At 40.4% G+C, this 72,089-nt stretch overlaps 1 long non-coding RNA gene across 3 annotated transcripts; it reads left to right on the forward strand.

Moving 5' to 3' along the window:
* Positions 1-9,328: 9,328 nt before the first annotated feature.
* LOC117312118 (uncharacterized) lies at positions 9,329-51,872 on the forward strand. 3 transcript variants are annotated; one of them, XR_012331311.1, is made up of 6 exons: positions 9,329-9,534; positions 34,093-34,150; positions 35,146-35,294; positions 38,393-38,473; positions 46,281-46,449; positions 49,981-51,872. It is a non-coding gene; the product is annotated as an uncharacterized lncRNA (long non-coding RNA). The 3 variants fall into 3 exon arrangements; XR_012331310.1 differs by having other exon boundaries at positions 46,281-51,872; XR_004526263.2 differs by lacking the exons at positions 46,281-46,449; positions 49,981-51,872 and adding an exon at positions 40,204-46,272.
* The last annotated feature ends 20,217 nt before the right edge of the window (positions 51,873-72,089 follow it).

The following is a 72,089-nucleotide window of genomic DNA, read 5'->3' on the forward strand; positions in this document are numbered from 1 at the left end:
CACATTGTCAAAACCCTTAGACTGGACAACACCAAGAGTGAACCCTAATGTCAACTATGGACTTTAGGTGATAATAACATGTCCATGTTTGTTTGTCAATTATAACAAACGTACAGCTCAGTGGGAGATATCGATACGGGGGCAGGGGTGTATAGGAAATCTCTGTACGTTCTGTTCAATATTGCTGTGAACCTAAAACTGCTCTACAAAGATACATGAGGGGAAACTCATAAGTCCCTCATCCTTTGTACTGAATGATTTTATCAAATGGTAAGAGAAAGTGACAGCTTTTAAAGGGGGTGTCGATGTCAAAGTATCACCAGCTTTAGACTTTTGCCTACATCGACTCTACTATATTGAACCGGAAGGTGGTCAGGAAATGAGGAGGTGACTGCAACTCCCTGATGCTTTCAGAGAAGTTAGCACAATCATTTATTCATTTTATAATCTGCCCTAATCTGGCCTAATCTAATTAACAGGATGGACAAAACCAAAACCAGATGATAAGAACGATTGGGCTAAGATCATTAACCACAGTTATTTGCGTTTGTTAGAGGACCTACTCTCCCCTTTCATTTGTGGGGTTGGAAAGTTGGCTCTCAGAGCTTCTCTTCCTGGATGTCCTCTGCAAATGTACTTCTCTCCCCGCCTGGATGACATGTGCATTGGAGGAGTTTCTGGAATAGACATTTAATAGCCTCTAATGATTTGTGAAGGAAATTAGACAGTGTTGCCAAAAACATCAGAGAACCAATCGTGCAGCAGTCTGGGTCGAAGGGTAAGGATGTCACAGAGAGAGGGTTAAGGAACTGAGAAACAAAGAAGGAGCTGAAATATCCTACTGGTTAAGGAAATCTAAGTCCGAGTGAAAAACACAGGGGCCATGTCTTCAAGTTCCCTAATAGCTGTGTTAAATGACGTCTCACACTCCTTTGACGAATTACTATTTTACTGTAGAGAAGCCACATCACACTGTCCACATGGGTCAAGCTTCCCTTTATAAAACCTGGCCCCAGGTCCCCAGACACCTAGTGTCCTAACGAAGCGCAGCAGGAACTTTAATTTGTGCCTAGGCATTTACAATCCACATATTCTCTATGGCACGCTGCCAATACACTTAAAAAAAATCACGTAGACGTTACACAATTTCAAGTATTTCTTGAAATAGGTAGGCCACTGACTCGGTATGGAAGCATTCCTTTTTGTATTGCTTATTTGGAAGAGAATTTGCCTGTACCAACAAGACTGCAAATTGGCATGTAATATAAATTTATTGAGGGTTAGAGGTGTGTCTTTTAACAACCGAATATCCCCACCGAACCTAGCACAGAGGTCTGTATATTGTCAGCACTTAAATATTTCTTGAATCAGTGCACAAAGGAATTAACCCAAATTTCAGTGAAGCTGGAAGGGACCCTGAGTGATCTGCATGCTTCCCCTTCTGGAATGAGCTAACGGGACACGCGCACATGAAGGGTTCTTTCTTCCTGGACTTGCTTTTAATATAGGAACAACAGGGTCAGTCCCTAATTCCTGAGGATCCATGGGGAATGGACGCTCACAAGCAAGCTCCCAGGTTACAGAATGCTCCCAAACAGCAAACTCGCTAAGGACAAAAGTGTATCTCTTATCAAGGGCCTTCAGCAGTCAAGCCAGCCATTCAGCACAGTCCTGGGTCAGTAACCATATAGGCGAGGCAGCACAGGAGGTTCAAACAAAATCAGATACAAAGGGAGTAAAATCACTCCTTCTGAGAATTTGTGTTCCCGAATTGACATACAGATCTGATTAGAAACAAAACCATTCTTCCCCCACCCCCCCCATCCCCCGTCCAGTCAGGGACTATAAGGCTAAACCAAAAGACTTCCTCTTTTTCATGATTGGATAAATGGGGAGTTTCTGAAAGGTGAAGGGGGCAAAATGAAAATACGACACAGGTATTGTTAGAGAATTTACAGCATGAGCAAGCAGTTCATTTTTCCTTTTGACTTATGTAGCCTGTGACTGATGACTGGTCAGTGACTAAGCAAGCACAGACAAGTGTAAGGAAATGAGGATTAGTTCTTATCAACTGGGATAATCATATCAGTTGAATAGTGATTAAGTGTGCTGTGTGTCGGCACAACTGTAATTGAAAGTAGTATTTCTACAATACGGACCTTGGGATTGCTTTTAGCACGTTCCCCACCTGGAACAAGACTTCGGCCCTCTTCATCACACACACATTTAGCGGGCAATACCAAGGACCAAGCACTAGGTACTGGAGAAAAAGAAAGAAAGGATGAAGCAACTGCCTTGTGGAAGGAGGATTTTGTGATGCCATCACAACCTAAGGGAAACAAAGAAATTCAATCCTACAATGATCTTTTTTTTTGTCCCTGAAGGGATAACACATGTGTTGGTTGGTCTAATCTCCTTCTCCCACCCCTGACCTCACTCCACCACAGCCTCTTCGAATAGACCCATGATTCAGACGTGATGATGTAGTGGTCTCCAACATGATGGTATATTTTTTGAAGATCCTTAAGTGATATAAGTTCACTCTAAGTCTCTATGTTGGAAACTGCAATTTCATATGCACTTTTCTTGATAAGTTTTTATTATTTAATTAAGTATGGTAGTACCTGATAGCTACACAGTATTTATTATACCTCCTAATTGAGCCTCACTCACATACAAATTTTAATTAAATCTTTAACATACTGTATCATGACTGAATTGAGATGTTATGTATTGAGGTAGAGCATTGATTTGTTTAACAAGCACTGTCAAATAGATTGTCTAATTTACTCTCAATATCACTTAATCGTTGGTTTTTCTTCTTTCTATTCTAGTTATATTTTAAAAGAACTGTTTCCTGTCTTAGAAGTAACATACAGCAGAAAACTTGGAAAACAAAGAAAAACTCCAAGGAAGCAGGTCTATAAGTCATCCTAAATCCTTTCACACAGAGACAGTCCGTGTCATGTTTGGTGAGGCCTTGTGATTTTTTTTTCACATAGATTCATTGTGTGTTGCTTGATAAAAATTGTATACATTATACCCGTAGCTTTGCATATATTTTTCTCACTTAATTTATTGGGGCTGTTTTCTCACATCAACAAAGATTTTGTTCAATGGTAGAATAGCATCAAAGTCCAAGTCGTAAGCTGCTGCATGCTGCCTTGCCATGGTCCAGTGAAGATCCAGCCCCACGAGCCAGGGTTTGTTCCAGATCAAGCAGCCATTTTCTGCATTCTCGGTAAAGGGTCGTCCCCTTAGGAATGTGGAGCTCATGATAAGTGCGTCCTTGACCTTCTGGGCAGGATGGAGAGCTCTTCTATTTTCTCAGGCTTCTGCCTGATAAGGGTGATCAAACAGCAAGATTCAAGATTTTTTACTCAGGAATCTAGTTTATTTGCAGTTGCTTAGACCTCTCATTTGTGTCCTGATTGATCCCTTTACCCAGTTGCCACCTTATTTTAGACACTCACCAACTGAAAACAATACCAATTAACAAAACCCCAAACGCTTCAGTTGGCCCCCTATTTACCATTCTCAATCAGTTTCTTTTCTTTTTTTGTTGTTGTTTCTCTTCCCTTGCCATTGCTACTACAGTGATCAATATCAATATTTCAAATTTGCTGAGGCCTTCATTTCTGTAAAATGCATCTAAAACATGATTATTAGTCTTTAAAAAAATGTAAAGCAAATTTATCTCGAAATCTGCAACGTGTACATGAATGGGTGTGTATATCTGTAACTCTTGTATTTTTATATGTGTAATCTTCAATAAGGCAAACCCAGTTTTTAAACATTTTTTCCCCAACGTATCGGTTAACAGTCCCTGAAGTTATTAGCAAGGTGATTTGGCATCTTGCATTTGAGAGTCTGCTGCATTTGAAAGTCTAGGTTTGTTTGTTTGTTTGTTTGTGGTTTTTTTGCGGTATGCAGGCCTCTCACTGTTGTGGCCTCTCCCATTGCGGAGCACAGGCTCCGAACGCGCAGGCTCAGAGGCCATGGCTCATGTGGGATCTTCCCGGACTGGGGCACGAACCCGTGTCCCCTGCATCGGCAGGCGGACTCTCAACCACTGCGCCACCAGGGAAGCCCGAAAGTCTAGGTTTTAGAAGTCCTAGAAAAGCCTAGATAACTGAAAACAATTTTTTTTCAAACTGTAAAATAATAATAATAACATAATTGCCTTCATACCAGGCCTGTTCTACCTAAGCAATTTTCATATTTTATTTCATTAACTTCTCAAAACCACTCTGCAGTATAATTACTCTTATAAGCCCTATTACTGCAGATGAGGAAAATATAAGTGAGAAATTCTTAAAAGCCTAATTTTGGACAATTTTCACTGCATTTCTCCTATAAGAAACTCAGTGTGAATCTCAACGCTAATTGCTCTCCTTTCAGAGTTAACAATGATACTATTAATAGTAACGTGAGTCATCATACATTGAGTGCACATCTTAAGGAAGTTACTTTATAAACATTATTCCTGATCCTCATGTGGTAGATTGTATTTGTAGCCACAATACATCTCCCTTCCTTCCACTTGCTCCTCCGCACTGTGACCTTGCTACTTCCCCATCAAGAGAAGTTAATTTCTCCATCCCCTTCGATCTACATGGGCCTTGTGACTGCTTTGACCAAGAGAATATGGCAGAAGTGACATTGTGCCAGTTTCGGGACCCAGGCCTTAAGAGCCCGGCTGCCTTCACTTCCTGTCTCTGGAACACTTGTTGCTGGAAGCCTGCCATTATATTAATATAAGAAGTGTGACCATGATGCGGCAAGAAGCCCAGGCTGTATATAAAGGCCCAGGTGTAGGGAGTCAGCAAACTATAGCCCATGGGCCAAATCTAGCCCACTGCCTATGTTGCAGGACCTCTGAGCTAAGATGGCTTTTACATTTTTTAATGGTTGGGGGAAAAAAACAAAAGAATAATATTTTGTGGTATATGAAAATTATACGAAGTTTAAATGTCAATGTCATAAATAAAGTTTATTGAAACACAGCCATTTCTTTACATTATTAGCTATGGCTGCTTTTACACTAATGGCAGAGTTGAATAGTTGTGACAGAGAACATGTGGCCCTCAAAGCCTAAAATATTCACTATCTGGCCCTTTACAGGAAAGGTTTGCCATCCACCACCCCCCAACCTTGAGGATGAGAGGGAAATGCCAGGAAGCACTAAGGCACTAATGCACACGAAGGTATACCTATACCTATGACATGCATCTCTGACCGCCAGCCCAGCAAACTCAACAGACGCCACGTGGAACAGAGGCAAATTGCCCAGCTGAGCCCTCCCCAAATTCCTGACCTACAATATTAAAAGCAAAATAAGTGGCTGTTTTAAAGCAGTAAGTTTTGGTAGCTGGTTACATGGAGATAAATAACTGAAACACCTCACAATCTTACCCTACAAAAGTAAGTATTATCCAACTATTTAAGATGAGGAAACAGAGGCGCAGAAAGATTGAATGACTCATTCAAGGTCACACAGCTGGTAAATAGGGAACTGGGATTTCACCCCAGGTCCTTTCACTTCCTAAGCTTTATTTATGACACAATTAACACTGTAATATTTGACCTTTTCTCTACTGCTATTCATTTTTTTTTAAGGGCAGATATTACTTTATGGAGAGCTGCTATTTCATTCATTTATTTTTATTTATTTATTTTTGGCTGTGTTGGGTCTTCGTTGCTGCACGCGGGCTTTCTCTAGTTGTGGTGATCGGGGGCTACTCTTCGTTGCAGTGCGCGGGCTTCTCATTGTGGTGGCTTCTCTTGTTGTGGAGCATGGGCTCTAGACGCACGGGCTTCAGTAGTTGTGTCTCGCGGGCTCTAGAGTGCAGGCTCTGCAGTCATGTGGGATCTTCCTGGACCGGGGCTTGAACCCGTGTCCCCTGCATTGGCAGGCGGATTCTTAACCACTGAGCCACCAGGGAAGTCCTCTACTGCTATTCATTGTATGCCCCGTGTCAGTCTTCATTCATTTAACAGATGTATTGCACGTAAGCTCTGCACTTAAGCTTTGTGGGGAAACGAGATGAATTCAGAAAATATCTGAAGATTTTACTTAATTTTTTACTTAGTTAAGAAGACCAAGAGTAATAACAATGTGATGATACATGAAACATTTCAAATTCAAATTCAGCATATTTGTTCTGAATCTCATGGACAACAGAATCCCATTCTAGGCAATCAAACTTTCAGAAAAGCTCTGCATTTGAGCCTAATGTCACAGTCTTAAGATTTATCTTTTAAAAAGAACAGGTCAGTGAATAGATAAAAAAAGAAAGCTGATTGAAAGCTCATTCCACCTACCCACAAGGTTAGTTACATGTCAGTTGTTTTTTTTTCATTTCAGATTAACTGTGTTCTTCCATGTTTAAAACATATGTAACGGCACCTGAATAGAAGTTACACAGCTGGAAACCATTAGGATTGAAAAGCAACAGAGAGTAGGAAGCAAAGCCTAGGGAAGGTGATTTTGAGGAACCAGGGGAAGGAATGTGAAAAGAAGTATAGAAGGATATTCCACGCTGTTTGCCAGTCTTTTTCTGAGGTCATTAGTAGAGACGGATTACTCAGTGAAGACCATCAGCTGGGAACACAGCTAGATGAAAACACTAAGGAGAAGATTAAGACAGCCATGGGTTTAAGGCTATTTCTTTGCTTATCAAAGACCTCTTTGCCACCCTACTTAAGTGTTGATGTCTTGAGGGCAGAGATATGACACCCAGTCCGTGGTGTGTGGCCACTGGCTCATACCAGCTTGCAAGAGCTATTGTTAAAGGGCTTACCTGGTGGCGCAGTGGTTAAGAATCTGCCTGCCAATGCAGGGGATTCAAGCCCTGGTCGGGGAAGATCCCACAGGCCGTGGAGCAACTAGGCCCGTGTGCCACAACTACTGAGCCTGCGCTCTAGAGCCCGCAAGCCACAACTACTGAGCCAGCATGCTGCAGCTACTGAAGCCCGTGCACCTAGAGCCTGTGCTCCACAACAAGAGAAGCCACTGCAACGAGAAGCCCGTGCACCGCAACGAAGAGGAGCCCCCACCCGCCACAACTAGAGAAAAGCCCGCGCACAGCAATGAAGACCCAACACAGCCAAAAATAAATTAAATTAAAATTTTAAAAAAAGCTATTGTTAAAATTTCAGAAATGTCTGGGAGTCATTTGTTAAATCTTGGTAGCTTGAAATCAGTCATAGGAGTAGTATTTACACCATGGAAATTGGCAAATGCTGCAAATCAGGGCTCTTTTCCCAGAAAGCCAGTTTACCAGTACTCCACTAAGACAGAGTCCATTATAATGATTAACCAGGAGTCAGCAATCCTTTCAATATGGAGTTTATAATAAAATACAAGCAATAGTTACAATTATGCTTTAAATTATTTTTAGTGACATGAGAAAAAAAGCTGGAATTAAAACCTTATCTCTAAGATAGTCTCAAGAATATTAAAACGGAGCTATGTATTGAAAAAATATTAGAAAGAAAATAGATCAATATCTTCACAGGGGTTATCTTTGTGATGTGGATTTAGAGATGATTTTTGTCTTATTCATTATGATTGTATCTTTCAAGTATTCTACAAGAATTAGGTGTTAATTTCTTAATTTAAAAATCCATTAAAATGATGTGCCTAGGTATTAACCCTTTTAAAATTTTGTTTACAGAGGGGACAGAGAGAAGGGACACAGGAAGAAAGAATGGAAGGGGAGGGCGTTCCCTTTCTCCTCCTTTCAGTCCCGTGAGAATGGGGTTGAAGAGTAATCGCAGTTTGATTTGGGCTAGGGGTTCTGTTAGGAGTGGGGAGGGGAAGAGTAAAGAGGTGGAAAGACAAATGGATAAAGAAAGGCAGCAAATGTAGTAGAAGGAACACTATAATGAGAATCAGAAGTTCTATTTCTAGCAGCTAAAGTAAGAAGCCACGTGATGATCATTTAACTTTGAAGGCATCAATTTCTTCACCTCTAAAGTGAGTAGGTTACACTAGAAAACAATGCATGAATTTCATTCTAATCAAGATCTTCTGTGTGACCTTCCTCTTGAGGACAGCCAGCTTTCAGGGTAGATGGGGGGCAGCATGCAGCTCCCCTGACAAGGGAAATGCAGTGCCAGAAGACTCCAGAGAAGGAATGTTTGCCGGAGAGGAAGGAAGTGAATTTTGGCGAGGTGAGCATAGGAAGGTGTTATTTAATGATGATGCTAGTAGGAAAATTTGTCCTAATTAAAAAACTTTTCAAAGGTATCATCAAAGGGATTTTTGGGGACAAAAATAAGATTTCAGTTTTGTTTTATTTTATACATAGATGAAGAGTTCATGCTTTCACAGATGTATTTTCAACTTCTACCAAGGAATTTCTGCATGTGGTCTGTATGCTAAGATCCCTGGTTATATGTTATAATGAGCAAATTGCGCATCTTCTAACATCTCATATATGCTATCGGTTTCCTGGAACTCAATAATTTCCATCTTGTAGTACTTTAGACATGTCTCTTAAAAATCCAGGTATTTTCTAGGATCACATTATAAAATAGACAAATCTCAAAAATACAGCAGAATTTTTACTGGTTAACTCTGATACCAGTTTAGTTAGATAGAGGTGGAAACTAATAATGCAGTGCATTGCTTTGTATATGGGTTCTAATTATGTATTAGTTATTATATATCTATAATATAGATATTAGTTATATTATATAGATAGATATTAGTTATATTAAGTTCTTGCTTATTTCTATAGATTGTTTTATGTTTATTACAGTTATTCTCAATCATTTGGAAGAAAAAATTGATGGAATAAGATATGACGGTTCCAGACTACATATTTTAAATAGTACATTTTAATCTTTTTATAAAACTTGATTCAAAACATGCCATGTTCATGCCTTTTCCTCAAAGAGCGCTGAGGTTTTTTAATGACTATCAGTGAGCTAGTCATATATGTATGTGAAGTGGGAGCTAGTTGCTTCTTTCTGTTTTAATTGTATTTTTGAGACATTGTAAGAAAAACGTCAATGTTGCCTTCCACTGAGTCCATCTTGCAAACAGACCTGGCCTGGTTTAGCTTCCCCAAGGCGGCCTTCTGTGCTGTGTGGGGCTGGGCGTTGAGGCCACGGACACATCTGTAACCAAACCAGCAAGCGTCAGTGGGAGCTGAGATTCATTTCTGTGGAATGAGAGCCTCTCATTCCTTTGTTCTCGATATTTCCTGGCAACGTGTCCACAAGCACATGCTATTAACAGATGGTGGAAGGCATAATTGGGATTTTTATCATAACATATCCCCCATGCGTCCATCATGCAGCAAAGAAGCAGAGATGTATGGGCTACCTCACTCTATCACAGCAGGATTAAACACATCTACTTCAAACTTCTAAAGGCTCTCACGACAGCCTCGACCGTTCAGTTGTATCTGGCTTTCTATCAGAAGAACAGAACTCCCTTCAGCAGACCAGTTCATATCAGATCCTTTAAAGATCAGTGGTTACTATGAGAGAGATTGGTTTCTGCAGAGCTGACCTGATCTGGTAAGTTGAGGCACATATCTGTGCTGCACAGCTGAGGCCTACGGGATGGTCACAGTCCTGAACTTTGTACAGACAACTGCGCCCCAAAACCCATGCAGATAACAAGTTCTCATTTGCTTAACCCTGTAATTATGTGCTGAGCCAGTTAAAAAAAAAAAAAAAAAGCAGGAGTAAGTATGGGAAAAACTTATGCAAAGAAGCTGAGAGGACTCATTTTGATTTTCTTTTCTTGTTGTTCAAATCTTGCGTGTGTCTTCTCAGTTCAGAATCAAAATTGTCGAGGTCGGCTTTATAAAAGCATGTATTTATTGCATGTTTTCTCAGAGAAAGTTAAAGCCTTCATGATTTATGTGTCTAAAGAAGTACCGTCCATGATGATGTTCACAAGACTCCTGTGCATTTACACAGCTTGCAGCATCCAAAGAATTTAAGGGGCTTTGTTAAAAGTATCTGCTAGTTGGGAATATTCACATTAAGCCCAAGATGATTAAAATTGCAAGACTGTCATCTTGGCAGATGCCTGAGCGCTGCAGTCAGTGAGGTTTATATTTGGCAATCAATGGCATAGCTAAAGAAGTAGCTCAGAAAGCTTGAAATCTAAGATGGCAGTGGTTACAGTTGGTGGTCAGGACCTGGGACGGACTCTGGAATCAGATGGCTTGGTTCAAGTCTGATTCTTTCTCCTACAAGCTAAGTGACTTGGATCAAGACACTCAACTTTTCAAGCCTTGATTTCCTTATTTCTAAGGGGGCATGAAAATAGGACCTACCTCATAGGGTTGTTGTCAAAATTAAATGGAATTATATATTAAAAGTGCCTAGCATTGTGCATGGTGCATAGTATGTGCTCAATAAACATTAGTTATTATTATTCATACAAAGTGATAAACAGGGCCAGGTACATAATTTTCAGGCCCCAAGGCAAAGTAAAAATGTCAGGTCCCTTGTTCAAAAACCAGGGAAAAATACTATTGAAGGTGTTAAAATATAAAGCATTTCTTTTATTTCCTGCCCTCTCTTTCTTGACTGGTTGTGATGTTGTTCTTGTTTTTAACTAGTAGATTTTATGTTTTTAGAGAAGTTTAGGTTTACAGAAAAATCTAGCAGAAAGTACAGAGAGTTCCCATATACCCCACCCCCAGTTTCCTCTTGTATTAATGTATTTATTTCCATTAGTGTGGTACGTTTGTTATCAGTAGGTACACATAATTGTTAATTAAGTCCATAGTTTACATTAGGGTCCACTCTTAGCATTGTACAGTTCTAGGGGTTTTGACAGATGCATAGCTACGTATCCACCATTAATATTCTCCACAGTAATTTCACTGCCCTAAAATTCCCTTGTGCGCCATCAATTCATTCCTCCTCCGTGCTCCCCCAAATCCCTGAAAACCACTTGATCTTTTTACTGTCTCCTTAGCTTGACCTTTTCCAGAATGTCATATAGTTGGAATCATACAGAATGAGTTTTTCAGTCGGCCTTCTTTTACTTATCAATAAGCATTTAAGATTCTTCCTCCAAGACTTCTTGTGGCTTTGATATATCACTTCCTTTTATCGCTGATTAATATTTCAATGTGTGAGAGTACCACAGTTTGTTTATCCATTCACTTATTGAAGGACACCTTGGTTGTTTCCAGTTTTGGGCAGCTATAAATAAAGTTTCTATAAACATTCATTTGCAGCATTTCATTGTGTGTGGACATAAGTTTTCAACTCATTTAGATAAATACCTAGAAGTGCAATTGCTGGATCCTATTGTAAGACTATGTTTAGCTTTGTAAGAAACCATCAAACTGTATTCAAAAGTGGCTGAACCATTTTGCATTCCCACTAGCAATGGATGAGAGTTCCCATTGCTGTACATCCTTGCCAGCATTTGATGCTGTTAGTATTCTGGATTTTTACCATTTCAATATGTATGTAGAGGTATCTCACTGTTGTTTTAAATTGCTGTTCCCTAACGACATAGGACATTGAGCATCTTTTCTTATGCTTATTTGCATCTGTATATCTTCTTTGGTGAGGTGTCTGTTTAGATATATATTTTTTAAATTTATATATTTATTTGGCTGCGTTGGGTCCTCGTTGCTGCGCACGGCCTTTCTCTAGTTTCGGTGAGCTGGGGCTACTCTTTGTTGCGGAGCACAGGCTCTAGGCTCGCGGGCTCAGTAGTTGTGGTTTGTGGGCTCTAGAGCGCAGGTTCAGTAGTTGTGGCGCAAAGGCTTAGTTGCTCCACGGCATGTGGGGTCTTCCCGGACCAGGGCTCGAACCTGTGTCTCCTGCATTGGCAGGCAGATTCTTAACCACTGCACCGAAAGGGAAGTCCCTCTGTTTAGATATTGTATGCACTTTTTAATCACGTTATTTTCTTATTGTTGGGTTTTAAGAGTTCTTTGAATATTTTGGATACAAGTCCTCTCTCAGATATGTTTTTTTTTTTTTTTTTTTCCCCAGTACGCGGGCCTCTCATTGTTGTGGCCTCTCCCGTTGCAGAGCACAGGCTCCGGACACGCAGGCTCAGCGGCCATGGCTCATGGGCCTAGCCGTTCCGCGGCATGTGGGATCCTCTCAGACCGGGGCACAAACCCGTGTCCCCTGCATCGGCAGGCGGACTCTCAACCACTGCGCCACCAGGGAAGCCCTCAGATGTTTTTTACAAATATTTTTCTCCTAGTCTGTGGCTTGTCTTTTCATTCTCTTGATGGTATCTTTCAGAGAGCAGAAGTTTTAAATTTTAATGAAATCCAACTTAACAATTATTTTTTCATCTCGTTTTGGCATTACATCTTAAAAACTCATTGTTGGGACTTCCCTGGTGGCACAGTGGTTAAGAATCCACCTGCCAGTACAGGGGACATGGGTTTGATCTCTGATCTGGGAAAATCCCACGTGCCGAAGAGTAGCTAAGCCCGTGCGCCACAACTAACTGAGCCTGTGCTCTAGAGCCCGCAAGCCACAACTACAAGACTGCACACTACAACTACTGAAGCCTGCGTGCTCTAGGGCCTGCATGCCCCAACTACTGAGCCCATGTGCTGCAACTACTGAAGCCCGTGCACCGAGAGCCAGTGCTCCACAAGAAAAGCCACTGCAATGAGAAGACTGCGCACTGCAACGAAGAGTAGCCCTTGCTCACCACAACTAGAGAAAGCCTGCTCCCAGTAAAGAAGACCCAAAACAGCCAAAAATAAAACAAAAACAAAAACAAAATTCACTGTCAAACCCAAGGTCATCTAGTGTGAAATAATAGAAAAATATATATACTCTGTGTGTATTCTTGGCAGCATTTTTTGCCATTTGAGCCAAGCTCAGATGCAGAAAGGACATGAAATTCAGAAGGGACTTCAGAGATAAACTCATCCAGCGGCTTCTTAACTGTGCTCTGTGGAAACGAGGGATCCCACAAAACTGCTTTCAGGGATCCACAAGCATTTGAGTGAATTTAATTTTAGTTATTTTTAAAACTAAAAATATGCATGCTATTCAAATGTATTATAGATCAAAGCTGGATGCAGTGGTGGTCACAAATTGTGATCTCTTCAGTTGTTTCATTAGGAAATGTTATACTTTTCAACTTATAAATAAAAGTGGTATTCCCCTTTTATCTGTTCTATGTATTGGGGAGCCATGTGAGACTTTATTTTAAGAAAGGGTTCCCTTGGGGGCTTCCCTGGTGGCGCAGCGGTTGAGAATTTACCTGCTAATGCAGGGGACACGAGTTCGAGCCCTGGTCTGGGAGGATCCCACATGCTGCGGAGCAACTAGGCCCGTGCGCCACAACTACTGAGCCTGCGCGTCTGGAGCCTGTGCTCGGCAACAAGAGAGGCCACGATAGTGAGAGGCCCGCGCACCGCGATGAAGAGTGGCCCCCGCTTGCCACAACTAGAGAAAGCCCTCTCACAGAAATGAAGACCCAACACAGCAAAAATAAATAAATAAAATTAATAAACTCCTACCCCACCCCCCCAAAAAAAGAGAAAGTATTCCCTTGAATAAAAGTAAAGTTTGAAAAACACCGACCTATTCATCCTCCTTCATTTAAACCTCTTAGGACAGTATCAGGAATCATAATAGATGCTCAACAAATATTAGCTATCATTATTTCTTACAGATGGAAAGATTGAGGCCCATGTTGACCAAGTGACTTGTACAGCACATCCTGATGTTTAGCAAAACTCCACCTTGTGTCCTGACTCCTAGATCATTCCTCTTTTCACTCTATTGCAGTTACCTCCACATCCTATCCCTGAGAAAGCAGCTAAAATTTTAAGTCTAGCAGGCATGGACTGTTTTTATGGTCCCTTTGGTCCTACCCTCTTCTTGGTCTTACAACTAGTTTGAGAGAGAGAAAGAAAGGAGGAAGAAGAGGAGTAGAAGAAAAGGAAAGGAAGGGAGGAGAACAGAGAAGAGAGGACTTCTCTAAAATATGTTTACAGCACTTATCCCAAAGTCTCCCTACCCAGGAGGTTAAAGGATGAGTTAAAAAGAGTCCCAGATCCCAATCAAAATTCCAGCAAGTTATTTTATGTGCATCAACAAACTGATTCTAAGGTTTTTATGAAGAGGAAAAGACCCAACACAATGTTGAAGTTGAACAAAGTTGGAGGACTGATGCTACTCAACTTCAAGACTTACTCTAAAACTATGGTAATCATGACTGTGTGGTATTGGTGAAAGAATAGACAAATAGAAACAGTAGAACAGAATAAAGAGCCTAGAAATAGACCCACATAAATGGAGTCAACTGATCTTTGACAAAGAATATAAGGCAATATAATAAGGCCATATAATAGAACAGAGATAGTCTTTTCAAGAAATGGTGCTGAAACAACTGGACATCTACATGCAAAAATATGAATCTAAACAAAACTTTACACCCTTTACAAAAATTAACTCAAAATGGATCATTGACCTAAATGTAAAATGCAAAGCCATAAAACTCCTAGAAGATAACATGGGAAAAGATAACATGGGAGAAAACCTAGATGACCTCAGGTTTGACAATGAGTTTTTAGGTAAAACACCAAAGTCAAGATGCATGAAAGAAATAATTGATAAGTTGGACTTCATTAAAATTAAAAACTTCTGCTCTGCAAAAGATACCATTAAGAGAATGGAAAGTTAAGCCACAGACTGGGAGAAAATATTTGCAGAAGATCCATCTGATAAAAAACTGTTATCCAAAATATACAAAGAACACAAAACTCAAAAATAAGAAAACAAACAGCTCAATTTTAAAATGGGCCAAAGACCTTACCAGACACCTCACCAAAGAAGATGTACAGATAGAAAATAAGGATATGAAAAGATACTCCACATCATATGTCATCAGGTAAATGCAAGTTAAAACAACAATGAGATACCACTACGTACATATTAGAATAGCCAAAATGCTGGCGAGAATGTAAAGAAAAATAACTCTCATATGCTGTTGGTGGGAATGCAAAATGCCACTTTGGAACACAGTTTGGTGGTTTCTTAACAAAACTAAACATAGTCTTACCATACGATCCAGCAGTCATGTTCCTTGTTACTTGCCCAAAGGAGCTGAAAACTTATGTCCACACAAAAACCTGCACAAGGATGTTTAAAGCAGCTTTATTCACAATTACCAAATCTTGGAAGCAACTAAGATGTCCTTCAGTAAGTGAATGGATAAACAAATTGTGGTACATCCATTCAACGGAATATTATTCAACACTAAAAAGAAATGAGCTGTCAAGCCATGAAAAGACATGGAGGAATCTTAAATGCATATTATTAGCAGAAAAAAGCCAATCTGAAAACTCTGCATACTTTTTGATTCCAACTGTAAGACATTCAGGAAAAGGCAAAAATTTGGAGACAATAAAATGATCACTGGTTGCCAGGGATGGGGTGGGTGTGCTGTTGTTGGTAGGAATGGTGGGGAGAGATAAATAGGCAGAGCACAGAGGATTTTTAGGGCAGTGAAAATACTCTGTACAATATTCTAATGAAGAATATATGTCATTATACATTTGTCCAAAGCCAAAGAAATAAAATACCAAGAGTGAACCCTAATGTAAACAATGGACTTTGGGTGATTATAATGTGTCAAGGTACCATTGGTAAAAAATGTACCATTCTGGCGAGTGATATGGTACATTTTGATAATGGGGGAGGTTATGGAAGCAAGGGGTATATGGGAAATCTCTGTACTTCCTTCTCAATTTGGTTGTAAACCTAAAACTGCTCTAAAAAGGTAAAGCCTTTAAAAAAAAAAAAGATTAAAAAAAAAAAAAAAGTCCAGGGCAGGATAGGAGGGAGGAAAGGAAGTTGTGGTGGAATTGTGCTCATTGAAACTCAAATCAGCAACTAATCCCTGACCTATGCAAGGGGCACTGTTCTAGGCACTAGAGGATTTCAAAGGGTTGTCTTCAGGAGGTTAAAAGCTTGTTACAGAGACAAGACAAAAAACATATGGAAAGTTAAGTAAAAACAAAACTGTGAGATAAGTAAATGGAATTAAATAAAAATCATTCACAAAGGAGTTAGAACAGGGCCTCTCCTCAAGCCCAATAACTTTTCAAGCCTAATAATGCTACACCAAAATATAAAAAGCATATTCCCCAACTCCCACCCAATTCCTAAGGAGGTGGTGAGCGTAGAGTGATGGTCAAAAGCATGCACTATGGAGCGAGGCTATCTTGGATGAAATCACACTATTCTACTGTCTGGGTGACATTGAGCAAGTTACCCAACTTCTCTGAGCCTTGATAACCTCAGCTGTTAAATCAGTAGTAACATACCCATCTATACAGTTGTTGTGACGGTTAAATGAAAGGCATTTTGGGGCTTCCCTGGTGGCGCTGTGGTTGAGCGTCCACCTGCCGATGCGGGGGATATGGGTTCGTGCCCTGGTCCGGGAGGATCCCGCATGCCGTGGAGCGGCTGGGCCCGTGAGCCATGGCCGCTGAGCCTGCGTGTCCGGAGCCTGTGCTTTTTTTCTTTTCTGTCATGAGAATTCAGAGCCAAAGTAGTACTTTTTTTTTTTTTTTTAATATTTTATTTATTTATTTAGGCTGCGTGGGGTCTTAGTTGCGGCATGCATGTGGGATTTATTTTCCCGGCCAGGGATCGAACCTGGGCCCCGTGCATTGGGAGCTCCGAGTCTTAGCCACTGGACCACCGGGGAGGTCCCGCCAAAGTAGTACTTACAGTGTTCTGATGTTCCTTCTGTGCTACCCCGGCTGGCTGTCATTTTACTGCCTAGTACAGCTTCTGTTCCGACATTTAGTCAATGTTGTAGACCAAAGAGAAGGAAAAATATCTCCCATATAGGTAAAGACACTTCCAAGAAATCAGCTGGGGACATAAACGAATTTGATCTTTGGAGATGATAGCCTGTCATTTTAAGGGAGAGAGGTGAGGTGAAGAGACTGCTTAGTCTTGGGGTGATATAAGAAAGGCAATGGCAGTCACTGAAAACACCAGGCTGTGGGAATGTGTCTTGAAGGAAATTAGGTCTGGCTGCAGACGCTGAGACAAATGTTAAATTTTTTGTCTTCTCTCATTGACCTTGGCTAACAGAGCCGCTGCCATCTTGAATGTAGTTGACCTCTGTGCCAAAAAGAAGAGTGATCTGAGGACTCTCAAAACATCAATTAAATGTTCTAATTTATTTCATTGTTTTCATCTTGTTTGTTAGAAATAGTCACATGGCCTGAACCAACGAAAAAGGGCCGAGAAAGTGCAATATGACCACATGTCAGATTGCGGAGAGTTGGAAATAGCTGGTGAATATTGCCTCTAGTACATGCTGGTGAAAATATAAATATTTGTAGACTGGGATAGATTAGAGAAAAACATGCAAAAGCAATTTCTAGATTTTCCAGCAACCAGAACTCTTTGCTAAGTCTTTATAATATTGTCTTAATGTGGTATCCATTGACACTGGAAAATTACTTTGCTCAGTTGAGCTTAATGAGTGCAACTGACAGGGAATCAGTTTGAACTATGTCTGAAGTGACCCAGTATTGATTCATAATTTTCTGTTTATCACATTTATTTTTAGGCCAAAGGACTTCCTTGCCCATGAGGAATGTTTTATTTTGTTTTGTTTTGACTTTTTGGCAGTGTCACTCGGTTAGCAGGATCTTAGTTCCCTGGCCAGGGATTGAACCTGGCCCTCGGCAGTGAAAGCGCTGAGTCCTAAACCCTGGACCACGAGGAAATTCCCGATTCTTTTCCCCCTCAGGAAGCCCATAGAATTTTGCTGGCCATTGCAACCATACACCCTGGATTTTCTGTGACAATCCTGACTTAAAATCTTCGACGCATTTTCCTCATATATTTGTCATACCATGGGTCCTAAATTTTGGTCAGAAATGAGGTTTCTCTTCCAGAGGTCCAGGAGATCGCCAATTGTTTAGAGTCTAGAGGACAGGGAAGAGCCCACAGCCTCCATAAATGAATAAATAAACTTCTGACACCACTCTCCAACTCTACACATTCTGACACTACACACAAATTTAAAATATCCAGAAATCCCACTTTTGGTAACTTTGTGTCACTTATGGCTGTTCTGAGGGTGTTCTGCAACCACTCTTCTTCTTGTCTTTCATCAATACTTAGTCTACTGGTCTCCTTCAATCCACAGGGCTCCGTCCTCTACATGCTGATCCACTCTTTTCCGTAGGGCAATATAATTTTCACAGTATCGTCCTGGAGTTCTTTGTGTAACTATCTTTCTAGACTAGGAATGCCTTCAAGGTAGGGGCCGGATAAACACATAAATAAATGGGGAAAATCCAAAGACCAAGACCCCTTTAAAAAGGTTTAAAAGTATGATTAAAATATCATTAAAAAATCGACATGGCAAATAACAGAAGCTCAATAAATGCTTGAATTAATGAAGTTGTGGTTTACATATTCTATCCTGAAGATTTCCTATTTTCTACCTACATGTCAAAGTGATTGTTGAAAAGAACACAGACTGATAAAATGAATAAGTCAGGAAGCAAACTGTCATTTATAGGAAGGTTCTGCCCATGTAAGCTGCTTGCTGGTAGTTTTTAGCAAGAATGATGAGTGATTTGCCCGAACCCAGCCATCTCTAATCTTCTCCCCCTTGTGGTCAGTGGGAGACTTGTTTTAAGTGGCTGGTTTGAGTTTCTTTCCCTTGATGGCTTTCACTCCTTTAGCACCATATTCTGACCTAGAGAAACAATCATTCACAGACAAAAATCAAACTCAGACTCCAAATATTTTAACAGTACATGTGGTCTGATGTGAATGCAGAAAGACCCGAGGAGCCAGTCCCTCTTCTTGTGATCTCTTCCTTTCTTGACCAGTTCCTTTACTTCCAGCTCAAAGCCCACCACATCCAGAAAGTTCTACCTGATTTCTTGCTCTTTGGGTCTTGGAGCTCGCCTTGCGGATTCCTCCAACAAGACGGCTATCACTCTGTATGTCTGCTTCCTAGATAGTCATCTCTGCTGGACTGTGAACCCCTTGGGCAGGGCAGGGAAGGTAGGGGCAGGAACTGTGGCTTGCATCTCTTTATTCCAAAACATCTCTAGCGCCAGCTATAGAACAGATGTTCAGTAAAGGTTTGTTGATATAAACAAGTGGCTTTTGCCATTACAACTTTAGGTAGACAGCATAATGCCCTCGGGTCCCAATTATCTCATTTATAAATGTAAGACTTTATAAACTATATAAACTGGACATTAAGTCCCTAAAGAGTCCATGAGTCTGGCATTATTTTTATCATCAGAATATTCTGCAAGGATTGCTCCCCTTTTGACTGCCAGGTCCTTCTCTGTAGGGCTTTTGAATACATTTTGATTTTATAAGGCTGCATGTTGCATGTCATGGTATGTCAATATTGGAGGTGGGAATGAAAAATAGCCCTGTAATTACTAGCAAAGATGGAATTAAAGAGATTTCTTTATGGTATAACTAATTGTATGAATAATTGTTTTTCAAAGAAAAACATCTATTTCATGAAGAGGTCAAAGAAGTTCATATTTACATATTTTTCAATCTGAAGATGTACCAACTCATGGAAAATTCTTGAAGTATTTCTTCCCCTTGACTTGGAGCTTCCTTTACTCAATTTTCTCAACATATCAAGTTTTAGTAACATTTGACTCAAGGACCACAAAACATTATTTAGTAAACATTCAGTTTGTGTTCAAGACATTTGAGGATGATGAAAATATATTATTTATAATATAAGTAAACTTTCCCCCCAAAAGTTTTAAATTTCTACTTTGGTTCCATGAATGAACACTGAAAAATGCTTATGATTGTGAATCTAAGAACTTTAACAGTTCATACAGATTCTGCCATAAAACAAAACTGTGTCCAAACTGTCTAAGATCTAGAAGACATCAGAACGGGTCTAATATGAGTTTCTCAGTGAGACCTCATGAGAATTCCTCGTCCCATCCCGTCTTGGTTTTGTGAGAATCTGCGTCTTGTCTGAGGCAGAGAGCTGTGCTCAGAGTTACTGAAAGCTGAAAGTTTGCTCTCCCTGAGGTAGGGAGCATTCAGAAGTGGGAATGTTTGGAGGAAACAGTTCTTTCAAAACTGAGGTAAATTTTTTTCAAGTTAAAGTAAACTTGGAAGTCCATGGATATTTTTAATGAGCCAGTTTAGGACAGGAGAAATCTTCAACTCATCAGAAAATAGAATATTGATATTGAAGAAAGGAAAGAAAAATAAATTTTTTAGATAAGAGAATCTTTATTCTTAAGCTTTTTTTTTTTTGAAAGAAAACCTCACTACTAGCTTGTAAAGATAGGCTGTTAGATTATAAAGAACTGCATCTTGAAATATAAAGTTGTCAAGTGGCCCCATAATGAGGCCTTTCTTCATCTTTACCTTTATTATTTATTTATTTTAAAGAAAGGTTTTTTTTAAAAAATTTTTATTTATTTTATTTTTGGCTGCATTGGGTCTTCATTGCTGTGCGCGGGCTTTCTCTAGTTGCAGCGAGTGGGGGCTACTCTTTGTTGTGGTGCACGAGCTTCTCATTGTGGTGTGTTCTCTTGTTGCAGAACACCGGCTCTAGGTGTGCGGGTTTCAGTAGTTGTGGCATGTGGGCTCAGTAGTTGTGGCTCGCGGGCTCTAGAGTGCAGGCTCAGTAGTTGTGGTGCACAGGCTTAGTTGCTCTGCAGCTTATGGGATCTTCCCAGAACAGGGTTTGAACCTGTGTCCCCTGCATTGGCAGGCAGATTCCTAACCACTGTACCACCAGGGAAGTCCCGTCTTTACCTCTATTGCACTCTTTCTAGGAATGTAGGTGCATGTAAGTCTGTGTGGACACGATTGCAATTGCTCCTGGCAGGCTAGCTGGGAAAAGGTAGCCCTATTAAAATCAGGAGGGCCTTGTCTTCTGAGGTATTTTATTTTTGCTAGATAAAAAATCTACCGAAAAACCTTACCAAATGTCTAAGCGTGATTTCAGATCTTCTATTTATTATCCCTGAGAATGTCTAATAAATTAAGTTCATGTTGTTTTTGAGTTCTAATAAATAATAAAAGCTTATTAACTTTGTGACCACAAAGACCTCTTTTCTTTAATGATGTGCATGTACTTCCACTTTTCACCCCCTTTGGTCTTTTCCTAGGAAAATAATTGTATATTCATATATCAGAGCCATTGGTCTTTTTTTTTTTTTTTTTTGGTGGCACGCGGGCCTCTCACTGTTGTGGCCTCTCCCGTTGCGGAGCACAGGCTCCGGACGCGCAGGCTCAGCGGCCATGGCTCACGGGCCCAGCCGCTCCGCAGCATGTGGGATCTTCCCAGACCGGGAACAAACCCGTGTCCCCTGCATCGGCAGGCGGCATTGGTCTTTTTTTTTTTTTAAGGCTTTGTGATATGACAGAACTGAAACAGGAGGGAAGGGAGCAGGGTACAACCTTTGAAAGAATGACATAGCCCAAGGACATGACATAAACTGATTAGAACCAAATGGGTCCAAGATGGCAGAGAAGTCAGCTTGCACTAGACCTTGAGCCTCAGTAGACGCTCACTGTAACACATCAGCAAGCTAAATGACACACCCACAGGCGCCATGACAGTTCCAAGACCAACCATAAGGATCAAAAAGTGGGCAGTGGCCCAATTCTTGGAAATCCCCACCCCTTCCTGAAATAGCTGGAATACTCCTCCCACTCATTAGCCTGTGAAATTACCCACCACTATAAACCCCATACCCTGGTGCCTTTCTCACCTTCTGAGATGGCCCACACACACTCTGTCTGTGGAGTGTGTTTCTCTCTAAATAAACCCACTTCTTACCTATCACTTTGTCTCTCACTGAACTCTTTCTGCAATGAGACAAAGAACCTGAGCTTCAGTAAGTCCTGAAACCAGGTGTGTGATCCCAGTTGGAAGACCGTGGGTTTTGGCCGGGTTCGAGTCCCAGAACATGAATTCAAGTCCCAATCTGAGGTGCATGGTTTCAGAACCAGGAACATAAGAGATACTCAGTAAATATGTGCTGACTGCCTGATGGTTAACAGACATCCATTTCTTGGATATAATGAAAACTCCACTTAGGTTATAACAAGGTTATATAATTTATTTTAATCACAGTCATAATTTTACCTAAAGTTTTCATTTTGCTTCCTTCATTTGGGATTTCCTGACCTCTGAAAAATGAAAGACTTAGAATTAAGTCATCAGGAAAAGTCATCTCTAAAATCTGTGAAATAATGTGATGTGTGAGATTTGCTTCAAAATAATCTGGGAGGGGGGCCGGTAGTGGGAAGGGTGGAGATGAACAAGACTGGCCAGGAGTTGACAATTGTTGAAGCTGAGTGATGGGTACAGGGGGAGCTTTATACTATTCTACTTTTGTATATTGAAAATTTTCAATATATAAACTTAAAAAAAAGATTGGTAAGGTGGAGATAGGGATCTATGTACTATGGTTCCTGTGTCTTTCCCAAGTTGTTGTTTTCTTTTTCTTCCTTTTTTTGCTTCTGGGTACCTTACTTCAAAGACAAATGGGAGTGGGGAAAACATCTCTAGGATCAGTAATGTGATAGTACTGTTTATCTCCCTAGCCCTAAGCCTCCTCTTGAGAAGTTTCTAGGCAGAAGTGAAGGCTTCTGGAAGCTTCTCAAAACTTACATTTGAGCTCCCTACCTTAGTTCCCTTTACCTTGTTTTCTAGATTGGAGGAAAATGACCTTTAGTTTCAGCAATCCATGGGAATGTGTGGGGAGGTGTTTCTTCATCGGAAACAAGATAATGGCAGCATTCTTGCCTGAGGAGAGGGCTGCAAGGATCTTTTTTCCTGTTGCCTCGAGGTACACGCTGGTCAACTCAAATCAGCTGCTGCTGACTGAGCAGGGTTTTCATTAATTATTTTGGGAATCATCTTGGCAACTTTTCCTTTTTTTGAGGCTTTGAAAAGAGCAAACACATCAAACTGTTTATATAGCTACTAGAAGAAAGATAAGATTCTTAACAACCGAACTACTGTACCTTGACCAAATTGTATTGTGTCCTGTGGGCGTGGGCTGCCACTGTCCTGACCATCTGATTTGTGAGTCTTTTCTGATCTTGCACATTTTACAGGTCACCTGTCTCAACCAAAGAGAGAAGAAATCCAAAGGTTGTCTTCGTTCTGGCCTTGTGAAATTTTCTCACACTCCTCCAGTGTCTTGGCTTTGCTTATTTAATAATTGAGCCAGTGTTAGCTTTCCTCTTTTTTCTCCCATTGACAAATGCTCAGATTTACATATAATACAATGAAATTCAATATATTTCTAAGAAGTCCACTCTAGGCAGCGTAAAAATAAGCTAATACATTTGTAGCACAACAATAATGTAAAAATTGGTTGTGTCAACTTGACGATTAAGTATTGGTTAACAGAATCAAAGCGTTTTTAGAGCTAGAAAGTTTAAAAAAAAAAAAGTCCTTGGAGTTTATTCTAGCTAACTTTCTTACTTTATACAGTGGAGGTTACTGAGGCCCCCCAAAAACAAAATGTCTTTTCCACCATCAGAGGTCCCTTCACAGAAAACTTGAGTTGTTTTTGCTGTCTCTGAAGAGCGGTTTCATGGAGCTGGACAAGAAGATGAACTGAGTATGTCCATAGTTCAAAAGTTACTGGTGACCTCTAGAAGTTACAGCAGAGTAGAAAAATGAAGTTGATATCCTCGGCTTTAGTTCATGCAAGCCACGTACCAAGGGGTCTTAAGCTTCAGCATTCTCTCGGAGGCAACGTCATGTTTCTATTACAGAAAAAAATAGAGAAAATTCAGCCACAAAAGGATCCAGTTCAAGAATTCAGTTAACGTGCATTTGGGAAATCAAAATATCCTTCTCATATTCAAAGAAAATAATTACTGTTAAAGTCCATTTTGAAAAAGTCTGCTTTTAATAATACTTTCTTTAGAGAATAGACACTCCAAAAAGAATTGGGAAAATAGATTCAACCTCAAGTAAAATATTCTCTGTGCCCCATACTGATAAGATGGAAATGGGGGGAAAAAAGCTTTTTTGAAAAGCACCACTAAATGGAGAATATATTACCAAGTGAAATGCGTTCAACATTTTAGTTCTGTTGAAAGATTAAAATATTTATAAGAATCAACTTTCTTCTTCTTATGAACTGTATATTATTTATAGCTATGTAAAGCTACCGAAAGAAAATTTAAAAAGGCAATTTAAAACTGTTTACATTCACTTATCTTTTTAAAAATTTTGACTTCTTCCAACTACTGCTAGTAGTTTTTTATACTCTAGAGGAGACAGAGCCCACTTTAAGCAACAGGAGTGGCCTTAACCACTTCTCTTGTGGTTTTGGGAGAGTGGGGGAAGAGAAGGAAAAGAAAGTCAGGAGGGTAGATGAAAGGGCTCCTTTCTAACAACCTTTTAAAAGTAAGATTCTTAGAAATATTTAACTCTTGTAAACTTTGCCTCCCGTATTTGCCAAGTGCCTGAGAAAAAGAAATAAGGGAGACTGTAATAGTGGGCTATTAAGATAGAAAGAAGAAAGGCAACAAAGTTAAATCCAGGGAAGGAAGGATGCCTGTGTGTAGACACCAGAGAAGGAAGCAGGTCATAAATGTCGGGACCCTTGGCGCTATGAAGCACTTGTCCTTCCGTTCATCTGCGGATGATGTAAAATAAATAACATCCTACACTTCTTATTTTCATTCCAGTTGGCTCAAGTGCGTGAACTTTGAGAACTGGGTCATCTGTTCTTCCTACTGCTGATAAAAAATTTTGAACTGAGTAATTTTACCATGTATAAGCCTGATTATCTATCAAAAGAATCTTCTGAGAAAATTGGATAGTGAGTGGACCTTTTAAGCCAGAGACATACTGTTGACATTATTTTAAGTGTCCTGGAACAGCCTGTAAACCAGTGGTTTTCAAAACTATTTTCCCTCATGATCCATTGTAAGAAATTTATTTTACATCACAACACATGTATATACACACATACACAGAAATCTAAATTACTAAAATAAAAGTTTTGTGAAAAGATACTTCGCCTTACTAGATATGATGCATTCTGATAGTTGCGATTTCACTCTTTTTTTTTTTTTCAAAAATTCTGGTTTGTAACCCATTACATTGATTTTACCACCAACTAAAGAGTTGAGACTCAGGGTGTGAAACACAGACATGAGCAAATCAGGGTACTGGATGGACTCAATGACATGAGATTCAAGAATATGTTATTCGAATCAGACAAGTTTTGTAGAATTCAGAAGTTACCAACTTTGTGATTTATTTGCCTTAATGTAAGACTTCAAACTTTTTGGAATCAAGAGTTTTTTGTTATCAATATGTGGCTTCCACTGGTAAAAGATGATTTGGCAGTATAGCTCTTTTAAAGATTATACATGGTACAGCAAAAAGAATGATTTCTTAGTTCCAGAAGGTCCAAGTATAAAGTTAGGGCCTGAAATTATAAAGAAAGTGAATAGTCTAAGCAGACAACTGAAAGAAAAAATGGACAGCTGTCTGGAGGTAGCAAAGAGTTCTGAAAAATTTCAAAACTGTCACTGTGACATTGCACTTTTACTACTGAATTTACTTTTCCAAGGGACAATGAACCCTTCCAAGAATTTCCCAGTTAAGAGATCTTAAACTTTCTGTATGCCCCTCTTGATAAATGCAAGTTTCCTCTCTGTGTTACTTCTTCATTCTTTAAAGATATATTTATTGAATGTTTACAATGTGTCCAGAAATCCAGAAACAGGCCAAAGGAAAAAACTTGTTCTCAGCATGATGACAATTCATTAGAGGAATTGAAAGATTAACGCGAGTACCCTATACAAAATAGACAATCTTCCCCAACAAGCAGTGAGATCCCTCTCCTGACTGTTTCTCCTCCCAGGGAACTCAATTCATCCAATGGTAGGCTATTTCCATTGGGCTGGCCAAAAAGTTCGTTCGGTTAATGAATACATTGTTCAATAAAATTCTTGGTGAAAATGAAAAATGTCTCTTATTTTTACTTAAAACCGAACAAACTTTTTGGCCAACCCAGTATATTGGACAACTCTGGTTGTTAGGAAGTTCTTTATATTAAATTGTCTACTCAGTGACATCCATCACCAAATCCTATTTCTGTTCTCACGCAGTTTCATAAGAAGCAAATTTGGAATAAACTCAACTTTACTGGATTGACATCCAGAAAGGATACACATTCCTAAGACACTATGGAAATCTGAGCGGGTCCCATTCATTGGCATCTCAGTTTGAGGGAGAGTACCTCCTGGACTGAATCCTAAAATAGAATCAGAACCATAGGCTATTTTAGTTGACAGAGACCCTGCAAAGATTAATCCGACTTCTATAACTTTTCAGATAGGAAAATGAGTTTTTCACCTGATCCACTGAAATATTTTCTGGGAAACATGATTCTGATTTCACTAAGGACATCAGTGTGAAACTGGGATTCACTTTTCAGAGGTTAATTGTCAAATTTGCTGCAATAGATTTTTCTTCCTGAAGCTGACATTTGATACGGTTCAGCCCCTGAAATAACCTTAAATCTAAAGCTCTTTGTTTGATGATGAAGAATATGTGTAGGTAATATCCCCAACTGAGCTGAAGTTGGGAAGAACTAGTACCAACAACTAATAAATTGTAGTGGAGGCTTTTTAAGGCTACGGATTATTATTGATATCATATAATAATATACTATACTATATTATAATATAATATAAAAGTTTACCAAGGACTTTTACAAACCTGCTTGTTTAAAGCCTCACAATAATCTTTGAGGAAGCTATTTTTAACCCCTTATTTCACAAAAGGAAACTAAGGAAGAATACTCTTTGACTCACAGCAAACTAGAACTGTAGATAGGTGTAATGATTTTCTAATCTAACTCCTTTATTGTACAGAACCTGAGGCATGAAAGGGTTAGGCGACATGGTAGAATCAGGACTAGAATTTAGGAATCAGACTCAGGAGATCTTATTGCCCAAGGTTCTGCACATGTTTGTCAAAATTCTATGAGAGTATTTTGTAAGTCTCTTTAGATGCTTCTAAACATTTATAAATGGAGCCATGCTATACATAGTGTCATTCCACTTTATTTCCTCGCTTGTATCTAACTTGGACATCTTTTCATGTTGATACCTATGTTTCGATCTCACTGTTATTTTTGAAGGGTGAAAAAATTGGTATTCACTACACACAGTCCAATGCAGCCATACCTATTGTTTGTGGCCAGCTTGAGTCCTCACTTGTCCTTGCCCATGCAGTACTGATTATTAAGTATTTTGAAGACTTATTCCTAGCGCTTTCTCTGCATTCCAAAAATAGGGCAACTGAATCTTTAAATTCTTGAATGCAGCCAATCATATTTCTCAAAAAACCTAGAACTCAACAAAGGCTAGAAATATGTGACGAGCCTGCAGATCTTCACAAAGCAAGGTAGACAGTCTAGTGCTCTGGAAGCAAGGCTGAGGTCTTCCTGCAGATGCCTTGGCCAGATTGGAGGGCTAATATTTGGCAACAAAAGTTAACTTTTGTTGGTGGATTTTCAGCAAGAATTCTGACGGTCGGAGCACTTTCCGCAGACATTCTTATCATTTTTACTTTAAGCCTTAATGATAGTCTCGCATAGTTCACAAAATCCAGCTGACCCTTGAACAAGGTGCGGGTTAGGGCAATGGAAAATCCAGTATAACTCCACAGTCGGCCCTCTGTATCCGTGGTTCCGAACCCCTGGATGCAACCAACCACAGATCATGTAGTACTGTAATCTGTAGTACTTACTTTTGAAAAAAAATCCATTATTAGTGGACCCATGCAGTTCAAACCCCTGTTGTCTAAGGATCCACTATAGAATTTTTTCCCTCCCCACCATCTTTGGACACATGAGCAAACAGTTGAACAGAACACCCTTTTGATGGAGCCATCAAAATGGCTGAAAAGGACAATGATTTGACTGAGGGCAAAAACTGATGTTCGTCATTTGATGGTAGAATTGGACAGGAAAATAATTTGGAATTTCTTCTTAATTTTCTCGCCAGCTATAATTTTGACAGAACACAGAATGTAAAATGGATTTTTTTTTTAACTTCTAACTTTCTAACTTTCACTACCCTTGTGACTTCCTTATTCAATTTCATGTGTTGCTGACACCAGTGACTTGAAGAAAAATAAACAACTTCATAGCATTTTATATTAGATTTGCATGATTTTGACTATCAAGATGATAGTCACACAGAGCTGTTGAGTGTTGGGATTTACAACACACTGGGGAAGTTGAATCTCTTTTTTTTTTGCAATAAATCAGAAACCATAATTGACATGAGTTTCTTTTTTTCTTCCTGTTGTCACAAACCACACTCCAATAATAGTAACAATGTAAAAAGGAGAAGGACTGAAGAGAAAGTATATAGTCAGCTTGGTTGAGTAATGAATGAGGCTGTTGGTGGTGATGGGTAGTGTAGTTGTTTTTTTTCAAAGACAATTTTTCTCAATCTACAAGAAATTGAATTTTTGTTGATTTTCCATTGATGCATTTGTTCACAGTATAATACCTGCCATCATTTACTTCGATAACCCCCACTTATTTCTTGCAACTTTCTCAATTTATGGGCAGGAAGAAATAGAATAAGAGACAGAAATACATTTTGAAGGCCTGAAAGCCTTATTTTCGTACTGTATTACTGTAATATCAAGGCAAACTTTAAAATAAAACTTACACTCATCTTGAAACAGAAAACATTCTGCTCACGTTATGACATAGAACAGTGTGTATTGTACCACACGGGTGCTAACATCACAAGTAACTAACAAACTTGTCCTACCCTGAAGGGCCAACTCTGAATACGTCCTCATTCTAACTTTAACACGTCGGACCAGTCAGTATGCTTTGGTTTAGGTTTTCTTATTTTAGATACTTTTATGAAAACAACAAGTATTGCTTTTGATTCTTCCCCTGCCCCTGACCCAGCACACAAATTATATTATAAAATTGTACATGATTTTTAAATGACAGCATAGCCCTCTCTAGAGGTTTTGTTATTCTACACTCAGTTTTCTGTACCAAGAAGCCTATCGTGGCATCTGCATATTTGCTCTTAGATATTCCTTTCTTTGATCTAAGGAACGGAATCCTGTTCAAATGAAAGCAAACACCGCTAAGAGGGGTAATGTATAAAGATGGTGCCAGCCATTAACACCATAGCATAAATTGTTGAATTCAGATAATTAACATTTATTGCAGGATCTCTGAGGGCCTGTGTCAGGCTCGGTGATAGTAAGGACATGTCCCTGAAGAGCATTTGACCCCTGTCATCATTTCATTGGGCAATGTTGGACAAGTTGATTCAGTTTGGGGCTCAAGATCGTCATCTGTGAATTGAAGAGACTGGATTAGGTTGGTAGTTTTCTAAGTCTGGGGATGTTCAGGTTCCCCTCTAGGAAAGGAGAGGGCTCTAGCAGCTCTTGACTATCTTATTTATATATTGATTTTTTTGTGTATATATTGCTTTTCTTTGATATATATTCATCATCTGTATTATTTGCTTTCTTCCTTTCAAGTTTTCTTTTGAAGAAAGAGTTTTGCAGCTAAAATATTACAAATGAACAACTCTGAAAATAATTCTACTAGATGACTTTTAGTGTTTTTAAAACTGTAAAACCTCCAATGACTTTCAATATTCTGTAATGCGATCCTATTTTCTCTGTTTACAGTAGGTAAGCCTCCTGAGGGGATATTGTCATAGAAAGGGGAGAAGGAAGGTGGGAGGTTTCTGGACATTGGCCAGACTAGGGTTTGTGGTGTTTGGTGTATGTCTGGGCCGTGGGTGTGTAGGAGGATTTGGCAAAGTCTAACTTTGCCAGTTACTCAGTTTTGTCAAAGGCTAGCCCTGGAACTCACCAGAGCATGGACCACCTGCTTTGTGGTCGATCCTTCTGAGTGAAAGAAAAATTCCCCCTGAGAGACTTAGGAATTTCCACAAATAGCTCCATTTCAGAGATGTCATCTCTCTCTAGGAAGTGCACTTTCTGCCCCTGGTAGGAAAGAAGTCTAGGGCTCAATAATTCTATGGGACACATCTCAGCAAAAAAAATGTGGTTTAAAAAATAAGCATATGAAAAAGAAATTCTCTATAAAATAATCTTATCTGATATGAAGAAACTCTGAATATAAAACGTATTATGCCTATCGCTTTTCTCCCACTCCCATCTTGGAATCTTTTCTAAAGTTGTTCCAAAACAACTCTTTTAACAAGGTCAAAAGAAATTTTAGGACTCTCTTTCAAAAGTCCTTTAAAGTATCAGGAAGTGCAAAATCACTACATCACTGACTTGAACTGACTGAAACAGAAAAGGGCTGTTGATATTATTTTATGATGCTCAGCTAAAATCTTGGATTGGGGGTAAGGATGGAAAAGAGTGGATGCTCTCTGGGATCAGTTGTCCCTGAAATCCTTTTGACTGAGGACCATAGGTTTTGAGGTTGACAGAAGGTACCTTCACCTTCCCCCCATTAAACTCTGGACACAAGATCAGAATAAAGTAAAATGGGCAAATCTATAATGGCCTCAGAGCAGCGCTTATAAAGCTGGAGGAGATGAGGGTTGATAGTTAGGCCTGGGCGTCCTAGCATCCTGGTGTTGGTCCTGACTGTGATAGCATATGTGGTTGGAGGTCTGAGACATGACATTCGCCTTATAGAGAACAGAGGGAGATCAGTAAAGTAGGAAGAGTTTCCCAGAGATTAGAGGGAAGTAGGCAAGCCAAGGTAAAGGGAACAGTGATGGTTAGCTTGAGGACTAAGGTACAAGGAAGATGGAATTGTCCATAGATGGATGTCAGTGATCTTTGAACTGCTCAGGCTTGTGAGTGACTTCTGGCCAAGAACAATCCTGGATTTTAGGTGTGTGGTAGAGGTAAATCTCGTTTTTAATTTCTCTTGAGATTTCTCCTTTGACCCATGTGTTATTTAGAAGTGTGTTGTTTAATTTCCATGTATTTTGGGATTTTCCAGTTATCTTTCTGTTATTGATTTCTAGTTAATTCCATTGTGGTCCAAGAGCAGATATTGTATGATTTCTATTCTTTTAAATTTGCTGAGGTGTGTGTTATAGCCCAGAATGTGGTCTACCCTGGGGAATGTTCCATGTGAGCTTGAGAAGAACATATATTTTGCTGTTGTTTTATGAAAGAGTCAATTATATCCAGTTGGTTGATAGCAGTATTGAGTTCAACTATATCCTTATTAATTTTCTGTCTGATAGGTATGTCCGTTTCTTCTAGAGGGGTGTTGAATCTCCAACTATGATAGTAGTTTCGTCTATTTCTCCTATCAGTTTTTGTCTCATGAGGTTTGATGCTCTGATTGTTACATCTTTTCAGAAACTTGGCCCCTACCATTATGAATGCCCCTCTTTATCCCTAATAAGTTTCCTCACTTTGATCTCTGTTCGGTCTAAAGTTAATATTGCTATTCCTCCTTTCTTTTCTTTTTATATAAATTTATTTATTTATTTAATTTTGGCCATGTTGGGTCTTTGTTGCTGTACGCAAGCTTTCTCTACTTGTGGTGAGCAAGGGCTACTCTTTGTTGTGGTGTGCGGGCTCCTCATTGAGGTGGCTTCTCTTGTTGTGGAGCACGGGCTCTAGGTGTGCAGGCTTCAGCAGTTGTGGAGCGAGGGCTCAGTAGTTGTGGCACATGGGCTTAGTTGCTCCACAGCATGTGGGATCTTCCCGGACCAGGGCTCGAACCCGTGTCCCCTGCATTGGCAGGTGGATTCTTAACCACTGTGCCACCAGGGAAGTCCAGCTACTCCTGCTTTCTATTGGTTAATGTTAGCATGGTATAGTTTTCTTTATCCTTTTACTTTTAATCTATATGCATCTTTACATTTAAAGTGGAATTTTTGTAGAAAACATATAGTTGAGTCCTGTTTTTGTATCCACTCTGACAATCTCTGTCTTTCAATTGGTGCATTTAGACTACTGACATTCAAAATGATTATTGATATAGTTGGATTAATATCTACTATATTAGTTACTGTGTTTTTTATTCGTTGCCCTTGTTCTTTGTTTCTATTTTTGTCTTCCACTTTTTTTCTGCCTTTTATGGTTTTATTGAGCATTTTATGTGATTTCATCTTCTCTTATTTCTTAGCATATCAGTTATGCTTTTTCTTTTCCATTTTCTTAATGATTGCCCTAGAGTTGCAATATACATTTACAACTAATCCAAGTCTACTTTCAGATAACACTCTACCACTTCATGGGTAGTGTGAGTACTTTATAATCACGAAATAATGCTAATTCCTCCCTCCCATCCCTTTTATCATTTCTGTCATTCATTTCATTTATATATACGCACCCATAAGCATATATACGCATGAGCAATATACACATGCGTACATAATTGAATTCATTGGTGCTATTATTATTTTGAACAGTTATTTGTTAGATCAATTAAAAATAAGTAAAATAAAGGGGTTTTTTTACCTTCACTTATTCCTTCTTCAATGATCTTCCTTTCTTTATGTAGATCTGAGTTTCTGACCTATATTATTTTTCTTCTCTCTAAAAATTACGTTCAACATTTCTTGTAAGGCAGGTCTATTAGCAACAAATTTTCTCAATTTTTGTTTGAGAAAGTCCTTATTTCTCCTTCGTTTTTGAAGGATAACTTCATAGGGTACAGAATTCTAGGTTGGTGTCTACTCTCTTCTTGCTTGCATGGCTTCTGAAGAGGTTGGATGTAGTTCTTATCTTTCTTTGTTCCTCTGTGGGCAAGGTTTTTTCTCTCTGGCTTCTTTCAAGACTTTTTTTCTTTGATTTCTGTAGTTTGAAAAATGATATGCCTAGGTATAGTTTTGGTTTTTTTTGTTTTTTGTTTGTTTGTTTGTTTGTTTTTAATCCTGCTTGGTGTTCTCTGAGCTTCCTGGATCTCTGGTTTGTGTTGACATTAATTTGGGGAAATTCTCAGTTTTTGAATTCTCAGTTTTGAATACCATTCATGAATTTCAGTAATTTGAAATTATTTTTTCAAATATTTTATCTGTCCCTATCTCTCTTTCTTTTCCTTCTGATATTCCCATTATGCATGTGTTATATCCTTTTTGGTTATCCTACAGTCCTTGGATATTCTGTTCTGTTTCTTTTCAGTCTTTGTTCTCTTTGCTTTTTAGTTTTCAAGATTTCTACTGAGATATCCTCAAGTTTAGAGATTCTTTCCTCAGCTGTGTCCAGTCTACTAATAAGCCCAGCAAAGGCATTCTTCATTTCTGTTGCAATTTTTTTTTTTTTTTTTTTTTTTTTTGCAGCACACGGGCCTCTCACAGCTGTAGCCTCTCCCGTTGCGGAGCACAGGCTCCGGACGTGCAGGCTCAGCGGCCATGGCTCACGGGCCCAGCCGCTCCACGGCATGTGGGATCTTCCCAGACCGGGACACGAACCCGTGTCCCCTGCATCGGCAGGCGGACTCTCAACCACTGCGCCACCAGGGAAGCCCTCTGTTGCAATATTTTTGATCTTCAGCATTTATTTTTGGTTCTTCTTTCAGGATTCACATCTTTCTGCTTACATTGCCCATCTGTTCTACTTTATCTATTAGAACCCTTAGCATATTAATCATAGTTGTTTTAAATTCCTGGTCTGATAATTCCAATACTGTTGCCACTTCCGGTTCTGATGATTGCTCTATCTCTTCAAATTTTTTGTCTTTTAGTATGCTTTGTATGTTTTTGTTGATAGCTAGGCATAATGTACTAGATAAAAGGAACTGCTGTAAATAAACCTTTAGTAATGTGACAGTGAGGTGTGGGGAGAGGGGAAGTGTTCTATACTCCTATGATTAGATCTCAGTCTTTCAGTGAGCCTATGCTTCTAGACTATGGACTTCACAAGTGTTTCTCTGTATTTTTCTCCTCTCTTAGGTGGAGCAGGATGGCTAGAGTGGGCTGGAGTTGGGTATTTCCCTTCCCCATGTCAGTTAGGTTGTGATAATACCCTAGCAGGTAGGGTCTGGTTAAATACTGCCCCCTGAGGGCAGGCCTTGTTAGGAACAAAATACTCTGGCATATTTCAAAATGGTTTATTTTCCCCTCCTCCTGCAGGGAGCTCAAGAGGATTTCCCCCCAAATTTACTGTGGGAAACTGGTCAAGCTCCTGGAGGTAAGTCTTACAATATTGTTGGGGTCCCCGTATGACTGGGTGCCCCTGGAGTTTTTAACTCTCAGATTTTTTCTCATTCAGCCTCCAGCAATTCATTAGTTACAGATCAGGTAATTTTCCTACCCAGACGTACTCCTGAGTCTGTTCTGGTAAGCAGCAGCTCCCTGTGTTTGCATGTCTCTCTCCTCAACCTTGGGAGCAGTGATTAGCCCTGTGTCCTCCCTGCTCTTAAGGATCCAAGAAGAACTGTTGATTTTTCAGTCTGTTCGGCTTTTTACTTGTTGTTAGGACACAGCGGCAACTTTCAGGCACCTTATATGCGGAACCAGCTGTACATCTTATTAAATGCCAGTGTCACCGAGAGAGCTTTTTATTGAAGGCGGAGGAATTTAAAATATACCAAGAGACTCCAGCTACCCAATGAGTTCTAATTATTAATATTTCGCTCCATCTAGGAGGATTGGAGCAAGTGTGAAGTGCTTGGTGAGAGTGAAGGATGGGCTGGGGTCTAAGAGAAAGTCTTGCTACAGTCACCAGGCTGCCCAAACAGGGGCTGGCCTTCCTTAAAACTCTACAATCCTTCTTAGAAAGGCAACAGTCACAATGAAAGGATCTAACTTGGCTCAGGCTTCATCCTCTATGAGGCAGTATCAGTAAAGTGGGTGTATTGCTGGTCAGTAAAGTTGCTCAGAGGATTTGCTCTGTGTATGTAACATGTTATTTTTTTTCTCCATAAATCCCAAGTAGGTATCAAGTGTCAGTTCTTTCTGTCAGTTCTAACTCACTGTTACTTTTTTGAATAGGAAGAGATAGCATATGATGTGTCCTATATACTGAGAATGTTTAAGGTAACGGGCTATTCTATTGTAGGGAAAAAGTCAAAACCACATTATATTTATATTTTTAAGTAAAAATCGGCCAAAGAAATAATACAATATTTTAGGTTGTTGATGATATCATAGTGTCTCTCTTTTTTTTTTAAATGTCTGCTGAAGTCCAGTAAAGGATCTACAAACCTGTGTTGAGAGAGCTGTGTTCTCGTAGAGAACAGAAGAGATAGAGTCTGATAAAATGCGCGTGTGCCTCCTAGTATAATAGAGGTGCCTTCTGATTTTGCAGTATCTCTAGTCAATGAAACCACAAGGTGAGATCATTTGGAACATTTTACATTAAATTAGGGGAGGCTAGATAAGGGAGAGAAGCACAACTTTAAAATACAATCTGGTTTAATCAAAACCAGGAAACCATGAACTCTTTGGGACTCAGAAGGAAAAAGGAGAACTTGAAAGCAACTGTAATATACAGGCGCCAATGCTGCTCTGTGACAGCTTCTACTTAATGGGAAAGCCGTGGTTTTTTCCAAGGTAAAGATAGTAAATCTGATTAGGGATCTGCCTAGAACAGGGAGTGTACTCTGATCTCTGGAAGAAGGTTTTGCCCTCAACAGGAAGCCTCACCACATCCTATGTGTACACTGGATGACTAATATTTATTATAGAGCCATGTGATGGAACAGTGAACAAAGGTTGCTCCTGGTCACCTTAGGTCCGTCACCACAATCACTCCTCTTATGGAACGTGACATATTGCCCGCCTCCTAGGACAGTTTTTGAGCCACCAACGAATGTTACTTTATAAATACAGCTCAGAACCCCCAGGAATGTGTTAGGACAACTTATCAAACATACTGTCTCTCACCTTGTCTCTCAGTTGCAAAAGGACTCTCCCAACACTTCCTTCGTCCTCGTGGCTGTGCTGTGATTGGCTGTGAATGATGTCATGACACTGTTTACTTTTCTTAGTTGAAGGCAAGGATTGGAGTGTGATAAGTGTGTCTACATTGTGTTAGGTAATAGGAGAAACTGTACACATAGATCTTGAGCCATGTTGTACTCATTTACTATGAGCCTATGATGTGGCAACTCAATGAAACACACATCATCTGTGTGTCTTTTGTTATTTACAACTTTTGGAAGTTTCTGTTTACCTTGGGTTCTTCCTCTTGGACTCTCTTTCTAAGTTTAGCTGTTGAGCCCTACTATTAACAAGCTGTGTCTTTCCACAAACACAAAGCAAATTACTAGGCACAATTTGAAAAGAGATTTGTGGACTGAGTTCTGCCCTGACCAAGTTTTAAGATAAGTAGGCTTTGTTTATAATTGAGAGTTGAATTGCCAGGTCTTTTGCAGCTCATTTCCACAAAGCAGAAAATGCCTGGAAAGGAGGAATTTGATTAGGTGGTTTTATATCTATCTATATATACTAAACTATCTATCTATATATACTAAACCCACGAGATATCTATATCTCGTGGGTTTAGTAGTATTTCTGGCATTTCTAGAGAGGTAGGAGAAGGCTCATCATAGAGTCTACAAATAACTCTTTAACAGATAAAGAAGAATGTAGGCAATGCTATTCAGCTAGATATCGTGGATTAGACCAAAAAGTTTTTAGGAGAGGTAAATTCTATCAAAATGTCTTCAAAGATTTTTAAAAAAATTTTTTAAAAAAAATAATTTCACCCTGCTCCATACAAAATGTACTGCAGAAATTTTGGTCACACAGTCAAAATAAGAACAATAATTTTCACAATTACTTTAATTATAATTTGGAGGTAGAATGTCCAGTGAAAAGTTATGAACTCCAATTAAGTAAAAATTGCACTTAAGAATCCCAGGGGCATCCTAAGGCAATGCCTTTGGACATTTAATGCCTTCATATCCTCAGTATTCCATCCACATGATAAGCCTCACAAATTGTTGATACTGATATTTCACATGAGATATTTCACATGATTTTAGCATACTCATTAGGAGCATTCGTATATTAAAATATCCCTCAAGGTTACTTCTTGTTTCATTGACAACTTTGGCTGCCTCCGTGGGATTTCCAGAAGTTGCATTATTCTTTAAAGCCATTCAGCACAACTCACTCACTTGAAACTGCTTTCGTGGACAAAATTCAAAATGTGCTATCTTTATTATACACATTCATATTCTAAAAGGTAAATTTATATAGGTAAACATGCTTTAGGATTCTCATTAGAGTATGTATTGGCCTGGAGACTATTAAACTTCTTTATATAAATATTATTTATAGATATTAACCAAAAATTCCCTAAAATCTTGAACTTGAGAGATAAAATCACTGTAAAATGTATTTAAAGTTAAGAACTTCTCTAAGGGATTGTAAATCACTTACCTGTACTGTGCTTTGTAGAATCACAGCTTGGACAAGACCACAAGAACCTAAGAATAACCAATGACCCACAACACCCAGCCTGTCTTCAGATACTTCCTACGATTGAGAGCTCACTTTTCATGATAACTCTTCCAACTTTCACAGGAAAAGTTTTCAGAAGAATTTTACCTGGTTGACTTTGGTCAACAGGTTTAAGCTTTCTGGGTCTCGGGGTCTTTTTACTTGTAAAAGTGTTCCATATTTGTTGCATTTCTACTGTGGATCAGGCAGCCCCAAATATTTTTTTGTCGGGGGGAACCAAGGCAGGGTATAAATGAACAGATTGATGAAATGAAAAAGTAAGCTGCACAGAAATTTTAGTCTTTGGGGATGTAAAGTTGAACAAGACAATAGTCTAAAGGGAGAGATGGGGACATAATCAAACACTTATGAGGACAATACAATGAGTAATTTATTAAGGTTCAGGAAATTCTGGGGACACTGGGAGCTGGGGACACTGCTTGCTATTTGCTCTTTCCCCAGCTCCCTCCCACGTGCAAGCTCAAAGTGTTGATTTCCTATAAAAACTGGATCAGGACTTCCCTCCAGGCGCCTCCTCTCCATGCCCTCCAAAGTCTCTTGCACTGTAAACCCCAGTGAAGGTAGGGACCCCACTGATTTTATTCATCCTTTTATCCATCTCACTGAGCCCAGATTCTGCCTTATGGAGACCCCAAGTAAGTATATATTGAATAAATGAATAAATGAGTCATATCCAGAAGCTAATGGGGAGCTACTCATGGAAGTTATTTAAAGTAATGACATGAGCTTTCTTTACCTTATTACTCCATCTGGAAACATACTTCTGGTAGCAATAGGGATATGGGTCAAAGGAGGCCATGTAGGGGGATATTACAATAATTCAAATAAGGAGTAATGAGGGGATGAAATAGGGTGATGCCGAGGATACTGGCAGGCGGTAGCCTTGATGATTGACTGAGTAATGGGGAGGGTGAAGAAGAGGTTATTTTCTGAGTTCTGGTTTTGTATTTTTCCAAATAAGGCACATGGGAGGAAGAGCAGTTTCTAGAAGCAGACCATGAGTTCCGCTTTGGACATGTTGCACCAAATATGACTGTGGATGGTAAGATTGGGAGATGCTTGCTGGGCACTTATCAGACCAGGTCTGGAGCTGAAATTGTAGACATTGTTGCTGACTCTGCAATACCCGTTCCACTCCTCTCTCAGTGATTTAGGAAATTGACCTCATCTCAAAGGTAGGCCTGATTGATCTAAAAGTATTGATCCCCAAATCATCCTACTTGCCAGAAGTTAGTTCAGGAATAGGCATGTGATCTAATTCCCATCAATGAGAGGCAAGGAGGCTTCTGGAAAGGCACGGGAAGCCAGGCTTTCTCTCTCAGTGGATTTGGATGAGGAAGCCTATAGCTCTGGTGCTGCTGACAACTTTCCTACAGACACAAAGGTACTAAGCCACAGGATGAGGCCAACACTGAAGACTGCAGAGTGGAGAGGGAAAACTCGTTTCCTTGACGATGTTGTTGAATCTGTGCATCCGCCATCTTGGAAGCTTACTCTACCGCTGGATGGCCTCTCACATGAGCGTTCTCATATCTTTTATGATCATTGGGTGAGGATCTTATTAGTGGCAGTTGAAAGCATCCTAACTGAAACGGCTGAAGCTATACATCTGGTGGTCACCAGCCATGGGGTGACAGCTAAAGCCGGAGATGTTAAAGAGATTACCTGGGAAGCGTAGGCTGAGAATGGAGTTCTGGGCACCTTACACTTATTTTTGCATCTAATCTGATTCTAACCTATGAATCAAGATTATTTTTTAGCCAAACTCAATCTCCGTAAGTCTATCCTTTAACAAGTAGCCCTGTGACTCTGAACAACCTACAAATCATTTAGCCTTTGTGTGTTTCAGTGAGCTGAACAGTGAATTGGGAGGACATTGTCTGTCCATACACCGACTGTACATATACACCTATACGAACAGGTTCAGGTTTTGTAGGGCTTGACGCATAGACCATCTTGAGAGACCCTCTTAAAAACTAGGCACGGAGGCTTGGAAGGAAGCAGAGCAAGTGAGGGGCCCTAAGGTTTCAAGGCACATCTTTGTCTGCTTAACTTTCAGGTTGTTGTGTGGAATGAGTGAGATAAAGCAGGTGGCGCGTTTAACGCATGGTAATTGGTCAATAATGGTTAGCTGGAGTGATTAGGGATGACACATAATTTCGATCTAGACTATGGTGAGGCACCGATATCTGTATTTATTTAATTTTTACATTGCTAGTTTAAACTCACTTCTGAGCAGAGTTCTTGCTAACTCCCTCTCCCTCACTCTACCTATAAGGCCCACTTCTCCACTAGGCAGAGGGGAAGGGTGCCTTGGGCCCCTAATAATTTAGAAGCACACAAAAATATTTTTATTTCTTTTAAAATCAGAAGAAAAAAATGACCTTTCAGGTCATTAAATTAAACAATTTAATACAAAGATCAGTATATTCACCTTTATTCCAACGCCGTAGTAAAATCTAAGTTTTAATATTTTCTTATGGAGAATGAAACCCATAAGGCAAAAGTTCCCAAGGCCCACAAAAGTCAGAATGCAGCCCTGCTATCTGCTTCTCCCCTTTGGTCACTTTTTCTGTTTTCCATTATTTTTTACACCTTCATCTCTTCCTTGCCTCTCCCCACTCTTTACTATTTTAAACCGATTATTCTCCTACCTCTAGCATTTTCTGGTCTATATCCGTATGACCATCTCGTGTAAAATGAAAAAATAAAAACAAGCATTTTCCTTGTGTTTCTTTCCTGTCTCAGCCTTTTAATTCCTCGGGTTATCAGCTTTCAGAGTGAAGACACATAATCCCTTTGAGAATGGAAGACTCAGAATAGAGAGTTTGAGACACACCTTCTGAAACTGCAGCCTCTTGAGAGACTGATTCCCAGCAAAGAGTGTTGCCGCTCTGCTCTTCACACTGGAACACAGTGTAGACGACTAACGTTAATTAGGATTACAGGGCCAGGGAGGCTTACCGCGCTGTGACAGCTCACGAGAAAGAGAATGCTGCTGCTTCTTTTGGGTGCAATTCTGAGTGTCATGTATGTATGTATTAATCCTTGGGCTCAAGCCAAGTTACATTGGGGTGAGATGCAATCTATTATTTTTAGGTCATATTGGGTAGGGGCGGAGGCTATTATTTTAGGTTAGTGAGAAGGTAGGTTGGGTTAATTTCAGATGATCAAGTTTCCTGTTATGAGCCTTCCTTCAAAAACTAATTTTGGAATGTTATCATTTATAGTTCACGCTTATGGAGAACTTAATGTTGGAAGCATTCCTTAGATCAAGGGGATTTCACGCCTGGGTAATTTTCAAGTTTTATTGTTTTCCAGCTTACTTGCCTGACTTAGAATTCCTACTGCTTCTTAAATTTCACAAATAAATGCCTTAAAGAAAAAAGCTTACACACTAAAAACAAACCAGTACTTAAACTCCTTCTTCCAAAACCCCACTGTCCTGAGGGAGATATACATAAAGTAAGAAATAAAGTGGCAAGTTTCCTGTTTCATGAATGCCTTGAATTCTAATTATTTCTTAAAGACAGATTGAAAACAAAGGTTTTTATGAATAATGATCATTAAGATTGTAATCTCTAAACTCTTGCATATAAGTCTCTGATTTACCATATAAGTTCACACTGATTACCCAAGATGATTTCCAGATGTTTACTCTCTGCATGTAATTAAATTTTGCTAAAAATTATAACTGGCTCAGTTGCTTTAAAAAAAGAACTGTCAACAGAAACATGAAAGAAGTTTTCACTGAGATATTTTTCCCTTCACGGTAGTCACTCCTCTCATGACAGAAATCTCCTTCCTCAAAAATCTCTGGCTCACTTAAACCCACTCCTGATTTTAACCGGAGAAGAGAAAAGTTGCTCTAAGACATGTGACGGATTGATCACTTCAAGTCCATCATTTGGGAGGAAACTGCCACAGAATTTGTATGACAGCATAGAAAATTGGCACAAGTAAATTATTGAGTCTGTATTCACAGGCGTAAAAGGGAATAGAAATATATGACAATGGGCAGTAAAATTAAAACTTCAGGGAGAATCAAAGTATCATGGAAAAACAGGTAAGAGCATTGTCTGTTTATGTACTGGGAACTGAAATGATAAGTTTGGGAAAACCTGTGTAATGTATCAGCTAGAATGTGGGTATAATGCACAACAGCAAATGAAGAGACAGATGCCACGTGATGGAAAAGGAACAAAAGTCAGGCAAGAAAATAGTTCAAAGATGCATATCAGGTAGAAATCATTTAAATATATTAGAAAGAAGGAGATGGTAAACTAATCAAATGCAGAGGAATGAAGCTGAGGGGAAACACAGAGAGAAGAAGAAGGAGGCCAAATAATTTGACAAGAGAGGAAGGATGAAAAGATAGAATGAGAGCAACCATCAGGCAATGGTTCTTAATGACCTGTTTCTCATGAAAAATGCATTATCCTGGAAGGGAATGATTTTTCTCCTCCCTCACACTACTTTGATTTGTGTGTCTACAACACACCGAGCCCACTGGGAGGCAGCCGATGGATTCAGAGCCTCCAGAATGATCAACAGGAGACTGCCATTCCAGACACCAAATGCAGTGTAAATAATTACATATCAATGCAAGTCCACTAACGTGGATGGGGTGTGTACTCTCAGGATGAAGCAGGCATCTGCACTGTGACAGAAGTCCGGGGTCTTGACAGAAATGCAAAACCCCACATGAAACACAATGGTGATCCAGGGGGAGGAAGACTCAAAAAGGGTAAATGTAACTTGACCCAGAAGTTCTTAATCTTATTCTGAATAACAGACTTTGCATATTTGATGAAAGTCTCAGGCTTTTACCCCAGAAAACGCACATTTGTGTGTACAAACAAAATTGTGTTTATGTCAAAAGGTTTATAGATCTCCTGAAGTCTGTGCTCCCCCTACTTTGAGATCTCAGAGTTCTGAAATTTTAATAGAGAACAACGCTTAATAGGCCACTATTTAAACTACTTACTGATTCACTTCAGTTACAACCTTAGGAATTACTGTAATTACTGAATTTAACTGAAGAGTGAGGCACAGGTGTTGTCCCTCTGGGAAATCTTTATTCAAACATGACTTCTTCAATCTTCCGGCAGGGCTGGATTTTTTGTTTATGTATTATTTATACGTTGCTGTGTTCTAGAAAAAAATTTTGACTTGTAAAATGCATATAATACAAAATAAAAAAATAAGTACTTGGAGGAATCGGGTGAAATAAAAACATGAGTAAAAAGCCCACAAAATTCAGAGACAAAAATTAGCAGAGTATATGTCATGGTAGATGTTAGTTACAATTTTGTAACTTTCTGGTAGCCAAAGCTAAGACAAAGACAGGCTTAATTACAAGACTTATAACATTTGATAAAACAAAAACTAATTATCTATTAGGCTGCGAGTAACAGAAAACACAGCTAATAATGCTTTACATGAATCAGGGGCTATTTTTCTCACTAACAGGAAGTCCAGAGGTGGACACTTGTTCAGTCATGTTATCAGAGACCCGGGCTTTTTCTATCTGTCTTCCCTACTGTCCTTAGGGTGTTGATTTTTATCACTCTGTAGCCTCACTGCCTCAAGTGGGCTGCTACAACTCCAGACATCACATCCATGACCAAGGTAGAGAGAAGAGGTAAGGACAGGCTAGAGATCTCTCCTCCCACATGTATTTTTCATCAGGAAAGTAATTGCCACCCCTTCCTTTTGCCAATTGCCATTGCTTCCTTGCAGACTTCCTTCTATGTTTCATGGCCACAACTGGATCATATGAATTCCCCCCACTACAAGAGAGACTGGAAAAGTGAGCATCTGACTTTTTGGCCTTTACAGAGAAAGGAGGGCAAGCAAGGGCCTTGGGAATGGCTTTGGGTTAGTGTCTTCTACAGACAATATGAACAGATTTTCCTGATGTAGAGCAGCCTCACTTCTGGGTGTCCTCAAAAGGAGGATACTGTGTGATTCCTCAGGTTATGCCCTAAACATCAATCCATGCAGAAAATGCAGCAGCAAGTACTATCATGTTCCATGAGACTTCATGTTTCTCTCTATAGGCTGATGGCTTAGGCTAAGGCACAAATTTAGAAAAGGGAGGTCTACAAGGAATCAAAACTCAAGTTCACAGCCCTGTTATGATCTCGTTTAATTCAAGGGCAACATTTAGCCTAGCTAGTGTAATGTATGGGCAGCAATGTCCTTGTACCACTTCTTTGTAAGTATTATTTCTCACAACTGGACTTTGAATTAGAATGAGACCACAGGGAGTTAGAGGTTGTAATCTCCAGCACAAACCTACCTGGAACATAAAAGCCTACATTGCTGATAAGAGCAGACATAGATGCTTTAACAACCGGCTAGTGAGAGGAGAGGATTAAGTGCTCCTTCTACAAATTCAGAAGCATAACCAACACGTATGCCTGATGGATAAATGTTCTCTGACTGGTGAAGATGAGTCCCAAGAAGAAGAGGTAATCATTCTTTCCACTCTATTCCCTTAGCGCTGCATCTCCGTCTCCATGATAGCGTGTATAGTCCAGATTTATGTAGCTCTATTACTGGTTATAAGCCTACTCATTTTGTAGCCCAAGACCATGCTATTTTTCATATAATAGACAGGTATGTTCTCAGAAATATCTAGAAAAAGTATTCTTTTATTGAACAGTGGGTAGAGGTTGCTTAGATAATATCTGGAGAGACAACTTTGCACAAAGAAATCAATGACAACTTCCTTCATGCTCTTTTTAGTAGTGATGGCTTGAAATAAGCATTATTTGAATTCTTATTGTTTAAAGACTGGAATACTAGATGCAGTGGGTTAGACACTAGAGGATAAAAGTTCAAGGGAAGGAAGATGTATTTTCCCTTGAAGAACCTGTGAACTAATTGTGGGGATGGGCATATTGTATCTGAGAAAGGAAACCAAAACATTTACAAATGCTGTTGTTTTAATAAAGGGTAAATTTGACGTAGGGCAGAAAAAAGGTACAATTAAATTATAATGCTTTTGTGTCTCATTCCATGTCTAAGGTCTTTTGTTTGATAAAAAAGATTAAGGCCTATGACTTGTTTTATAATTGGAGGTGTTTCATAAATAAAGAGTTGGTGAATAGAGTTACCTGACATGGAATTTTAAAATATATTGGTGAAATACATTCTTCATCATGTATAATCAAGCTACATCTTTTGCATTAATTGTTGGTATAGATTAGAAACACAATCTGCTAATTGTTTTATTTTATTGCTATAGACATTAAGGAGGCATTCCCATCTTATTTGGGGTTTAGGAGGAAATGGAAAATGACATCATATAAATTACACACTAAGTTGCAGGAATAACAGGAAATGAAAGATGAACAAGACATGTGAGGAGAACAAAAAAGCTTATTTATTGTCACTGAAAGTTAAAGAATTACGAGATAGGATGTCAGGGGTGTCATTTAGCTGGAGAGCATGAAATTCTGAGCAAAGAATTTCAGATTTCACATGCTAAGAAAAAGAGAGTGAAGGTACTTTAAAAAATATCTGACTGTTGGATTATAAAATCTTTGAGAATAATGACTGTCTTCCAGGTTTACATTTATTCACTCAACAAACTTTATGGCTCTGTGGGGGATCAAAAATAAATAAGAAATATAATCCTTGCTCCTCTATAGTCCATGGTCTACTAGAGAAGAAATTATGTTTATACAAAAAGCTGTAATACAAGGTGGACTGTTTTAAATTCCATGGCAGGAATATAGATCAAGTTCCATGGACTCTGCTATGTGAAGGAGTATCCCAGCTGTACGGCGTTGAGAAAGGCTTCCTCAGAGAGGTGACATCTGAGCTGGATACTAAGGGATCAGTGGTGCTTTGACCTAGAGAGACATCGGGAAGAAGGACATTCTAAGGAGGAGAAACAGTGTGGCTAAAGTGTTGGTGGCAGAAAAGAGAGGCATATGTATAGAGAATAGAAAACAATCCAGTTTATAGGCCCATAAGAGTTCATTAAGTGGAAAAATGAGAGATAAAAATGAAAACAAGCATTGAGGTTAGATTCTAGAGAGTCTGTTAGATTTAAATGAAGGCACTTGGACTTTATTTGGTAGATAATGAGAAACTATCGATGCTTCTTGAGTACCGGACAGAAATCGAACACATGTTTTTCAAGTGGAAGACGCTTCAGATGATAGGAACCAAGCTATCACTCTGTTCACTTTGAAGTGCCCAACATAGTCTTAGCATGTAATAAATAGATGACAATATTTTTAAATTGGCTATTAGAGAAGTACATGAGCAGGGAAGCCATCTAAGAATATTACTGAGAATGTCTGACATCTCCAGGGATGGATCAGGTATGCCGTGTCGGCACTCACTATTCACACCCATCCCCTTCTGCATGGCCCTTGTATCACAGGGGCTGGAAGGTTAACAGCTACATTTCTCAGGCTCCCTTGCTGCCAGTGTTTCAGATGCCTCCCATGAGATTTGGAAGGTGAAATGCAGGTGAAGGCCAATTTTATTTCTGCAGCAGTGACAGGTTCTGGCAGAACTGAGTTTTTGCTGTGGACAGACTTCACATCCCACTTTCTTCTGACCAGCCTCACGGATATGGGGCAACTGTAAAACTGGCAGCAGTTCCTCGACCCCTGGGTGTTGACAGTGATTTCCTGACCTCCGGTTCAGAGCTACAGGGTTATAACCTCAAAACCTAGCAGAGGCACGAGCTTTCCATCTGAGAGGTCTTCCTCACTTACATTTAGCTCTTCCGGTAATTTTGCAGCACTCAATTCCCTGTATTAAATTCCTTTCTACTTGAGATACCTAAAATGGTTTCTGTTTCCTGCACTGAATGCTGACAGGAGCAAGAGATGAAGAAACTTGCATAGCAGAGGGAAATAGTCATTCAAGGATAAGTCATTGTGAGATGGAAGAAAAGAAATTGAAGTTGGAAGTCCTTCGGCACTACTAAGGGCACCAATGTCCTTTGTTTCAAATGGTCACGTCTATTTGAAGAGGGAGGCAAGCAAGGTAATCTTTATTCTGCACGGTTGTATACTCAGCTAAAATAGGGAGTACCATTAAGGAAGGGGGCAAGGAAGGATATGGAAGACAGTTAGCGCTCCCAGTCACATCACTGTAACCATTCAGTCTTCCCTCCTATGGAGGCTGGCAGCTTCCCGTTTCTTGCTCCCTCAGGCCCCAACACCATCCCCATCCCAGGTTGTAATCTTAATGCTGCTGCTTTTGTCATTTTTTGTCACTTTACCCTCTCTCCCCTACCTGGAACATTTTGCTTGGAGTACTTCTCCTAGCATTAATTATTTTAAAATTCTTTCTCTATCAGCCTACCTCTGACCACCTGAATTTTCCCTCTTCTATGTCTACCAAAAAATGGAACACCCCACCAGACCCCTCAGGCCAAATTTCTATAATGCCTTCTTGTAGAGTCACCTTGACCTGGCTTCTAGAAGGGCTTCAGGTTGTATTGCCCTTCTCCTGACCCTCCATTCTATTTTTCCTTCCAAAAGTCCAGTAGTTCTTGAAAACAACTTCCTTGAAGCTTTTTTGGACTAACTGCAGCCCTCTGTACACCTCACATGAAGCCCCAACAAATCTCCCTTCTTCTGTGCCTTACCAGTACTGTAAACTATTTTCTGTAATGTAAATCACATCTCTTCCAGTTTTGCCAACATTCTTGCAGAGTTCTTTTTAATCTGTGAGTTTTCTCCAGCCATAGTTTTTCCTTTTCCACTTTTTCTACTCTTACATTCAAAGTGGCTCAGGGATTGAAGCCCTCTGACCATAGAAAGATATGAAAAGAGACACTTAGTTCATGCATTCCGTTGATAAAGTTTCTCTCTTGGCTCTGTTTGAGCTAAGTGAGACCCCAATGAACGTCTTTCTGCATCTTCTGGGACCTATCATGGCTCTTATCTACAACACCTTGGGCTTCCCAAGGTCAAGGCTTAGAGATGCATCCACAGACAACTGACTTGCAATGCCACTCCCTAGAGAAATACCCTGGCTGTGAAAGCTCCTATTGCCTAAATAAAGTGAGGATGCTTTCTCATGGAAGTCCAAGATCAGTTTGATACAATTCAATATCTAATCTCCACGTAACAGGACAAGGAAAGGAGCATCTTCTGTGCCTTTAGCAATTACAATAGTCCAGGTTATGTTGCAGTAGCCAACAGCTTTCAAATATTATGAGCGGCTTTAAACCAAAAGCGCTGATTTCTTGCTCATGCTACTTGTCCCTTGTAGGTTGGCAGGGGGACTCTGATATTATAGTTATTTAAAGGCTCAGGCTGAGGGAGAAACTACCATCTCAAATACTGGTGGTCCCCATTCCAGAGAGCCTTACATCAGTAATTCAATACTCCAGGCAGGAAGAGACCCATGTCACTTCTACTCACTGGCTAGAACTAGTCACATGGCCCTATCCAACCACAAGGAGACCAGGAAGTGCAACCCACTTTGCTTGAAAGGGTGGAGAACTGGAAATATTTAGAGAACAGTGCTAATATTATCCACAAAACCTAAGAGAAGTCTAGTCAATTGTGACTATTAATATTCACAAGCCACTATTTGATTGCAATTCATATTTCTAAACTTCTTTGTGTTCCAGTCAAAGGAAATCACTTTCAACGTTTTGCTGCTAATTACTCTGTATCTCTCTCAAATTGTTCCTACTTCAAGGTAAAATGTTTTGAGAGCTCTGGTACAAACTCCCAGGCTGTCTCAGCTTCCTTGTTAATATCCTTGGCACTTGGGCTCTCCTTGAGCGTCCTCCCCACCCCTCCCACCAGCCCCAGCCTCCCCCCTGCACTTGCCTGTCACCCTGGGAGCTGCTTGCATGCATCACTGTTTCAGTGGAAGGCAGCAATACACAAGGGCACCTCATTGTTGGAAAGGAACTGCCTTCTGCCTGCCAAGGACAAATGCAGACACACAAAGCAATATCAAGCAAGACTTCACATCAAAGGGAACCCTGCCTGGGCTTGCCAAGAGCAGGACTGCCTCTGAGCCTTTCCCTTCAGCCTTGTTAGTATTCTTGGGCCCACAGGGCTCCAGGTGCTCCTACCAGGCCCCCTCATTCACCCAGAACTCCTGTTTACTCTGACACCTGAAGCTCAGACTCTCCCTGAATGTGGCCCCGACCACTTGAATGGAGCAGAATGCCAAGTGTTTTAAAACGTTGGGCGATTAGGAAGGAAAATCCATGAGAAATATTTACTCCGTGAACTCTGTTTGAGTAGGAGAACAGAATACTTTACTCAGTTTGTTCACTGCAACAACACAGAGAGAGTTAAGTCCCTGCCTAGTGTTTCAGGGGAAAAAGCACAGAAGGGAAACTTACCTATTGAGGAAGGAAGGATGCTCTATGAGCAGTGGTTGGGGACCATTAGAACCGATGCTGACATGGAGACTGGCTGTCCTAGGTACTCAGACCTGGTGGGGAGAAGTGGTTTCCAGAGAAACTTCTAGTTCTACTTTAGAATCAACACAAGAGTTCAGGTTCCGTTGCTCTCAGGAACAGAAAAAGTCTCTGTTTTAGAAGGAGGATGAGGAAAAAATGGAAAAAGAGACTGACAGTGACAGATAAACTTTATTTTAGAAAACAGGTAAGGCTTTCTGTTCTGGATACTAAAGAACTCTTTTGGAAAGCTACGTTAATCATCAAAATACAATGGAAGTTTTGGAAAGTTTTAAAGTCAAAGATTGTGCGAGATGGAAGGGGAACTTAGAGACTGTATTTTCCAAATCTTTTTTTTTTTTTTTTTTTTTTTGAGTTAAGAAAACCTGAGGCTCAGGGATGTCAAAGGGCTTTTTCACAGTAACACACTGGTTAGTGGCAAAGCTGTAGCTGGAACCCTGAGCTCCTGGCTCCCAGGCTTGGTGGAGCAGTCCTAGACATGGCATGCGATCAGAGTGCAGGTCTGCAACTTCGTCAAGGACAGTATTTTTAACACATGGCTTCAACCCTTTGACTAAGATCTTCCACTGTGGCCAACCCTACTGCCCTGTTCCAACAGCTTCCCAGAACTGTAGTAATTAGAGCAAAAAAAATAATGGACAGGGCCCAGAGAAAATGTCACAGTTCTAGAAGTGGGAGGAGGTACAGATAATGCGTTTACATAATTTCCTACTTTCAGAACACTTCATGTAACCATGGATCCATGGAGAGAGCTCAGGCATTCCATGATGGGAAAAAAAAAATTACATCTTTTACTAACCTCTTATTGAAAGGCAACATTTCCTTCATCATGAATGTAGGCAACAAACCAAGAGAGTATTTGCAGAACTTGGACTTTGTCACTAATAGAAATAATAAATATTCTCATATTATATTAGTTTGGTAGATATCTTGGAATATCTTTACCCTCATTACCACTTTGCAATTACGGTAGTTATTCGATCTGCCACTAGAGTTTGTTATTTAGTGCTTAATACATAAGCACATATTTGGCTATGTTACAGATTTTTATAAATATTTTGAAAACAAAATTTCAATATAATTAGATTCCTTTATAATCCTTGGTATTTTATTTTATGCAGTTAAAGGCATTGTTCCGAGAAGGGATCTGTAGAATTCATCTGACTGTCGAAAGGGTCCTTGGCATGAAGATTGGGAATCCCTGACATATGAGGGGTGAACGAGTGTCAGGTTGCTGATGGGTACTCATGTCACTCGATCCCATGTGTCTGTTCCATCACCCTGTGGGCTCAGAGTGACAGACATGCTCACTTGTCATTCCGGATTGGAGAACCGCCAGTGTCTCTTGCTTGCAGTTCCAGGATGCACCAGCCTTTGAAAGCTGGTATGACTATATTACAAACGTGACAGGAAAGAATCCATTGTTTGGCATTATTATTAAAATGAAGGCTGATGGAGATTTGGTGATATTTATATTAAGAGGGTTGTATTCTCATGTCTCGTGGAAGTTTTTTCCCAGGGAGTTGGCATTCCAAAGTCCACTCAAAAGAAAATCAGATTTTTCAAAGGTGGCAAAAGTTGGTTTGGCATGGCAAATAAATGTTAAGAAAGAAAATGAAATTTGAAAATATCGAGGCACCATTTTCCACCCCTCAGATAGGCAAAGAGTTTTAAAGATGACAGTCTGCAGGAATGATGGGGTGTAATGAAATGAGTGTTTTCATAAGCTGCCCACAGGACCAAGAGTTGGCATAACTTTTCTAGATGACAGTTTGGATTCTATGTTTTAATTGCTTTTCACCCAGTCGTTTCACTTCTAGGAATTTATCCCTACAGACAGAAATACAAGATATTCTTTTAAGGAGCTTCCCTGGTGGTGCAGTGGTTAAGAATCCGCCTGCCAATGCAGGGGACATGGGTTCGAGCCCTGGTCCGGGAAGATCTCACATGCCTGGAGCAACTAAGCCCGTGCACGACAACTACTGAGCCTGCGCTCTAGAGCCCGCGAGCCACAACAGCTGAGCCCACGTGCCACAACTACTGAAGCCCGTGCACGTAGAGCCCATGCTCTGGAACAAGAGAAGCCACCGCGGTGAGAATCCCGCGCACCGCAACGAATAGTAGCCCCTGCTCGCTGCAACTAGAGAAAGCCCGCGTGTAGCAACGAAGACCCAACGCAGCCAAAGATAAATAAATTTTTTTTAAAAAAGATATTCTTTTAAGGATCTTCATCAAAATATTATTTGTAACAGTCAAAACTGGCAACAACATGAATGCCAACAATATGAGTTTGGTTAAATAAATTATGCTACTTCTGCAAGACAAGCTATTATGTAGCTAATTTTAAAAAATACCCATTCTGAAAATATTTAATGATATGGGAAATGCATAAATATAATGTTAGGCCTAAAATGCAAGACATAAAACTGCATGTGTAAAATAATCCTGGTTTTTAGTTTCAAAAATATTCATTGTGTTTCTTAGCAATCTTAACTTACATGCATATGCATGTAGAATATATACATGTTTAAAAAAAAAACTTGGGAGGAAATGTATCAAAGTGTCAGTATTGGCAGTCTTTGGGTAGCTGTATTTGAATACTTTTATTGACTTCTTTATACTTTGTGGTATATTCTGATATTAGATAAAGCAGTAAGACATTGTGTTTTAAATGATGAACTGGGCCATAGGGGCTGATCTCTGTTTGCAGTGCCTTCTTGTTGCTCCAGACAAAAGTTCGTTTTGCTAGTTGCTGCTGTTAGTTTTCTCCTAACCTTTGCTCTCTTTCCTCACCATGGGCTTCCAGATGTCCGATTTAACCAAGTTCAGGGCATTTAACTCACGTACATTTTCCCCCTCTAGCTTGTACAGAAAATTCAGAAACTACATGAGGGCTGCCAATCTGATAGAGTTAGCATCAGTGTGAATGTCAACCAGAAACCTCTAGGCATAATGAGAAATAGTTCAATGGGGGGGGGGGGGGGATTTGAAGCTTTTGTAAACAAAACTGAAGATGGAGCTTAAAATAGGGTGAGAATTTGAGGAGGCATCTGCCCCTCTTCTCCTTTTACCTCTGACTGTTTCTGCCTAGCTGCGCTTTGTGCATGTCAAGAGGCAGGAAGGGCGATGAAAAAGAATTCTTCTAGAGCCACTTAACCTTTTGCTCATATTTGCATTGAAAGTTGATACATTTTCAACTTTCAGCGATTATTTAGCAGGTAGTGTATAAATTGGCCGGAAAAAAATGTTTGGCTGGATGAAGCCATTATCTATTGATTTTACCTTGAAAGTGAGAATTATGAAGGCAGTTTTCTGTCTGTGAATGTTTGTTTTAAGCTCCTATTATTTGCAATTTAGAATTTTGAAAACACTAGAGCCTAGATTCCCTTCCTCCTCTCTTTCTGAAACTTGGATCGATTTTCTCCTGGGTGAAGTTTAAAATAATAAAAACTGAGAAACCATTTACTCAATGCTTCCTGTTGCATAGCAATCTAAACAAACAAGTCCCTTTCCTCTGTTAAGAACTTCCAATAAAACAATCACAATGGTTGTGTTTAAAAGAGATGATTTCCAAGTCTCCTTTTTTTTTTCTTTAAGAAAAAAATATTAGAGGCCAAAGATTGCAGGAAAAAAACTCAATTGACTTTTGAGTGTTTCACTTCTCATGCTTCTGCAGGGATTTGAAAACTTCTTCTTTTGTGGTGAGGCCAGAGGGGCTGAGCTGGACACATGAGTACCAAGCCAACCAAAGCAGGAAAAACAATAAGAAATAATACTAACCATCAAGTGTTGAGTATCCTCTGTGTGCCCGGCGCAGTGCCATGTCAATTACCTAATCCTGTAACAAATCTCTCGTGTTGGGTATCTTCCATCTGCATGCCCAAGTCTTCCCTCTACTCTTCTCCATCCTGTTCTCTGCTCAGGAACCATGATCTGTATGGACTGCAGCAAAGGGCTCCCTTGCCCAGGGGCACTGGCAAGAGAGAGGAGGGAGGAGACAAGGATGGGGTACTTATTTTCCTGGCGTCTGTCTGCTGCTTACGGCAGGTTGGCTGTGTCCCTCTGCCCAGAGCCACAGCTCCCGCCAGGCAGTCCTCCCCGTCCAGCTCCTCTCCCTGAGTCGAGGAATTGCTCTTTGCACTCAGCGCCTTCAGGCGTCCTGATGGAAAGAGCTCTTCCCTGTTGCTAGCTCGAGAGGATGACCCTATCCTTGATGGTAGAGTCCAGCCCTACCCGGCCCTCTGCCCCTCTGCAAAGAGCCTCTTTGTTCACCCCCTTCAGTCACCCCTTCTGAGGATGACATCTGTTTCCTGCTTACCTGTTACCCCTGTCACCATCCTCAGGCAGACCCTGGTAGTTCTTGCTAAGAGGACTGTGCTAACCCCCAACGTACTCTTACTTTCCAGATTATTTTGTATTCTCTTGTAAAGCAAACCTTTCTTTTTTTTTTTTTTTTTTTTTTTTTTTTTTTGGCGGTACACGGGTCTCTCACTCTCGTGGTCTCTCCCGTCGCGGAACACAGGCTCCGGACGCGCAGGCTCAGCGGCCATGGCTCACGGGCCCAGCCGCTCCGCGGCATGTGGGATCTTCCCGGACCAGGGCACGAATCCGTGTCCCCTGCATCGGCAGGCGAACTCTCAACCACTGCGCCACCAGGGAAGCCCAAACCTTTCTTTTTTTAAAAAAAAAAAAATTATATATATATGTATTATTGAAGTATAGTTGATTTACAATGTTGTGTTAGCTTCAGGTGTACAACACAGTGATTCATTTATACATACACACACGTATATATACATATATATATTCTTATTCAGATTCTTTTCCCTTATAGGTTATTGCAAAATATTGAGTAGAGTTCCTTGTGCTATACAGTAGACCCTTGTTGGTTATCTATTTTATTTGTATATAGTAGTGTGTATATGTTAATCCCAACCTCCTAATTTATCCCTCCCCCCACTTTTCCCTTTGGTAACCAAAAGTTTGATTTCTATGTCTGTGGAGCAAATCTTTCTAAAGCACTGCTAAGACACTCAGTTTGACCCCATCCCTCCATAGGAAAGTATTCAAACATGCCATCTTTAGACTTTCCAGAGCTCTCAGGTTTGGTCAAACCGGTTTGTGCTCCATTTCTTGAAAGATGGTGCAATTTTCTCCTTCCCTGTGATCGCTCACACAGTAAACGGGCCTCTGCTGCCCGCTTCCAAAATTACACTCATCCCTCAAGATTCTCTTCCAGCCCCACCTTTTCCAGTTAGTCTTTCCTCCCTGATGTTTTTGTTGGAATGTCTTTCTGTGCAAGTTATTGGGAAATCAATGACATATCACCTTGCCATACATCCTCTAGTATTTTGGAAACATTATTTACATTTTAAATCATTTGACTTTTCAAAATCACGGGCTTTGGCACCAAGTAGTTTTGGCCTTGACTGAAAGCTCTGTCAACAGTGGAAACTCACATAAGTTATTAACCTGGCAATCTCCCTTGACTCCAAAATGAAAGGGTAATAGTAATACCCACCTTACGTAGTATTGTGAGGATTAAGTTAACATCTATAAACTCCTATTACAGGGTATGGCAGATAAATATTATGTTACTTCTCTTGTTTTCTCTTTCCTCCAACTACGGCTCAAAACTAGCTAACATTTATTAAATGCTTATCACGTGTCATGTACTATTCTAAGCATTTTGCACACATTAATTTAATTACAGCCGTCCTATGTATTACTATTCTCCCTATTTTATGGATGGAGAAACTAAGGTACAGAGAGGTTAAGAAACTTGCCCAAAGACTAAGCTGGGAGCATTAATTCACACGCAGACTGTAGACTTTTTGAGACAAAGACCCATCTTTACACCAGATTTCTTTCTGTCTTTCACAGGGCCAAGCATGATGTCTTATATATAGTCGGTATTCAATAAACGTTGATTTCCTTCCAAGAGGCAAAGGCAATTAAGCTAGTGTCGCAATAGGCAGGGGGCTAGAAATGCACGTGGTCAAAGCAGCAGCTGCTTCCAGGAAGCAAGCGGTAAGTAACAGTGCAGCTGAGACGGAGCTAGGATGCGAGTTTCTGGCAACTGAGGAATGCGGCTGCTGCAGGAAGTCAGAGGGAAGCCAGCTGGGGGGAGGTAAGAAAGAGGAGAACCTGAGCGGGGGAGGCCAGCAATGGTGGAAACTTGTACCAACTAAGCCGGAACTCCTCTGCCAGCGATCCTCCAGGCCCCGAGGAGACAGTAAATCTTACTCCATCCTACGGTTATACCGCTGCAGCATCTTTAAAAACACTTAGCCCCAGACTAATGGGCCCTTTCCTGCTGCCCTTCTTACCTAAGCCAGCAACCTCAGAGCTTTCTGGGATTGCTATTAAAAACACCCAGATCCCAGGAATCGCTCTCCACCAACACAACTGTCACTCACGCCAAGCATGGGACATATGGCCGAGCATCTGGGAGGGGGCAGATCGGCCAGGAGTGCTGGCGGGCGGCACAGGCTTTCATTAGAATGGATGTGTCACAGTAAATCATTTTGTAAATGTTCCCTCCCTTCTCTCTGCATAGCGAAACATAAAGGAAGACGAATTACCCGCAGCTCCATAATGCTGTTGGAATATGCCAAAGCTTGTGCCTGAGACACTTACTGACATTGCCTTAAATATCTTTTTAATATCTTGGCCAGGTCAGGCATACCAATGGCATGACAGAGCTTGCAAATCAATGCCCCAGCTGTTTTGGTTTTTTAATAAAACTGAATGTGATCTCTTTTAAATGATCGCCTTCCATCCCCTAGTTTTCTACGGAGTTTTCAGAGAGCGGCACTGTGGGCAGCCTTGAAGTCAGGACTTGGCTCTGAAAGGAGAGTTGTTCCTTTGGGGTGGGAGTGGGGGTAGAAATGAAACATTTGCGGGGTTACCGTCGTCATCTTTTCCTAGTCCCCGGCCTCACAAATCTGGTGGCAGACGTAATTCACAAAACCAACGTGTGGCTCGCTGCTGTTTTAAAACATGGATTTACCAAAATGTTGCCAAAGAATCTAAAGGTTTCAACTTCTAAAAGTCACGTTGGGTTCTCCATCTGGGATCAGTCCAAGTGATTTATTCATCATTTTATGAGAGATCTTTTCCCAGGGAAATTCTCTGTATCTGATTATCAACATAATGGAAACTGAAAGAGCCCCTACCAAGAATTCAACCTATGCCTATGACTTTTGCCCCTGGAAAAAAAATGGAATATGTAAAACTGTCATCAACAGGAACCATCTTGACTGCAGGACATCCACGGTCCCCAGTTACGACAGGAATTCCTCATGCAAATAGGGAGGTGGTCCTGTCTAATTTGAGGTTCCAGTAGGAGGAAAAATCCAATGTAAGTGCTTATAAATCAGAGTTTTATAATGATATTAGTTGACGGCTACTTACGTGGGTCATAAATGTGACACCACGATAAATAGTCTAGTTGCTTTGAGGATGTATTTGAAGGACTCTTTTACTGGCTTTGAGATATTACAGTACCTCCATCAGGAAAGTCTCATCTGTTTATGCAGTTTATTGCTTTTACTTTCTATAGTTTGTACAAAATGTCTAAGCTTTGTTTCTTCCAATATTTTGCCTGGGCTACATTAGTGGAAGCCTGTGTTTTCCCTGGGCCTTCAGAACCACAAGCCAAATTAAGACAAATGGGGAGCTGGAGCCTCAGCTGGGCCCCCGGAGAGGCCTCCTCCCACTGCCTTCCTTCCCCTGACTTTTCATAAACCAACTTCGAAGCAACTAAAACTCCCCCCCCCCCTTTTTTTTCTGACCACAGGCAAAGTTCTGTCTCCTCGGTTCTCTGAAAGTTATCCATTCCTGAATTTTACCCTTAACCACAGTGGAGGAAAGGGAATAACTGAGGTCAGGAAATATGGAAAGAATGTTAACAATTTACCACTAAAATATACATTAAGAATATTTTCAGCAAGTATAATCTCCACGTTGAACTTCTAAATCTAGAATTCTCCTGTCATTATGACCATCTTCACATTTACGTGTGCCCCTTTCAGCTTCAATTCAGTCCTTCCTGAATGAACTCTTTGTAAAAGGTAGGGCTGAGTAAAAATAGACAAATAAGGTCTCCAAGTTTCCCTCCCTATTCAACATTTGGCTTCACTGATTATAAATGTTAAAGCGGTTAGGTTAAAATACTCGTCTTTCACATAAGCCAGTGCATGAATATCACCAGAGATTTGAATAGACATAAAAATAGAAGCAAAAGTACACTCACAGGTAGTGCCTTCAATTGAATAAGTTCCGTTAATAGAAATCCAAAGTCATAAATACTTTTGCTTTAAGATTGTCACAGAATGTTAGCATGAGACAGAGACTTAGAGATCCTTTTATTCCATCCCTCACTTTATACAGGACACCAGTACCAATAATCATCACTGCCAGTGTATATGGGTTATCTCATTTAATCCTAACAACCCTAGGGTTCGTCATCCCCATTTTGCAGATGGGAAACCGAGGCAGAGAGAGGCGAAGTAACTTGCTCAAGTTGAAGTGGCAGAGGTAGGATTCAAACTCGGGCACTCAGGTTCCTAATTCAAACACTGGGTTAGGGAACCTCCAGGGATTTGAACCCTTGTCTCCAACAGCTGGCCTCTTTGCCCTGCCCTGGGGCAAGTGAATGGCTGTGACCAGCCTGGCTTTTTCCTCTCCTTCCTGTGCCATGTCTCTTCCTCACACTGATCTCAGGTTGGCCTGGAATGGCTGTCATGATCCAAGATGAATCCGTCTTTGTCCCAAGAGCTGTAGCCAAGGCCTCCCCAGACACGCATGCTGGGCTGCATCTGTCGCTAATGGGATTTCCAGATTTCTTTGTCTTGATGAGTCCCCACTTGGCAGCCTTGCATATCCATGAATCTAATGTGTGCAGTCATGCTCTTCAGCTGTTCCAGTCTGGCAAAAAAGTGATGATGTCTGTGGTCAGGTTAACTCTGAAGGCAGACTCACTGTAGAAGAAATGACCCCCCTAGCAGGGTTAGGTTTCTGAGTCCATCTTTGCAGGGCTGAAGCTACCTTAAGAAGGCAATAAGTCATATGGTAATAATGGCTCTGAACACATCCAGCACTCATCTTCCTTAGATCCTGAGCACTTTATATATTATTTCCATGTACGTGAACTTTCCTTAGAGGTATTTTTTCCCTCTTTCCCCCTTTTTTTCTTAAGTGACGTATTGTAACTTGAAGGCCTCTCTCTTGTTCCACTTTGTTTTCTCTGTATATTACCTACCATAGGGCATTAAACTTGGAAAACCAACCAATGATTATTAAATGCAAAAAAGAACAGCCTGTACCAAAGCCCTATTGTCTCATTGACCTGTGTCATGGACTTCGGCATTTCTTGGCTGTCCACATCCATTCTATATCCCAACATACCCACTTTCCTTTTGGAGAATTCTCTCCCCTTCATGGTGTGACATCTTAGTGATCAATAAGTCCAAGTGCCCATTTCTCACTCTGGAAGCTGTAGGGGGAAGTCCCGATCTCATAGGGCTGTCATGTGTATTTACTGAGTTAATTCATCTGAAACATGTAGCAACTGCTCAGTCGTATTAGCTCGTCTACTTGCTATTATTGTTCTTCATCTTGTTCTAGTTTGCCTTCCCATTTTTGTTATTATTATTAGATTACTATCCTCCTATGGCAGCTGGGACAATGACATTTGGTCTGAACTTTGCCACTCACTCTTTCCCCTGAAATGTTGAATGTTGTATGGTGGACATGGGACAGAAGATGTGGTTGGATTTTTTTTTAAATTGTGAAATATAACGACACTTAGGGAACAGTGCATAAAACTACATGAAAGATTTATAAATAATTGAAAGCGAGAACCAATGTCAAGATTGTCAGCCTCCTAAGCCTTCCAGTGTGTCCCTCACCAATCGAAACCCTCTCGCTCATTCAGGGGTAGCTTCACGGGTATGCGACCTGTGCAGTGGCCCAGGGCTCCATGCTCAGAAGTGTCCCAGGCTTCGTTTCATGCTCTTGCAGTCGCCATCTCGAAATTCCTAATAACCTTTCACCAAGCAGTCATGCATTTTCATGTTGCGCTGGGCCCTGCAAATTAGGTAGCTGGTCCTGTCTTCACTTCTTGAGGTAACCATTATCCTGACTTTTATGAAGATGATTTTCCTGCTTTTCTTTATAATTTCATCACCTATGTGTGCATCTGGAGCTCTTCGTCCCAGTGGTATTCTCTGACATACTCTTTCTGCTACAAAGTCTACCAATCCTATGATTCCTGTCTCATAGCCTTCAGAGATGCCCTGTCTGTTACCTTCCAACATTCTCCCAATACATTTTATTTTGCTTAGGTTTGCCAGTGTCGATTTCTGTTGCTTGCAATCAAAGAAACACTACTGGTACAGTCTGTTACTAAAAGACCCTTGATTGAGAAAAAGACAGTATATAGTAGTTCTTCTTTGTTTTGTTTCTTTCTGCCCATACCCCAAAGCCTGATGGGTATTCTATAGATTGGAGATTTATTTAAAAAACTGACTACCGTCTAACCTGACAAATTCTTGTTCTCTAGCAGAAGAAATTGAAACTCGAAGTTGTGAAAGCAGTTACTATATTTAGAAAAATATCTTCAGGACAGGCCACAAAGCCCAAAGTACCTGCCAATGACACTTTTTTCTTTTCAGAAAAGTTGCTTTGGGCTGCTCATGGATTACCACTTTGTGCAGAACTCCTCCCCATGAGATGTAGTTGCGGTAGGGCCCCCAGTCCCCAGCTGCACATATATTCTTGCCCCCTAATTTCAGTGATTGGTGCAGGGATAGGGGTATGTGACCCAAAACGAACCACTAATAATCCTCCCTAGTAGTCTTCTGCTTGAACCATCAAGGAGGATGATCTCTGGCCTTTGGGGACCCTGGAATGATATTAAGCTAGGGCTGCCGAGGTGTGGGGAAAAAGCAGTAGAGACCGAGGCCAACACATTAAAGGCAGTAAGCAGAAGCCATGAGGTACCCAGGGAGTTGATATTATAGTTGATGGTGGAATAAAAGCAGAGGCAGAGAAATCCTGGCTACCAGACTGCTTTGAGCCTCTTGGGGGACTGTGGTGTCTTGAGGAACATTTTAGTGCTCCATGAAGCTTGGCTTCATCACAGTCAAGATGGTTCCCTCTGCTTCCCTGTTTCCCTGTGTGTCCTAAAACAAACATCCAACACCTGTCTCAGCCTCTCGCATCAGAATTGGCGCCTGAAATGAAACATAGTTACAAACACTTGGTGATTTCACTTGAGACCCTAAAAAAACCCTCTGCAGACTCACTGTGCTTAACCAACATTGGTTCTTACTAACTGTGGGCCTTCCTTATGCTCTCAGTGCCTGCAGCTCAGGGGTGAGTGAAACAGGGCAAGGCCAACATGGAAATGGTAACCCAACGAAGGGGACCAGCAGGAACTCCCTGCAACATTGGAATACTGACCTGGTGAGTCCTGAATTCTTTTTTCTTCATCTCCACTCCCTCTACTCTATTTAAGGCTGCTAGAACCCTTGGCCTGGATTGAGGCTGGCCTCCCTGCTTGCAATCTTGTTTCCCTCAACTCCATTCTCCACAGAGCAGCCAAAGCAAACGTTATAAAAGTAATATTTTATAATTGCTCTCTGGATATGACTCCAAACTCTTAGTATGCACTTGAGATTGTTTATGGTCTTGGCCCTTGCTTACTGCTCCAGCCGTGTTCTCACCACCTCCCCCCTACCTCCATCCCATCACTCACACACTCTGCTCCAGCCCCAACCCCTCTTCCTTGAACTCACTCTTTTGTCTTCTCACCTTTTACATGAGTTTCCTCAGCCCCTCCCCTTGCTGTCTCCTACTCTTCCTTAAGGGTTTAGTTTAAATGTCTTTTCCTCCAAGAGATTTTTTTGTGAGCCCCAAAGACTGAGGTTCTCAATCAGACACTGTAGACCTCTTTATTTTATTTTTAAAATTTATTTTATTTAAGTAGAGTTGATTTACAATGTTGGGTGAGTTTCCATACAGCAAAGTTTTATAAATATATATATACACACACATATATATACATATATACCCATATATATGTATATATATTCTTTTTCATATCCTTTTCCATTATGGTTTATCATAGGATATTGAATATAGTTCCCTGTGCTATACAGTAGGACCTTGTTGTTTATCCATTCTATATATATAATAGTTTGCATCTGCTAATCCAAACTTCCCAAGCCATCCCTCCCCCATGCCCTCTCCCCCTTGGCAACCACAAGTCTGTTCTCTATGTCTGTGAGTCTGTTTTGTAGATAAGTTCATTTGCGTCATATTTAAGATTCCACATATAAGTGATATCATATGGTATTTGTCTTTCTCTTTCTGATTTATCTCACTTAGTATGATAATTTCTAGGTCCATCCATGTTGCTGTAAATGGCATTATTTCATTCTTTTTTAGGGTTGAGTAATATTCCATTGTATATATGTAACACATCTTCTTTAACCATTCATCTGTTGATAAACACGTTTCCATATCTTGGCTATTGTAAATAGTGCTGCTATGAACATAAGGGTGTCACTGATGTGTATGAAATGGATGACTAATTAAAGAACCTGCTGTATAAAAAAATTAATTAAATTAAATTTAAAAAATTAAAAAATAAATAAATTAATTAAATGACAAAAACAACCTCCCCCCCAAAACATAACGGTGCATGTATCTTTTCAAATTAGAGTTTTGTCCAGATATATGCCCAGGAGTGGGATTGCTGGATCACATAGCAACTCTATTTTTATTTTTTTGAGGAACCTCCATACTGTTTTCCATAGTGGCTGTACCAATTTACATTCCCACCAACAGTGTAGTAGTGTTCCCTTTTGAGAGCTTTTTATTTTAAACTATAGAGTTTAAAGAACTGTAGAGTTCCTTATTTTAAATTGAATGACTCTTTAATTTGTCTGTTTCTGACTTGACTGTAAATTCCTTGAGGGTGACAAGCACATTGTTGGTGCACAAACAATGTATGTATGAGATTAGAAGAAACAATGGAACTCTACCACTTCTGCAGCCAGAGCTCACAGCTATGGGTAAAGGGAGATCAGAAAATTGGACTAGAATCTCGGTCAAAATATGGGCCAGGGCCCCAATCACTAGTCAAACAAGACTGCTAGGAACCATGAATTACTTGGGAAACTACCACCTTAATCAGGTTTGTCTGAGGCAATCTAGCAAATCCACCCATTTTCTTTCCTTGCATATTTTAACTAGAAGAAATTAATAGTCCTCCCCTTCCTGTCAATATTTACATGTCAGACAAATTGCCGATTTCATCATTTCTTAAACAAACAAGCAAAAACTAACCCAAATCACAGACAAGCTAGGATGCTTGGTGAGTTGTATTAGATGTATTATAATCTTGGCTTGAGAGTCCATTAATTGGAATCAGACTTGTGGAAGGACAAAGTGCAAATAGTTAAGCAGATTCCTTAAATTTTGCTAAAACAGGAGTAAAAATAAGAAAACCAGAAATCACCTTCATCCTGGCCGACGTGGGAAGCCTGGATAAGTAGATGACAGTATATTTTGAACCATAAAGGAATGTTGGATTGTCTTCTTTTCCTTTTGAAAAGACTTCCTTTATTTAGGAAACCCTAACCCTAACCATAACTGTAACCCTAATATATCAGGAGACCCTGATATCAGCAAGCAGAATGCTTCAAGGCAACATCTGTGGTTGAAAGAGCACTGAACTGATGATAGGATTCTGGGTAAGTCACCTGACTTCTTGGACCCTCAGTTTCTTCATCTGTGAAACAGGAATAACGATAACAACTGAGCCTTCCCTGCCTGCTGAGAGATGCCACAAGAGAGAGTGTTTTAGAAACAGCTTTGTAAAGTCCAAAGCCCTCTGTAAACACAGGGTGTGGCATTAACTCTGTCTAGCATGGTCTACAGGAAACAAAGCCAGGGAAACCGAGTCCATGAGCATCAGATTTGGAAGATGTGTTTCTGAGCAGAAGTCATGAGATCAAACTTTATGATACAAATAAGCAGTAGGAAAGCACAGGAATCACATTTTCTTTGATCAAATTAATTATCGTGAGTAAATTCTCCCTCATCAATTGTGCTAAAATGTTTTTTGGTTTCTCAGGCAGCTTTTTACAATGTCATGTTGTGTTTAATGGTCATCACTAAATTGTTCATCAATTTAAATCAATAAGTTGGCAAAATAGTTGCAGGAACTGAGGTTTCCCTTTCTCTTCAGCACAGAGAGGAGACATGGAAGGATTGTTTAAGAATGTATTTCTATGTGGGTCTCAAGTAAAGGTGGCCATTGGTACCAGTAAGGACTGGACTCAGGATAATCACAGGCATGCACATAGCTACATCCCTTTACCATAGCAGACATCAACAATCAATCACAGGCCCTCAAGCCTGGAGTTGGCCTCAGAACCCTTCCCAACATAATGGTAACTTGATCAGATAAGGGCAAAATCCATTTGTCATGCCTGGTCTAGGCACTGATCCGAGGCATGACTCTTCAAAATTGTGCTGTTAAGCAGCTATTAGGTGATGCCCCAATGTCCTACTGAGAAAATAAACTAGCAACTTACAGGCTTGTGACTTATTCTTTCATTTTCAGAACACTTATTAATTCAAAGCAAAGCAAACAGTGTAGTAGAGTGAAACCAAAACGCCTGGGTTGTAATCTCATAGAAGGTTCTCTCTCTTCTTCCAGCCACACAGGATATTTGATCCTTCTAATGCCATTAACTGTTGGCTTCAAACAACTGTGAAGAAGAAGAAGAAACCTGACACTTAGTCAGATGGTGTTTATACAGATGTAGCTTCTTCCTTAGCATTTTTGGTTAGGAGGAGCTCAGTGAGCTGGGGGCTGAATCTCAGGAATGTGTAAATAAAGTGACATCGACACAGACCTTTAGGAACATTTGCAAGCTCCATTCTAACCCCACTTAGAGCAGAGGGTCTTAATCTTTATTGGGTATGAGCTCCTTTGGCAGTCTGGTGAAGTTTATGAACCCTTCTCAGAATATTGTCTTTAAAGATGACAGTAAAAGAAAACATATTAGGTTATAAAGGAATCTGATTATATTGAAATAAATTATTGGAATATTTTTTAAAAATCTGTGATATAGTAATAATAGATGTGCTTCTTGACTAAGCATTAAATAAGAAGATCTAACTGCAGGTCAAATACCTACTATAATTTTGGGGTAAAGATGAGTGCAAATATCTGGGATAACTGTAATGTTCTATAGATTATCTGTGATTCTTACTGGTGACCAAGTCACAGGTACTGACTGAATAATACTACTGTGGTTCGTGAGCACATTTAAAACAGGAAACTTGCTAAATTTCAGAAAGGGATTAGTAAAAATAAAGGCAGAATTTTTTCCTGCATCCAGCTAGTTCATGAACCCTCTGAATTATGTCCTGGGACCCCAGTTACAAACCTCAGACTTAGACAAACTTGGGCATAAGGGTCTCTGACTAACAGGGCAACACCCCTTACCTCTAGTTTCTCATTTGGGGAATATCTTATGCAAAAGAAAATGGTCCTCTATGGATTGCTTTGCTTTGGTGTGAGACCACCATTCTCTTCTCTACTTTCAGAGCTTTTCCCTTGAGGGTGGTACCCAGCTTAAACACATTCTCTGCCATAAAAACTGCATAACCATTCTAGACGTGAGGAAATGGGAACATAAGTAGGTTAAGTGACCAGACCTCCAGAACCAAACAGCGGGAAAGACCATCAAACACCACAGCCTCTGATTTCTAGACTTGGGAGAAAGCTCTGTTACTTACGGTCATTTTCTATCCCTGGCAAGTTAAAGGGTTAAGAAGGCCAGAAGCTCTCACTAGATCTGACTTGAACCAGAGGTCCAGGAAAGGAATCTCAAGTATAATCAGGGACTCCTCGTCTAGGGGGGTCGATTTGATACAGCACCTCACCTAGAACTTTTCTGCAGGGGAGTCGCTAAAGAACTAGATGATCTAGTATTGGTGGGAAATCTTTAACATGATATCATTGAAGCATTGTTAGTGATACAGACTTCTGTTTTGTGGTTGGTTTTACATTGGATCAAATGAAATCTATTGATGTGTGGGTGGAAGTGGGAGATGGGTGAGAGGAACTATTTTAGAAAATACTGCTCTTGGGTACGATAACCTCTGACACAACATTATAATTGTTTTAATTGAGGTATAGTTGATTTACAACGTTGTGTTAGTTTCAGGTGTACAGCACAGTGATTCAGCCATATATATGTTAAATATATATTAAAATAAATAAGTTGATTAATGATTTATTTTCATGACATTTTCACTTCTTCATTTGTAGGTGATCACAAAAGGGCTCCCCAGAATTATTTAATACTAGAAAAATAACCCTGAGAGAGAATCAAATTAACCACCCCACCCTCTTCTAACAATGTGGAAGCTTGCAAACGAGTCAATGGCTCCTCGTACACTGACTCACTTTGGTTCTCTCACTTGGGCTTTATTTATGGTGAGAGCTGCAAAGCTGAGCTTCTGGGGCATCTCGGTCTCCCCTGGATTTAGGTGAGTGTCCAGAGTGCAGGAATGTGAGAGTGAAAGGCATGAACAAAGAAGACTTTGTGAGCACTCCTCTGAAGAACTTTGTCCTTCTATTCGATTGCTTTTTCCTCCACTGAAAAAAAATTACCCAAATAATACATGCTCAGGTAAAAATGTAAATAATACAGAAGTGAATTTAATAAGAAGTGAAAGTCCCTCTTTCTTTGCCATCCTCCAATCCGACTCCTTTCCCCAGAAGTTGAGTATCTTTCCAGAACTTTTTTTCTGTGTTTATATATGTATATGCATATAAACGCACAGAATGTAAATAAATTCAAATGAAGTGTTTATTTCTTTACAAAAATGGGAACATATTATACATATCCTTCTGTGACTTACTTTTTTTTTTTTTTTTGGTGGTACACGGGCCTCTCACTGTTGTGGCCTCTCCTGTTGCGGAGCACAGGCTCCGGACGTGCAGGCTCAGCGGCCATGGCTCACGGGCCCAGCCGCTCCGCGGCATGTGGGATCCTCCCGGACCGGGGCACGAACCCGTGTCCCCTGCATCGGCAGGCGGACTCTCAACCACTGCGCCACCAGGGAAGCCCCTATGACTTACTTTTTGAATCTTATTTTCTCTATGACTTACTTTTTTACTTAATAGTTCTTAGATATCTGTTTGTACATATAGATCTATCTTATTCCTTTTAATGTCTACATACTGTTCCATAATATAGACGGATGCACCATATATGTTTAACCATTTCCCTGTGCATGGACAGTCAAGTTGTTTGCAGGTTGGGTTTTTGTTAGTTGGTTTTGTTGCTATCAGAAACAGTACTCCAATATTATATCTTCTTTAAGCTGCAAAAACTCACCCCTCAATGTGATTTTTCTCTCTTCCTGCAGGGATAAGAGTGGAGGTGGGGAGAACAGAAAAAAGAGAGGATGCAATCCTTTTCTTCCCCCTGATCACTTCTTTCCCTTCTCCCACCTGAGTTCCCAACCACGATATACAAAAAGAGAGCTCCCTCTGCTGGGAATGCTCTTTCCTTCCTCCCTCTCACCTGGGTAACTTTTCATCCTGCAAGGCACACCTCACGTTTTGTCTCCCCAAGGCCCTGCCCTACCACCAAGAGAAGGAAAGGGGCCCGCTTCTGTGCTCCCATGGCCCTCTCTGCATCTCATGTCATTTTAAAGTCACCTGACTATATGCCTGGCCCCCGAGGGGAGGGAAGGATGGAGAGTGGAGTGTTCACCGTGTATCCTCAGCTCCTAGCAGCATGGTTAGCACGTGATAGGGGCCCCGTGACACAACTGGTGCCCTGAACTGAAGGGCCTGCAGATGAGTAGCTCCTGACTTAGTGTACACTTGGTCTAGTTACCTTTCAATGTGTGTTGAAGCCAACAACACTAGATTATGAATCATCTGGATAGCATCTGAGCATGGAACCAGGTGCATGGACCTCTTGCAGAAAGGTTAAAACAACACAAATCTCATGGCATTCACCAGTGCCTTCTCTGGTCTTCCCCCACACTCATCACATCCACGGGGATCACTTTGATCTTGGCAGTAGGCTCTAGCACCCCGAAAAAAGAACAAGACCTGTTCTGCAGGTTCTATTTTTAATTTTTATTAAAATCATTACCTGTGCCCTGCCTGATAGTTCTCAGGCAGGTAGCTCTGATAAAACCGGTTGGGTTATGCCCTTTCCTGGCCGCGGCTCTGCCCATCCCGAAGCCTCCGCTAGGTCTGGTAGGAGCTGATGAGTTTTCCAGGGCCTCCACTCTCCCTCCCATGTAAGACAGGGAGCGCCCAGCAGGGGACTGCATGTTTCCAGACTGCTGGAGCAGAAAAGAAGGGAAGATAAAGGAGCACAGAAGAGCTGAAGAGAGAGTCCATCTGAAGCAGCCAGAAGATCAGACCCCGGCGTTGAGGCTGACATTATGAATCCTGAAACTCTAGACTACCCTCAAGAAACTCTAGGTATCTTGGGGACCAGGTAGTTAGTATTGGAGCCAAAGAAGGCTTGGGGAACTGGATGCCTTCTTACGTAAAGCTCAATGCGTGCTAATTCCACCATTGCACCAAATGGCTACTCCCTAACTTGACCTATATAAACATTCTGGAGTCAACTGGCAGTAGGCCACGATTTTCCACTCTGGCTTACACAGGTGGCCAGTAAACTCTGATATCTACACGGTGACCCCAACAGTGAGGGAGAAGGAAGAGGGATGAGCAGAGGAGATGGAGAAGGACTGGTGTGACTGCATCTCCTTCCCATCTGTCATTCTCCAGAGAAGCAAACTGACACCCAGAGAGGTGAAGGGTCAGGCCCAAGCCACTGCGCTGGAGAGCCAGCAGCGGACCTCTGAGGATAACCCAGGTCTCCTCCAGGCTGGTCTCTGTACTTTTCTATGCCCTGAATTTTGGAGTAGGTAGAACAGATGTCTGCCACACTTCTGTTATAACCTATGTGTAAGGGAGGGATGGGTGTACTATACCTCCTCCACTTGACTTGCCAATTTCCCATCTCTATCAGTTTTCTCTTCGACCTCTAGTTTGGTTCTTCTATAAATGCAAATACCCCTCAGAGAGGCAACACAATCTCACTGAGAGCAACCTCATTAAATCTTCTCTGTAAAGCATATTGAGCAAAGTCGTGGGCTAATACGGGCTCGGGGAAGAGTCTGTGTGTGTGTTTGTTAAGGTTTCCAACCCTCCAGAGGGAATACGATGCCAAAAGGGAAGAGATGACTCTAGATTTACTTTTTGCCTAGAGACCAGGCTGACATCAGGGATTTTTTTCCTATGAGAGTGTGTTCCTGGTCACTTTGGCCACAGAGTGAGATATGGAATCACAGTAGTTCACATCCTGGCCTGGCTGCTCCTACAACCATAAACTTCCATTGACCCAGATTCTTCTTGTCAGCCCATAGGAAGATGAGTCTACACCGATCAGCAGATTAGTCCTTTAAAGTGGAAGACTGCCAGCGAGATGTGTCAGCCGCCCTCCTTGGCGGCAGAAGGTGGGAGAGCCTCCCTTTCGGGCAAGGTGTATCCTGGGTCAGTAAATCATTTCTGGCCCGAAGTCACCTGCTTATTCCCATGCATTAAATAAAGTAAGAAGCCTCCTATGCTCTCTCACAGGTGGATTGCCAATGTCATTGCCTAGCTACGAAAGCAGGGGTGCCTCTAGTGCCTGACAACTGCCCCCGTTCTGGAGGCTCTACCTTTAGTAGTTATTTTAGGGTTTCTTCTAAACCTTGTTAAGTCTTCACATTTCTCCTTAGTTGGAGGAGCCCAGAATGAAAATGAAGGAATGTGGTCCTATAGCAGCTGAGCATGCCGGGAGGATGGGTTAATGCCCTGTGGCCCCCTCTCTCTCTTCGCGTCCCTTGTGAGGATAAGTAAAAGAAAGCAATGCCTGCAAAGCTCTCTGAGCTCCCTGGGGAGAGGGATTATGAATGCCCAGATTCTGTGGTTTACACAGGGCATTCAACAGTACCACGAACAGTTAGACTTTCCCCTCCCTGACAGAATTTGATGACATGAATCTCCCAAAAGTTTTCTCTGAAATAGGATTTTCTAAAAGTGAACAAGAGAGAAAACATCTCAGTCTTCCAATAATGACTGACCCCAGGCAAGGTTCTGCTAAACCTGGGGGAGGGGCTGCATTTCCCATGGGACAAGCGGATTCTTCCTTTCTGGAACGTCTCAAAGACGGAGCGGTAATGGGAAACACAAGAGCGAGTTTGACTACTGAGATTTAATAAGGCCTGTCGTTTCTGTGCCTAATCCTCATATATATTCCATTATGGTGATTTTTCAAGACAGACCACGAAAACCAGACCCTCTTCTGTACATGGGGTGGGGTAAAGGGCAGAAAGCAAAAGGCGCAAGAGGGTCTATAATGAGAGCAATGACGAATAATCCCAACAAAACTTCTGGAAAAACCAGCCTGACTTCTATTTCTCAGGAAATTCTCCCTTTGAATAATCTGCCAGGCTCCAGTGAAATCCCAAACTAAGTTCTTCGGGATGCTTAAAATACGAAATCTGATGTAAAAGTAAATATTTTAGAAATAGATACATGAAATGACATTGTGGAAAGCTGAGAGAAAGAGAAGGTTTGGTAAGTCAACTCTTTCTAAACTATTTCAGCCTGCCTGGATCTAGACAAGGGAGGAATTTAGAACCCAGCTGCCCAGATTCTCTCTGTGGTTGCTCAGACATTCTTCAGTGGCTTTGGTGGTTAAAAAAAAAAAAAAGACACAAAGAACAAAAAAAAACTTTATAACTTGCTTCAGAAAGACAAGTGCCTCCCATTCATGACCGTTAGAACTCATAGAAAGTCGACTGAATTCACACCGACCGAATCAGCGAAAGACTGCACGTCTCATATAAAGGCTGCAGTACCATCCGCCCTCCAATAGAATGAGTAATTTTATGCTATTTTTGGATGGTGTGGTTCTTTAAAACAAAGTGATAAATTAAAGTGGCCCCAGTAATGCCGCAAAAATGTTAAGCTGTCTTAAAGCAAATGGAAAATGTGGTCTTCCCGTACAAAGAAGGAGACAGCAGATGGAAAGGTCTGGAGTTGGCTTTCAACTGAGTTCAGAAGAATTTCAGCCAATCGGTCCATCTGGTATTGAACTTTGGAAACTGCCCTGTGTGCAGTATTGTGCCTGGGCATGAAGAATATTTCTTTTCTTCTTAAAGGAAGAAAAAACTAGTCTTTTTTTTTTTTAATTTCTGAATTTTATTTTATTAATTTTTGTACACAGCAGGATCTTATTAGTTATCCATTTTATACATATTAGGGTATATATGTCAATCCCAATCTCCCAATTCATCCCACCACCCGCCCCACTGCTTTCCCCCCTTGGTGTCCGTGAGTTTGTTCTCTACATCTGTGTACCTATCTGCCCTGCAAACCGGTTCATCTGTACCATTTTTCTAGGTTCCACATATATGTGTTAATATATGATATTAGTTTTTGTCTTTTTGACTTACTTCACTCTGTATGACAGTCTCTACATTCATCCATGTCTCTACAAAAGACCCAATTTCGTTCCTTTTTATGGCTGAGTAATATTCCATTGTATATATGTACCACATCTTCTTTATCCATTCACCTGTCAATGGGCATTTAGGTTGCTTCCATGACCTGGCTATTGTAAATAGTGCTGCAGTGAACATTGGGGTACATGTGTCTTTTTGAATTATGGTTTTCTCAGGTATATGCCCAGGAGTGGGATTGTTGGGTCATACGGTAATTCTATTTTTAGTTTTTTAAGGAACCTCCATACTGTCCTCCATAGTGGCTGTATCAATTTACATTCCAACCAACAGTGCAAGAGAGATCCCTTTTCTCCACAGCCTCTCCACCATTTCATGTTTGTAGATTTTCTGATGTTGTCCATTCTAACTGGTGTGAGGTGATACGTCATTGTAGTTTTGATTTGCATTTCTCTAATGATTAGTGATGTTGAGCAGCTTTTCATGTGCTTCTTGGCCACGTGTATGTCTTCTTTGGAGAAATGTCTATTTAGGTCTTCTGCCCATTTTTGGATTGGGTTGTTTGTTTTTTTTAGTATTGAGCTGCATGAGCTGTCTATATATTTTGGAGATTAATCCTTTGTCCGTTGAGTCGTTTGCAAATATTTTCTCCCATTCTGAGGGTTGTCTTTTCATCTTGTTTATGGTTTCCTTTGCTGTGCAAAAGCTTTTAAGTTTCCTTAGGTCCCACTTCTTTATTTTTGTTTTTATTTCCATTACTCTAGGAGGTGGATCAAAAAAGATCTTGCTGTGATTTATGTCAGAGAGTGTCCTTCCTATGTTTTCCTCTAAGAGTTTCATAGTGTCCGGTCTTATATTTAGGTCTCAAATCCATTTTGAGTTTATTTTTGTGTATGGTGTTAGGGAGTGTTCTAATTTCATTCTTTTAGATGTAGCTGTCCAGCTTTCCCAGCACCACTTATTGAAGAGACTGTCTTTTCTCCCTTGTATATCCTTGCCTCCATCCTTGCCCCTTTGTCATAGATTAGTTGACCATAGGTGTGTGGGTTTATCTCTGGGCTTTCTATCCTGTTCCATTGATCTATATTTCTGTTTTTGTGCCAGTACCATATTGTCTTGATTACTGTAGCTTTGTAGTATAGTCTGAAGTCAGAGGGTCTGATTCCTTCAGCTCCATTTTTTCCCCTCAAGACTGCTTTGGCTATTCAGGGTCTTTTGTGTCACCAAACAAATTTTAAGATTTTTTGTTCTAGTTCTGTAAAAAATGCCATTGGTAATTTGATAGGGATTGCACTGAATCTGTAGATTGCTTTGAGTAGTATAGTCATTTTCACAATATTGATTCTTCCAATCCAAGAACATGGTATATCTCTCCATCTCTTGGTATCATCTTTAATTTCTTTCATCAGTGTCTTATAGTTTTCTGCATACAGGTCTTTTGTCTCTCTAGGTAGGTTTATTCCTAGGTATTTTTTTCATTTTGTTGCAATGGTAAATGGGAGTGTTTCCTTAATTTCTCTTTCAGATTTTTCATCATTAGTGTATAGGAATGAAAGATATTTCTGTGCATTAATTTTGTATCCTGCAACTTTACCAGATTCATTGATTAACTCTAGTAGTTTTCTGGTGGCATCTTTAGGATTCTTTATGT

Source organism: Tursiops truncatus, chromosome 4 (genome assembly GCF_011762595.2).
Source record: "Tursiops truncatus isolate mTurTru1 chromosome 4, mTurTru1.mat.Y, whole genome shotgun sequence".
In the NCBI taxonomy this organism is placed as follows: Eukaryota; Metazoa; Chordata; class Mammalia; order Artiodactyla; family Delphinidae; genus Tursiops; species Tursiops truncatus.